The following is a 72089-nucleotide window of genomic DNA, read 5'->3' on the forward strand; positions in this document are numbered from 1 at the left end:
TCCCTTTCATGCACCACATGATCCCATAAATTTTTCAAAAACCAACCTCATGAATCAACACTTTCCTCCAATGCAATAATGTATACAATTGGATAGACGTGACCATTTGCATCGACTAAGGTAGCTATCAATAATGTTCCTTCATACTTTCTGTATAAATGGGTTCCATCAATTTGAAGTAGCGGTCTGCAGTGCTTGAAACCCTCAATAACAGGTCCAAATGACCAAAACATGCTAAATACATTCAAACATTTAATATTCAATACATCATTTCAAATAAAAGTAAATAACAATATACATAACCTTTAAATGATCTATTGTAGAATTTTTCTCATAAATAATATCCACTGTAAACAAAATGAAAATAAAATCAATACAAAATTATGAGAAACTTAATTTTCTATTAAATAACAAAAATATATCAACTTACTAAAAGAAAATTGTTGCACTTTACCAAAAAAGCTTTGAATGATCGTTTGTAGAATTTGAATTTTTCTCCGAAATAATATCCACTGTAAACAAAATAATAACAAAAATAATCAGTACAAAGTTATGAGAAACTTAATTTTTTATTAAAATAAAATAATAATATGAACATGTGAGGAATATGGTAGAAATTGAGATGATTATCAAATTTGGGAGAGGAATATGAAGAAGATGCGCTGTTTGGGGAGAAAATATGAAGAAGATGGAAGAAAAAAATGTTTTTCAGGTGTTAGGGAGAAAATGGAGAAAGAAGGGGAAGGAATTGAGGAGGAAAATAGGTAAAATTTAAGGGAGAGAGTGAAGTGGAAAACGAAGAAATTCAAAAAGTTTTATCATGGTCAACGAGGTGGTCTAACATGCTTTGAATGCGTCTTTTGAACAGACGCATTTGGATCGATTTGACATTCTAGCTTTTATTATTTATTTATTTATTTGAAAAGATGCATTCAAGGCGACCGGTCAAAAAAAGAATAAAAGAATGTTGAATACGTCTCTTGAAGAGACATATTCAAATAAAGACAAAAAAGAATACCTATTTTCTCTAAATAGTTTGAAAACAACCTCTTTTATCTAATTAAGTTATAAAACATCTTTATTTCTCTAATTAACCCATCGAAAACCAATATAATTAAAATATATATACATTATACATACGTACATGTATATAATATTAACTCAATTGAAAAATAAATAAATAATGTTAAATTAAATAGACAAATTAAATTGAAACATTATCGACAAAAAAGTGAAACATACACTTTGATTGTTTGCATAACAATGGAAATGTGGGAAATTTTGAGGAAGAGAGAGAGAAGAAAAGCAAACAAGAGAGTCAAAGTGTTGACCAGTCTTGCCTCAGCTTTTGCACGTGCTTTTGTTCTCCCTCCCCTTCGATCGTAACAATCCCGTGGCGCCTCACTTCAACTTCACCCACAATTTATTTTTTACTTTCTTTTTCGATTAGAAAAATAAGTTAAATTACCATTTCATTGTTTCAATTATTTATTAAAAAAATCATAAATCCATTAGATACAGTTTCTTTTAAGGAAATAGGAAGAAAACAAAACTACAAAATCAAGTAGGGGATGTTTGGAACGTTAAGATGAGTTCTAAAGTCTAGAGTTAAGAAGTTTGTATTTGAGATGTATAGTTATCTAGTATGAAGTTAAAAAAACATTAGAGAGAGGGAGAGAGAAATGAGGGGAAATGGAGTTGCTTAATAAATGTGTAAAAAAATAGGGAAAAAAGAAGATAAAGTTTTTAGATAAATGTGTAAATTCAATTCTAAACACTTTTAATGTTGATGGAGTTTAGTTATTTAATAAGAATTTTTGAAGTTGATGGACCAAACACTCCTTTAAGAGGATATGAAAAATATCAAAACTTTACTCCTCATTGCTTTTGTGAGTTAAGGAGTGGGCTAGTGATGATGAGTATAAATAAATTAGCCCTCCCAACAAATTTGGGTCAAATACTTAACTTCGTGAACTAAGAAAATGTCACATCGAAAAGATCAATCATCTTGGCTTTTTAATAAGTTCACCACCTTCAAACAATTAGACTCCACAATCACCTATATATTCAATAATGAAGGGGCATTAGATAAATCTTGTATAATAGTCATGGTTTTTTTGGACCTTAATCTCACAATGGTAAGATTGTCTTCACTCTTACTTTTTGAACCCAGACCTGCCCAAGATGGTTATGAATCACCCAATCTCAGATTGCAATGTGAATAGAAAGGATCCACAAAGCATATGTACTAAATTTTCACTTGTTACAAGCAAGAGGGGTTGGGTTTTATGTCCTAAAACTCGCAGTTTGTAAAATGATAAACATTTTCTATAATCAATATACTTATTATTGATTTCATAAATTGTATGAAAGTCTAAATCCAATAAACTAAGACCCGTGACTATTGTATGAGTACTTGAACTTTATATAGAAACATAAGAGTGGATCAGGTTTGAGTAAATAATCAAAATGATTTATGGTACATGAATAAGGTTAGGTACCTTATTCTGGTAACATTATTGAATGTGGTCTACTCTATAGTTGTTACAAAGAGTTGTAAGTGCTACATACGATGTGATCCTAATTCGTACATGTTATGGCATGAGGAGTGGGGGCATCCTATACAATGAGTTTGCATAAGATCAGACCAAGAAATAAGTCACTCTTACTTTATAACACTGTCTACTGTATAAGACTTACTATTTCACCTAGATGACCTAGGTAACTCGATCTTAATCCTGAGCTAACTATGAACTCTTGTTTATTCGGGATTCCCCTTAAATTTGCATAGATGAGGGTTGGCTCAACAACGTCGGCTCAATAAGACTCCATTTTAGGGGTAAGACCGAATAGATAGCTGGGGACATAGGGTACAAGACGAAGTTCACGCCTACCCGATTTAGGGATAGGAGTAAGGTTGTTCTCTCAAGTACTGAATCCATATCTTGAACAAGGGGCCCTACCCTCTCACTAGGCTAAGAGAGTTTGGTTTTGTGATTGGATCACAAACTAGTTGTTCATTAGAGGATCAGTAGGAACTTGAGAAATAAGATGTAATCTCAGGAGTAAAACAGATATTTGACCCACTCGTTATTACGAACAACCTGTGAAGGGTCGACTTGCTGATTATGGTTAAATCATGTGGACACAATATATCTATAGTGAGAGGAGTGCAACTATGGGATTTAGTGGAGTGACCCACTAGTTAACGAATGGAGATTAATCTGGTCTAATGAGTTTAGCCTATTAATCTCGGATCGTTGGAGCCCATGATCTGTAGGTCCACGAGGTCCCCCTACTAGTTCTAGAATAGCGTGATAAGTTAATTTAAAATGTTTAAATTAGAATTAAGGGAATTAGTAATTATATCTCATATAATTACTTGTTTAATTTGAAAATTAAATGGAATAGGAGAATTTATATTTAAATATGATTTAAATATATAAAGATGGATGTGTGTAAAATGTAATTTATATTTGATATTAAATTAATTAAGTTTTATTTAAAAATTATTTTATGAAATTAATTTTATTTCTCAGTTTTAAATTAAAATGGATTTTAAAATCAAGTTTTGATTTTTGAGATAAAATTGGAAAATAGAAAAATAAAACACAAAATGGAAAAAATTGGTTTTCCATTATCCATCATCTAACTTGCTCACACAAAAAGTATTCACCATTGCCTTATCTTACTCCAAGTATGAGCTGTAACTCATGCAACTCTCTCCCTTGCATATTGATCTGCAATATAATGAAAAGTTTGGAGTGAAATTCGGGCATGCAATCAATAGAGAATTTTAGAGAAAATTCGTGTTGAAGAAGAGTTCTTCAACCAGATTGTTGTTATGAGCTATTATCCTCCATCCCTTGATTCAAGCTTGTTTTGAGTTCCCAACTCAATCTAAAGCACCAAGAGAATAGCGAGGAAGATCTTGAGGTGGTCTGCAACAAGATTTGGAGAAGATTGTAGCTGGAGAACAAGCTTAGAAGAAGTTCTACAAAAGGTATGTCTTGAAACTCACTTGTTTTCTGCAAGGGCATGCTTTATATTTTGCCAAAATTAGTGAATTAGAGTACTTAAATGATCATTGTGCTTCCGATGTTGCTGATACATTCCTACAAAAGGATGCCAGCCAAAGCAACTGAGGATGTTAGGATGTGATGAACTAGTTATTCACCCTCCAACAGTTGATTGTCTTAGAAGAATCATTAATTATCATCGAGCTCACCAATTAACGATTAATTTTAGCACACAAAAATTCGAAATATGTTCGAATTCCCCAATGATGTTATTAGATACAAAATTAAAAGTTTAGGGTCACATTAGAACATGGAATTCAAACTTATATCTTGTATATCAATTAATTTTTAAAACATTGTAATTTTTCAACGACCTATTAAACAAAAATTTAAGAGCTTAGGGACATATTAGACATAAAACTCAAAGTTCTATGACTAAATTTATAATTTAACCTTAAAATAAGAGAAATTCTTATAATAAAAAGATTCCAAAAATATTCATACTTTATAGCAAAATGTTCCAAAAGTGCTTTATACTTTTGGAACTTTTTATTTTAAAATTTTTTTTTGTTATAAATTATAAATATTTTTAATTTTAATTTTTATACATATAAAAGGGCCCTATGAATAATAAGAGCTAGAAGCCTTTAAAAACGAAATAAAGAAAGAAATAAAAGCTACACGGACTCAACATTTCTTTTTTGGAAAAGTTACCCCGGTATTCTTTGAGTTTTGAAGAATGTGCATGTTTTGTCCCTTTATTTTCAAAATAGACCTTGTTAGTCTTTGAATTTTTAAGAATATGTATATTTGGTCTTTAAATTTTTTAAATATGTTTTTTAAATTCTTGAATTTTTACAAAAGTATGCTTCAATATTTTTTTTTTTAAATAATAAAACAATTAAAAAAATATCTCTTCTTTCTAAAATTATTTCCAAATTTAAAATGACATATAATTATTTAAGATAATAATAATAATAATAAATTACTTCACGGACCATTTTAAACTGATTCTTAAAAAGTTAGGACTAAAACCGTATAAATTCATGACAAAATTCTCTTATTTTTAAAAGCTAGGGGACTAAAAAAAGTACATTTTAAAAATTCATGAACCAAAAACACTCCTTCTTCAAAATTGTAGGCTAAAAAGGTAGTTTTATATTTCCTTTTTACCTATTTTTTTAATAACAAAATATGTTTAACTCTTATCTTAATACCTCTTTTACAATTATTCTATTCCAATAATCTTCATAATTTCAATTAAAAGGGTTTGTTTCAAAATAATTATTTTAGTTCTCAGTATTACTGTTAATTTATAATGTGATTTAATATATGTATACTGATATATTAACGTTGATTTATTATAATTTATGACAACTAATTTTTCTAGCCTAAAATATAAAATATAAAGATTTTCGACCAAACGATTTTGTTTATTTATTTATAGTATCTCTCTAAGAAATACAACAAATTAAAAATATCATCTACTTGTTATCATTGTTATTATACTTCTACATGATTTTATCATTGATTACTTGACTAAATTTGAGTTGATTGATCATTTGTATTTTTTTATTCAACAACGGGTAAAGATGGTAAATATTTAAAACTTTGATGTTTTTATTAAAAGTATATAGTATACATGTAACCACTCCAGTTATTAGCGATTTTGAAACATTTTTATTTTTCTCGAGTTAAATGTAACAACAAAATTAAATATATGTAAGAAAGATTGCTAAATAATAATTACGTTAAAATATCATTTTAATTAGGGGTATTCAAATAACTCAATAATCTAAATAATTCAGACTATCCAACCCAAAAGGTAAGGGTTGGGTTAGGTAAAAAATTTTCTATTTTTGTTGGGTTGAGACGTAGGTTGACTAAAAAAAAATTTGGGTTGACCTAACCCAACCCTTTTTTCATACATATGAATAAAATACATACATACATACATATATATACATATATATATATATATATATTTCTCTTCATTTAAAGTTTGATTACTTTGTGTTGATTATTGTCTGAATTTTTAATATTTTTTTCTTTTAAAATTGTTATGATATTTGTTTTTGTCTATTGTTTGTAATAAATATCATAAATATTTGGTATCTAACCTTTAAATTTTATGAGATTTTAGTTATTAGTCATTTGTTGTATATAAATTTACATATTTTTAATTAAAAAGAAAAAATAAGTTATAACCCGAATTTTAAACAACCCAACCCTAATTTTAAGAGTTGGGTTGGGTTGGGTTGGAGACTTTACTTGGGTCTTTTTGGGTCGCCAACCCAACCAACCTAAACTTTCGGGTTGCTCCAGAAAACACGTTCAACCCAACCCAACTCATGTACACTCATAATTTTAGTCCATGTATTTGAGTTTATTTTATTCTAATCTTTATACTTTTAATTAAGGGTGAACATCGATCGGTCGGAGTCGATTTTTTGACCAAACTGCCACTAAACCGACTATGGTCGGCTTAGTAAATTTTTAAACCAACCTTGATCGTCAATGAGTAAAAGTCGGTTGGTCAGTCAGTTTTATTCTTTAATTTTTTTTTTGAATTTTTCCAAATCGACCCAACCGACTCCTCTCCTTCTCCGACTGACCGACTTCGGTTTGGTCAGTCGGTTTGGTTTTTTAATCTATCATATTCACCTATTTTAATCGACCAAATTTAGTTACTTTTACGTTTTAATGGATTTTATATTTAATCTTTAAAAGTTATTTTTTATTGTAATAAGTTAGATAATAATAATTAATAGTTTTCGTGTAAGAAAATACACGAAAATATTTTTTAATTTTACGAGAAGACTTATGATAAAATTCCCACTTTTTCCTTAAAAAGAAATTAACAATGTAACAAGAGAGACTATTTCTAAAATATAGAAACTAAAATAAAATAGTATTTCAACCTAGTAATAATAATCATATTATTTAATATTAAAATGGTATACAAAGAGAAAAATAAAAATGAGTGGGGGTGGGTCCGGAGGGGGTGGGACCCACAAGTGAAAAAGTCGTGCTAATTGGCGTGATATGAGGGTGGGGTCACGTGAAAAAGCAGACAAAGCAAAGCCAAACGCCACTCGCGTCCCCATCATTGTGTGCTGCTCCTTCGAACACTCCAGCAAAACCATAAACCCGATCCGACCCGAAATTAAAACCATCCTCTCACGTGCGCCGAACTCCGACACGTGTAGCATCCCGACAGAGACCGTTGAGAAACGCTGCTCCGTTCAACCGCCACGTGTTCAACTCCGTTTGGTTCTTCTGTCACTGACGGTTATTCAAACCCTCCCTCCCTTTCTTCCATCATTGTTATCATTTTTTTTAATTTCTTTTTCTATATGCCCATGTTGCCACTACCATTTTCACTAATTACAGTATTACTATTATCATTTTTTTTGTTTTTCTTCTAAATACTTAGAAGGTTAAATTACAATTTTGATCATGAAAAACTTTGGGGGCGTTTGGACGAAAAAGTTGGTTACTATAATTCTAGATTATTATAGTTGAGTTATAATAATCTGTATTTTGAGTGTAGATTATTTTAGTTTGGGTTATAATAACATATGTTTGATATGTAACCTATTTTAGTTTGAGAATGAAATAGTAAACACTAAAGTAAATAATTAAAAAATGATGAATATAAAATAATAAATGTCGTAGCAAATGAGAATTTTGAAATAGCATGACGGTAACTAATTATTCTATTTAATGTGTAAATTTAAAATCTTTTAAGTTAAAAAATACTTTTGGTCCTTAAATTTTCATGAAAGTAACAGTTCAGTCTATGAACTTTGGTTTGCGACGATTTAGTCCTTGTACATTAAATTTTGTAACAATTTAGTTCTTATACTTTCAATTTTGTAACTGTTTAGTCTTTAACGTAATAAAATTCATCAAAATTTGATGTCAACTTTATTATTTTATGATATAGACATTGTATTTTATAAAAACACTAAGTCTCTAATTAGTTTATTGATTTATTTATGTAAGAAATATCATTAAATCTTCGCACTAATGTCTTCGATGGGGACTAAATTGTTACAAAATTGAAAGTACAAAGATTAAATTGTTACATAATAAAGTTTAGGGATTAAATTATTACAAAATTGAAAGTAGAGGACTAAATCTTTACAAACTAAAATTTAGAGATTAAATTGTTACTTGTATAAAAATTTAGTGATTAAAAGTGATTTTTAACCAAATATTTTATTAAATTCATAAACTCTTAATGTTCCATCTATTTAGCTAAACAGCTAATTTTGTGTTTAAGAAATCATCGAATTTTAAAAAGAAAAATGATGAAAGACTAAAAAAGAGAAAACCCATGTATCGAGTAGACATGATATTGGAAATGATATTGAAAGATAATAATGTTAGTATTATATATAATTATGAAAAATCAATTTAAATATAACTTATTAGATAAGATATCTATTTTTGTTGCTATTGTTTATGCTTTGATCATTCAACATAAAATTGTAAAACTAATAAGAAAGAGGAAGATAAATAAACTTAGATTACAACCTTTTAGGTCAGCTTTGAATTTTTTGTTTTTAGTTCTAAAGATAAACTTTGAACCACTGCAATTTTTAAAATGATTAATGATAATTATAACGATGCTTTTAGACAAAAAAACAAAAAAATTTACTATTGAACGATAACTATGCTATGTATTTATAAATGAAACTAAATTGTTGTGGTTCAATATTAATGTCTAAAACAAGCATATTACATACATACGTTCACATGTACGTACATATACGTATATTATGAATCAACTTGTTTTTTAAAAATGGTTTTATTACTTACCAAACATACAAAAAAAAAATTATAATCTTCTCCAATCATTCTTATATATTCTCATAATCAATTATGAACATAGCTTAATAATACTCAATTTTGTTATTTATGTTTTCAATATTCAGTCTAATTTTTCAAAACTTAAGAATAGACAAATAATTCAGTTTTAAAAAAGAAATGTGATTTAAAAAAAAAAAAAAACTTTTAGTATTAGAATTTGCCTACAAATTCAAAACAATCATAAAAATCAATCTAAGAAAGTTAAGAGCACATTTTTCAAAAACAAAAAATTTTGTAGTGATTCACAATGATAAAGTGACACATGTAATATACTACTTTAAAGTAATGTATTAAATCAAGCCATTTATTATTATTTTTTTAAAATAAAATACATTTTGTCCATGCACTATCAAATTTATTTAATTTCAATTCATATGATTTAAAGTTTTATTTTAGTCAATAATAAGTCTTATAATTACTTATCGTCCTTGGTTTTAAGTTAATTTTTATCTAGAAAAAATAATAGCAATTGAGAAAAAAAAAAGTGAATACAGATTTCTCGATCACTGATCATTTTTTTTTTTTTTTTTTTGAAAAAAGAACCATAGATTAATGATAAAAGGTTTATAAATTAACGATATACTAAAAGTACGAAAACTAAATTAAATAATTAAAAGCAAATCAATTAAAATCAAACAAGTTTTAAAATATAGAGTGGTTGTATTTTCACATCTTTTTACCTTAATAACATGTTTAACAATAATAATAATAACAACAAAAATAATAATACAACTCAATTATCCATGATTTTTGGCTTCTTATGCTAGTAGATATAGGTTTTCGGTGATGTAATTTGAAGATTATCCTTTATGAGTATGAGTAGATTCTATTAATTTTTCGGATAGTTATGATCCTTAAGTTCGTTGGGTTATATCTCTTTGTTACCATTATTTGTTATTATTTTTTTTTTTAAAAAAACCATGGTATACACATAGATCAGATAGTACAATCGTTTATAAGTGAGGAACATTTTTTTTTTTATGAAATTAAATAGAGACAATCATTCAAGTTCGATGACTAGAGGACTCTTTGGATCGACTTGAGAAAAAAATGAAAAATTTATTTTTATTTAAATACTTTTGATAAAAAAAAAAAGATTAAAATGTATTTGAAAAACTAATGAATAATTATCAAATACTCAAATTTCTTTTAAAATTAATTATTTTTTAAATTAAACAATTGAAAATATATTTCAAATACACCACAAACGTGTAGTTTCATTATATTCAAGTTAGAGATTCATATTCAAACTTGAGGGAGAAAATGATGTATGATAACCGGAAAAAGAGATAATTTATGAGATTCTACAAAATAAAGATAAACACTTTTACTATAGAAAAATAATTTTATTTACTTTCCAAAATAAAAAGTTTAAAGGGAAAAAAAAAAAGAGAGAGAGAGAGAGAGATTAAAAAAGTTATTGGAAAATGACAATGCGTTTTACTTTTAACGAAAAAAGGAGGAGTGGCAGAATGGTAAATAAAAGCATAATTTTGGTCAATAAATATCCCATGAGCTCATTTAGCTTCCTACTCTGTTCTTCAAGTTCCAACCCTTCCATTTTTCACGGAAATGTTTCTTCTCTAATTTCCCGGGCTTTGTCAAAGAAAAAAAAAAAGAAAGAAAGAAAAAGAAAAACACTTTCCTCCGCCGTTCACGGTGGTCCATCTAAGATCCGATCGCCGTCGCCGATCAGCGCCTCCGGCGAGCATCCGATTCAGATATCTCTCGCTCTCAGTTCTTCTACTTCGCTGTTTCTTGTCTGATTTATCCAGTGGTCTTTTTCTTTTGTTTCACTTCGTTTCATTGATTGTTACAGAGCCTCGAGGAATTTTCCGTTTTCTTAGACTTTGTCTTTTGTGTCCGATTTGTCTACTTCGAAGTTGCGAAGGACGTTTTTACACTGTCAGTTTCTTTCGTGTTTCGATCCTTGGACTCGACTGATTTCTGTTGGAAGATTTATCTCTGTTTCCTGTAAAATTTTGTTTGTGATTGTAGTTGAATCGTATTCTTCCTGAGATAGACGGAGGCAATTCGAAAGAATTGCTTTCTGATCTATCTGTTGAAGCTGTGGGAACTTTGATTTGTTGGTTCAGAGTGTGTTTGTGTGTGTGGGTGTGTGTTGGAGATGACGTCGGGGACGAGGCTACCAACATGGAGGGAGCGTGAGAACAATAAGAGAAGGGAGAGAAGGAGAAGAGCTATTGCGGCAAAGATCTTTGCTGGACTCAGGATGTACGGGAACTACAAGCTTCCCAAGCATTGCGACAACAATGAGGTCCTTAAAGCTCTCTGCAATGAGGCGGGATGGACTGTCGAACCTGATGGTACCACTTACCGTAAGGTAGCTTTTTTTTTAGTGTTTGGAATTCTTTTTTGTTTACTTGAAGTATTCTCCGTTTGCATTTCTTTTGATATCGATGAGAATGGTGATACCACTTTCTTTAGCTTCGAATTGAGAGTATACATTATTTAGCTTTGGATTTGTTGAGCTAATCGGATAGATTCCTTATTAATCGTTCTTAAAAATTCTATATCATTCTTCTGGTACATTCGGACGGGCAAATCCATGGCCCTGGTTGAGAATTCAAGTCGTGAAAAATGGAGCCATCTGGGTGTGGGAGTGTAGTGTAAGTTCCTAGTTCTAAAGAGCAGTTCATGTCATTTTGAACAACCAGAGGAGCGTTGTTGAATCCCTTTTTGACCCATTGCCCCTTTGTTGTTTCTTTCCTTCGTCGGCGTCAGTTATATAATTGCGGTGAGGTAGAAGTTTTGATATCTTTTTATCCCTTTTACGCGTGAAGCGCAAGATTCTTCATGCTTCTTTTTAGGCTCTCGAGGACTAATAGTCTGAGACCCTGGGACTACGCAGATCTCGAGGAGGAGGTGCCCTTCTTCATTTTTTAAGCTCTACCATATGGATCTGTGATTTTCAGGGTTTTGGCTAGTATTTAGCCTGATAACTGCTCTTCCTTTCCATGGTGGCAGATTTAATCAGAGGGATCTTTCTCTTTTTTGCTTTTCTTTTTCAATGGCAAGTTGGCGACACAAACAGTCCTTTTTCAGCTCTGTCTCTTTTCCCTTCCTTTTGGAGTTGGCTCTACTCCTATTTCTCGTGACGGATTCCTTCTTTTATTGAATTTTGCTGTTTCATTATTTTAGGTTCAGGTAGTACACGCTGACATCTATTATAACCTGTTGTGTAGCTCTTGGTCTTGGGTCTCATGGACTTCTGTTGTCCTTACTTCCTTGTCAACCCATCTATTTGAGAGTGAGAGTTAATTAAATGTTTTTACGGTGCATGGAGTAAAAATGTTGTATCTTCCAACATCCATATTTCATGCTGTTAGTATCTGTCTCAAGCAAATAGTACGTATGGATCATGACATTCGCCGTATCTTTTCTCTTCTTGCTTGGCACCTGCAATTTTCTTTCGTCAATAAAACCATTCCTCCATCATCATACTTCAAACTAGAAGCTGCCAAGTTATACTTGAATTTTGAGAGAATTATAGCCTTGATTATGAGTGGACACATTAGACCGAAATTCATTCTCACTACCAGCTAAAGCCGTATTCATGCGTTAATTTGATCATGCTCTCGTAGTCTAAGAATTTTGGTGGTCAGCAGCCCACACCCGTGGGTATTGGAATTGTAGTTTCATGTACGCCACCTTTAGACTGCTACCATGGATGAATTTGTGAGTTTCTCACGGGCGGGAGTGTGATTTTCTGCAGACATTTTGTATCTTGGACAATTAACCTGTACTCGAGAAATGGGTGATTATTGAGATCATACATGTTATGGCATTAAACTGTTTATAGCTTGATTTGTATTGGGGTGACCTAGGATGAATTGATCAATAATGTTTTTTTATTGGCTTTGCTGATTGCTGCTTGATTTTCAGTGTTCATTCTTCTTTTCAAATGTAACTAGCTCGAGTAAGATCTCCGGCAGCCATACATGTTAGATAATCCTCCAGATTCAGTGTATCCTATCACCATCTTCTCTTTTAGTTTGTCCATACTCTACAATGTTATCTGTCTCATATGTCTTCAGGGATGCAAGCCAATTGAACGTATGGATGTGGTTGGTGGATCGGCAGCTGCAAGCCCATATGCATCTCACCAACCAAGTCCTTGTGCTTCCTTCAATCCAAGCCCCGGTTCATCTTCTTTTCCAAGTCCAGCATCATCCTCATATGTTGGTAATCCGAATGCTGATGGAAGTTCACTTATCCCCTGGCTCAAAAACCTTTCAACGTCATCATCTTCAGCATCCTCGTCCAAACTCCCAAATCATTATATTCATGGAGGTTCCATCAGTGCTCCTGTTACTCCTCCTCTGAGTTCCCCAACTGCTAGAACGCCACGACTCAAACCTGACTGGGAAGACCAATCTGTCCTACCAGGATGGAGTGCACAATACTATTCCTCACAGCCATCTTCTACTCCACCAAGTCCTGGGCGTCAGATTCTTCCCACTCCAGAATGGTTTGCTGGCCTTAGAATTCCTCAGGGTGGACCCAACTCTCCAACATTTAGTCTTGTTTCGACAAACCCATTTGGTTTCAAGGAATCAGCAATGACTGGTGGAGGATCTCGCATGTGGAACCCTGGTCAAAGTGGGACCTGCTCTCCTGCCATTGCAGCAGGCTCCGATCACACTGCAGATATTCCAATGTCAGAAGTGATCTCTGATGAGTTCGCCTTTGGAAGCAATGCAGCAGGAATAGTGAAGCCATGGGAAGGAGAACGAATTCATGAGGAATGTGGTTCAGATGATCTAGAGCTGACTCTTGGGAACTCAAGGACCAGGTTTGTTAATACTTAATGCTTCTAATCACCTTTTAAACTCCATCATCTCAGGATTTGCTTCTCTTCCTAAGTTCCCAACGTCACGTTTTTGCAGGTAATGTAATGGATAGCACACATATTACCAAATAGTCTACTTGCAAATCCCTGGTGAGAACTGTCACATTGGGTTCAAGGTGAGCGTTACTGATTCTGCTTCCTTCCACCACCCATTATTATTCTTTTTTAAAATTTTCATTTTCCCTCGTTAAGTTAAATATACAGGTCCCTGTCCCTTTGGAAACAGAATTTTTACTGTTAGTGTCGTATATGTATGTGTTGTTTGTCTTCAATCTTTCGTTTTCCTTTATAGATCACAAAAAAAATGCTGAATGAACTGATGAGATAATCCATATGCAACAGTGCCCTAACTTTTGTGGATATCGAGAGAGTGGAACTTTTCCGTTGGCTTTTCTTTCTTCAATGATAGTCATTGTTGTTATCATTATTTTCCCTGCAGTTCAACAGCTCCCTCAGCCTTTACTTTCTTCATCTTTCATTGCACCTCAAATGAAAACTTTTGTGCCTAAAGTTCATTTTAGTTCACACATTTAATTTTCATCTTTAGTTTCTTCTCATAGATCAATTTAAATGTCTGTTCATAGAGGAGGTGACAAGTAACTTTTTGTGCACTGAAACATAAACATAGAGTTTTAACTATTATTCAAATATCAACCAATAAAACAAGCAATACGGACAAAAATAGGTTCGAGAAGAAGAGCATACACAATTTTGGTTTGGCCCTTCCCTCAGACATAGAGAACCGAATAATGAGATTGGTAAGTCGCTCTCAATCTCAATTATATTGTTACCTCTTTGACCAGACTGCTTGGCCCCCTTCCATGTTTTTTGTTTGTGCTTTCAATTTCAGTGTCTATCTTGACTAGTTCTTCAATCCAAATTCTATTCATGATTAAATTACAAATAACATCCTTGACCTTTGAAAATATCTATCTTCTTTCAAAAGTTATGAAAACTTATTTGAACTTCAGAACGTTAATCGAGACGTTGAATAAGTATGGTAGTAACCTTGAATGATGTGGCGATGTTCAGATCCTAAAATTTTGTTTTAAGTCACTATCACACCTTTCAAAGTTTCAATTTTTGTCTATTTATTTCAAATGTAGTTTTAAAATATACATGAAAAGTCAAAGGTAGTATTACAATTTGAATAGGAGTATTTTTTTTAAACAAAAGACAAAGTTTAAGGTATTTATTTTCTAATTTAAACTATAAGGGAGCATTGGACTCACCGACTTCATAAGTTGGTGTTAAACAACTCAACTTCAATAGTCTGTAAATACTATTGAAGTTTGCATATATGAAAGAACTTCATCTTCTTATTTAGATTTTATCTTATAATTCTGTACTTTAAATATAGATTTCTTAATTTCAACATATTAACTTAAAAGACTTCATAATTCAACCTAATGTCCACAATTATTTGTAATGGAAGACTTCTACTCTTTGACTGGCCTGTCATCTTTCATCACGGTTCTTGTTGCTGTATCATTTAAAATTTTCTTGTTGTGTCATGCATTGACTTTATACCATTAACATAGGAGCTTGCTTTAAAAATTGGCTTTATTCTTTGTTTTTAATATTGTTGGGATTTGGGTTTTTTTTTTTTTTTTTTTTTAAGAAAAATAAATAATAAATAATAGTTAATTGAATTGGAATTGGACATCTTTATTTGACCGTTAAAAATAAACAAAATAGTTGGTGGTTCGTCCTAGAACATCTTCGAGAACTGCTCTAGTACACCTATTCCCAACCTAGGATGTTTTTGGAGTAAAATTTAAGAAAATTATGATTTCTACCGTATCATTTTAAACTAATAATTATATCAATATAAATCTTAAACTTGTATAAGTATATCAATTTATACTTTTCAATGCATTTTGTATAGATAAACATTGTGTAAGATTTATAACTTTATCATTTAAACTTTTTAGCTTTTAGCGAATCAATTTGGATTAGTTACCTTTGAAAATTGTCAATACATTAATTCAAATTGTTCATTTTGTTAATTCATCACTTGAAGAAGTTTATGCATATGCAAGAACTGATGCATACATATATATATATTTAAATATAGAAGATGTAAAGTGATACAAAAATTCAAGGTTTAAATTGATACAACAATTAGTTCTTAATTTTCATTGATATAACTCAGAAGTTTAGAGGTATATATTGATATTTTCTTAAAAAGTTAATCATTCTAAAAACAAGTGATTAGTGAAATAAAAACAAACTAAAAACGAGTGTCAATAGAATTTTTGTCATGAAAACTTCTTTGAACTTAAAATTTTGTATAAATGACTCAAATTTCACGACCCCAAAATGTTGTTTGACTTCGGTTTAAAAATAAAGAATATCCTTTTTCTTATGGTACAAACCATTTGCCAACGTTTCTCCTTCTTCAAAGCACGAGCGAGAGAGGATGGTGGAGAGCATTATGTAGTAGATTAGATAAATACGAATGTAAAGAAGGTGGGATGTGAGGAAGTGACTCAAGCAAAAGGTTAAACACCATTAATTTGAAATTTTAGATCAAATGACATTTCGGTTGTAAAATATATATTACTGTATATAAATCTTGGTAAGAAAACGAATCTTTTTTCAAGAGATCAAGTCATACTTATAGAATTTATGTTTTCATGATCCTTCAGCTCGTATAAATATCTATCGATGTTGGCATTTTCTTCGATAATTTATCTACTTTTAGTAGCTTGTTTACTTAATCTACGATGTTATTTTGGCTTTTTTTTTTTTTTTTTTTTTTTTTTTTTTTTTTTTTTGTTAATGAATTTACAAATATTGTTATATACCCTATAGACTTGAAGATGTTGCAAGGTGCCATGAAAAAAAAAAAAAAAAAAAAAGACGAGATTTCGGAGGGAAAAAAAAGAATCCATGTGGTCCGATCTATAACTCATGTCAATATTTGTTTAGCAATAACCCCATAAGAGGTGACCGAAATCTATTTAAAGAATATTTTATACGATTGACAACATAATACAATAATCGTTTCTAAAGTTAAATCCAAATGTAGTCTTTGAATTATATAAAAAGTGCCTAATAATTCTTATTAGGTTTGAAATTTATGTTTAATACAACATTAATCTATTTGACATTTCTTAAAATCCAATTAGATGTGAAATTCAATTTGATTTATATCTAAATTCAAACATTTTTAAAGTCTACAATCTTCTTAAATACAAAGTTGAAAACTAATTTATTTATTACTTTCCAATTGTTCAAATGGTAATGACCTTGTGGCTATTATATTAAATTTAAGGGTCAAAAGGGAAAATGGGGAAGACAATTATAGAACCTTTTGAAAGGAATTAAAATTTCAAAGGATTAAAAGAATTAGTTCTCTTCTTAGTTTTCAAAATTGGATAATATAAATTAATAGTTAGTTAGAGTAATCAAGCTGAGTGCATTGAACCAATTCAACAAGATATCAAAAAAACTAAGAGCCAAAACGTTGAAACATTCAATTCACCTTTTATTATTATTATTATTAATTAATTAATAATTATTACTTCTAACACATCGTTACATTCACAAACACTTAAAAGAGGATACATATAGTCAATTTGTTAAAAGAACTCATATCGATGAGTACGAAATTTTTTGTATAGATGCTCCAAAATTTAGGAGGAACCAGTTCACAAACATTTAAGAGCCAGATTTTCATAACTCAAATATCATTTGACCCAACCTTTAAAATTTAGGATAGATAACTTTATACTTGCGGTCTTCCTCATTCCCACACTTGCATTCAACTAATCCAATATAATAGTACTCTCACATGCTAGTTAAGATTCTTCTCTTTCGCTCTTGTGCTCACACTTGCCACTTTGAAAAAACCGTTCGCAAGTAGTTTGTGAGATTAGAAAAAATTATTATTCACTACTTTAAAACAACATTTTGAACCTAAATAGTCATCAGTACAAAAACCTCAATCCAATGTTTTCTTTCTTTCTTTCTTTCTTTCTTTCTTTCTTTCTTTCTTTCTTTTTTTTTTTTTTTGTTTAACAAATCACCAAAGAAAAATATCTATTTATTTACATCTCAAACCGAACCGGGCAAGGTAACTATTTGGCAATTAGCCTTTAATATCTAATATCTAGTTTGAATCTCCTACTTTAGTGACATTCATGGGATTCACAACCTCATTGATTATTAAAAGTAATAATAATAAATAAGGTTAAAATATCATTTTAAACCTATACTTCAAAGTTCGTTCAATTTTAATCATGTATTTTAAATAAATCTTAAATTTAGCCACTCGAAAATATATTTTTTTTATTGAAATTAGCTAAATAAAAATACTAATTTTCAAATATGAAAATAAATATGAGAATATGTTTAAAATTTAGAGTAAAAATGCAAACGGATAATATAAAGTTTGTTTAGAAATTAATAATAATAAAAAAAAAAAACTAATAGAATGGACTAGATTTAAGATTCATTGAAAATATAGTACAAAGGCTAAAATTAGACCTTTGAAAATACAATGACTAAAATTGAAAAAATATACAAGTACAAGGACCAAAATGATATTCTAACCGAATATCATCATCATCACCATCGTGCAGATAATATATACATGATATTTTCAGATTTAGATGGCAAAATATCTACCAAAAGAAAAGAAAAATCCTAATTAAAGAAAATTGAAAAATTATAATATAAACCTCGAAATTATTTGAAGGGTTAAAATAATGTAACCGATGACTTTATTCCGTCGGATGTATGAAAGAAGAATAAAATTGTAGCTTAACCATGTGTTGATGCAAATCTAAGGAAATAAGGGGTAACCGTGGGGTTCTCATATCACCAAATAAATAAATAAAAAGTGGAGTTCTCGGTATATCTTGATCAAATAATTATTATAAAAATTGGCACATAAGTTTAAAATAGCTAATAAAATTATCATCTGTCTATGCATTCCAAATACAAATTGTTTCCCCTCTCACCAACATCCAAACACTGAAAACGAACACTCATCCTCAGCAAAAATCACAAAACAAAACCAAAAAATGGGGATCAATAGATGCATCCAACTTTAAACATAATTTGAAGTCAGAAGCAGTGAACCTGGAAAATCTGTCTAGGCTGATTTCACAACTTGGGGAAGAGACTTCAAAAGGGACATTGATGGCCTCCTCACAGTGTGATTAAGAAGAATTACAAGGGTCAAAAGGGTCAATGCACCAGCTTGATGCGCAGTTCCGAGGGAAACCGGGACATAAGATAGAAGTGTTGATACTCCTAAGGTGACCTGAGCTGTATATAGTTAGCATTATGCAAAAATATGGACCATTCAGCAGCAAGAGGACTGGAGAACTGGAATGTGACAAGTGGAAATGAGATTTTACAAATTCAACATGTTATAAATTCAATTATATGGAGGTACATTTATAATGGAAGTTGATCTTCATCTTGTTAACTAATGGATGGAATGAGAAATAAACTGACTATTGTTAAGATCCTAGTGATACCCTCTCTGTTCTTCCTCTTATTCTGTTGAAGATATGTAGTGTCCTTCCCATAATTGATTTGTCACTATATGGATGTTATCAGTTGGTCCAAAGTAATGATATGATTATGTACTATTAGCATTTAATTCAAACTAAAAAAAATAGTTAGAATTATGATGTATCAGAATTGGAAATGAATCGGGAAGTAATGGAACATGTAGAACCACAATATAAGATTATTCCAGCGTGTGGCAAAATGTCATAGACATAGAGAGTCAACTCCAATGGAGCCAGTTATCCTTTTTCTTGGTCCCTGACATGATGGAGGATCCACACCGCGGTGCGTCATGAGCGCCACACCAGCAAAGAGAAGGATACTGACAAAGCTGAATTGGAAATGGGTGAAAGAAACTGTGATCCACGAACTAACATTGATAGAATGCTAGAGATGAAAGAGAGAGGCTGAAGTTGATATTTGAAGATGGGTAATCAAGAGACTGTGAATGACAAATTACATTGCACTGATCCCTCTGATTATTATTATTATTATTCTTTTTTAATGTGAAACGCACGTGTATATTCCATCAAAAAGCATTGGAACAGCCCAAGCGCAAGGGGTTGACAAATTACATTGCACTGATCCTTCTGATTATTATTATCACTTTTTTTTTTAATAAGAAACACACATGTATATTCCATCAAAAAGCATTGGAACAGCTTAAGAGCAAGGGGTTGAGAAGACCCCTCCCCAAGAAGCTAATACATAAGAGCTTTCCAATGGTTGGAGATCATCAAAAGACTATAATCACAAAATAAATCTGTATAGTTAGAGCACCACCAAAAGACCGTATGTTGAACAAAAGCCCAAAAAAAATCAAAAGAAGCATACTTATCTTCAAAAATACGACTATTTCTTTCATTCCATAAACACCACAAAAGAGACCACATGGCACATCTCCAAAGCACTTTCCCTCTTCCACCGAAGGCGTGGCAATCCAACCCTTCAAGCAACCGATCATCAATTTTTATGGGACAGCAGCTCACCAAACTGAAGGTACTTAACAAACGGGACCAACCCTTGGAGGCAAACTCACAGAGCAAAAAAAGATGGTCCAAGCTCTCCTAGTTTTTCAAACAAAGGCAGCATATAGGAGGGGATAAGTAGTTATTTTTAAGCTTCCTCTGCATTTTGTAATACTCCTTTAAGCGAGGGACCAAAAGAAGAATTTAACCTTTGTGAGGAGTTTAAGTTTCCATATCAGCTTCAACAAAGGGAAGGTGAAAGAGGGGGGCTTCCTAACAATGTTAAAGAGGGTGGTCTTGGTAAACTTTCCAGAGGCATCAATCTTCCAACTGATACTATCATGACTGTCTTGAAGAGCCCAAGAATTAAGGACTACGTTTGACATTGCGTTAGCTTTGTAAAAAAGCCATTTGGAAAAAATCTTAATTATTTTTTGCATTTGGTAAAACATATTTAAATTAAATTTGTTAAAATCACTTTTAAAATACAGTTAATTTCACAGTTACTTTAAAACTGTATCCTACTAGCTTTTTAGATTCTCCTAAAATCAGGTAAAATTTTTAATTAATATTTTGTTTTCAATTTTATTCTTTAAAAAGAAGATTTATTTTATATATTATCTATTTCTCACCTAATCAAGTATATTTTCCATTTTTTCATGAGCTAAATGCATCATTTAAAAGAAAAAAAAAGTATACCATATTGATTTTTTTTTTCAAAATAAGGCTATTTTCCTTAATATTTAAAAATTAATCTATAACAAATAAAATTTATCATACTAAACAATTATTTAAAATTTTAAATTACAAAAAATTAAAAATTTTGATTACAAGTCTATTTTAGTTATTATATCTAAATTAAGATTATTTATTTATTTATTTATTTACCAAACACTCTAACTTACTTTTTTAAGTTTAAGCTGAAATTTTGCCAAACACTATTTTACTTCTTTTGACAGCTGATTTTTTCTGAAAGCACAACTGCCAGCAATTATTTTAAAAGCTATAGCAATCACAAATGGAGCAAAGGACTTGTAAAATGGCAATCATATCACCAACCTCTCTATCAAAAATACATCTTCTAAGGCCCAAATCCCACGCTTGACTAGAGGCACACTAGCAATCCGTGATCACTGCAATCTCTTTTTAAAGAGATGGAGAAAACGTCTGGAAATTTTTGAGCAAGGGGTTAAGGACCACACCACTTATCCAACAAGAACCTGATCGATTTACCATCACCCACCACTAAATGAGCAAAGTTAAAGAACTGATCTTTGTGCTTCATGATGTCAGTCCAAAGTCTTGACATTCTGCCCTTCTTAGGCAGTTTAGAAAACCAACCAAGCTCCTTAATATTGTAAATGGCACCAATAATACGTCTCCACAGGGCGTTTTCCTCATGAAAATACCTCCACAATCATTTCATAAGGAGGGTTGTATTCTTTTAATGAAGAGAGCCAATCCCAAGGCCCCCATGGATAGTAGGTAAAGAAGCCCGTTTCAGTTGACAAGATGGGAAGTAGGGTTGCATAAACCACCGACCCAGACAAAATCTTTGATATTCTCTAATTGATTAATAGCACTAACAGGGGCTTGCATAAGAGAGAAAAAAAAGTAGCAAGGGAGATTGTTGAGGACAGACTGAACTAAGGTCAACCTTCCTCCTTTAGAGAGAGATTCTTCTCCACTTGTCCACCTTCATTTTAAACTTCTCCTCAACGGAGTTCCAAACTTCCTTAACGTTGTGTTTTCCTCCCATAGGAAAACCCAAGTACATGAACGAGAGGGTCTCCATTTTACACCCCAAGGGCACGACAAGAAGATCCACTTCCTCACTTTCCATGTTAATGCCAATAATAGAGGTTTTAGAGTGTTTAAAGACAACTCCGAGCCCAAGAGAAAGAGATTGACAATGGTCCACCAAGCCATTAAGTTACCCTCCTCCCAAGAGCAAAACAGAAGAGTATCATCTGCATAGCCTCTAATGACCTTCCTTTCATTGCAATAATGCACCAGACAACTCAGGGCACCCTCCACGATCGTAAAGAGAAAAGGAGCAAGGGGGTTTCATTGTCTTAAACCCCTTTAGCAAGTATCTTACCCATTGGTCTACCATTGACAATAATAGAGAAGTTGGTCGTGGACAGACAGCCCCAAAATCCATTTTCTCCAACTCCTACTAAAACCTTTGAGTTCAAGAACAACATCAAGAAAAGCCCAGTCCACTTTGCCATAAGCCTTTTCCAGGTCTAGTTTAAAGAGAGCACCTTTCTTCCCACAAAAGTTCCACTCATCCACAACTTCAAAAACAACAAGAATAGCATCTAGAATTTGGCAGCCTTCAATAAAGGCCATTTGCAACTCAAACACAATGGAGGGGAGAACTCTCTTCAATTCGTTAGCAAGAACCTTGGAGATGATCTTATAAAGAGAGGTCACAAGGCTAATGGGTCTGAAGTCACTAACCCTAGTGGCTTTTTTTATTTTCGAGATGAGGCAAATATACGTCACATTGCAACGTTTATTGATGATACAGTTTTTAAAAAACTCTTGGAACACCTTAACAATATCAGGCTTCAGGGTGTTCCAAGACTTTTTATAAAACTCCCCTGTCATGCCATCTGGGCCAAGAGACTTGAGATTCCTCAAATAAAAAACCGCATCTCGAATCTCCTTTTCTTCAAAAGGGGCCTTCAAGGACAAAAAGTCAGTGACGCTGAGGGGTCTCCAATCCGACCCTTCAAAAGTGAAGGGATGGGGAATTTTCACACCATAAAGGTTTATGTAAAAATCTAAGATTTCATCCACGATCTCATCTTCATTAAGGAGAACCCGACCCTCTCTACTTTCCAAGGCAGCAATGAAGTTCTAACTTTTCCGAGCGGAGACCCATCTATGAAAGAAATTCGAGTTTTTCTCACCCTCCCGAAGCCACTGAGTTTTACTTTTCTAGACCCAAATCATCTGTTATTTTACAATAGTCTCAGGAAGAGCAGCTTTACAGTCGTCTCTCTCTTTAATAGCAGCATCAGAAAGCAAACCAGAGTCTTCCATAGAATTAAAGGTAGAAATCTTCTCTAACAGGGCCTTCTTTTGCGAAAAAATGTTTCCAAAGACCTCCTTGTTCCACTCTTTAAGAATGATCTTCAAACCTTTTAGTTTTTCCATAAAGGCAAAGTTCAGCCATCCTTCAACTTTAATACCAGCCTACCATACCTCTAAATTCTTCAAAAACAGGTGGTGATCAAGCCAAACATTTTCGAATCTAAACGGAGCGGGGCCCCAAGACTGAACTCCTAACGTAAGAAGAATGGAGAAATGATCAGATGTTACTCTCAGGAACCTATCTGCCCTAACCTCTCTAAAAAATTCCACCCATGACTTGGAGGGAAGAAAACAATCAATCTTAGAGGTAGCCAGTCTAATTCCTGACCTAGACTAGGAGAAAGAATCATTTCGAAGAGGGACGTCAATCAAGTCCAAGTCCTCGATTTATTAAACACGTTCATGCTTCTAGTGGGACGGCCCCCAGAACTCTTCTCACTAGCCCATCTAACAAAATTAAAGTCCCCTCCAACACACCAGCGGGCGTTGCACAACCCATATAAATCCAAGAGTTCTTGCCAAAAAATGTCTCTGCTTTTGTACGAAGAGGGGTCATAAACACCTATGATCCAGCCATTAAAGTTCGGTTCAAAAATGTTTGGTTTATCCTTTCATCAATCTCAATGAAAGTTCGGTTCTTAGAAAAAAAAATATAATAATAAACAACCATTCCCATAAGTAATGCACCTTTTAATAATGGAAAAGCCTCCATAAGATCATGAAAGGGAAAAATTACCTGAAGAGCAGCCATGCCAAATGTACTCCCGATCAAAGAACGAACTGCAGGATGTATCTCCAGCTTCCTTGTCGACCACCATAAGGTACCAATTGAAACTAAGGTTGCGGTAGCAAGTATACGATGGTCAAGCTGTAAATTAGATGAAGCAATTCATTGCTTCTTGTTTCATGATGGTAAACTTATAAATGCACTTTGAACTTCATCAAGAACATAAAGGCATTTCGTGCAAAAAGATTTGAATATAATACATAACATTAGAATGTACATGTTCAAGTAGCTCAATTGATATAAACATCAACAAATCGACATTTTTAAAAAATGCTATCAAAACAAATAAATATCATAATTTCTTTCATATACTAAAGCAATTAGTCGATTGAAATGTGAAATTATTAAACCAATATTAAAATAGCATGAATAGCAACACTGGTCCAAAACACGTGTCTTTTATGATCAAGGTAATAGAGAAACTGTATGCAAGAAAAATGGATCTTGAAAATTGCATACAACACAGTCTAAGGGAAGGGAAAGCTAATCAAGATTCTCGATAGGGTTTTTTTTTAAAAGAAATCAGATTCTTACAAGGTCATATTGAAATATAAACAATCATAGAAGAATCATGAAGCTAAACCCCTTGATATAATCACAAGGCGATACTAAAACAATTCAGTTTCTCACAAGGTGATATTAGCATGTAATAGTCATTGAAGCATTGTAAAATTTTGCAAACCTAAACAACTTGATATGATCCAAGTTAAGACTTATGAGAAATTACCTGAACTGTGGATGTATTCTCAAAAAAATTTCGAATTAGCGGTTTCATGTCAAAAATATCATCAGGTACCCACGTATCACCCATCTTTGGAAAAGTGTTATATGCATGGCCCTGTAATCCAGCATACAAGGAGAAGCATGATCTCTTTTGAATGGGAAAGAAATTTAATACATACTGAGAAAAAAAAATCACATACTGCATCGTTTCCAGCTACAAATGCTCCTGAAATGGCAGTAATACCAACAAGTAAGCTCACAGGAAGAGCAATTCTTCGAACTTTTGCTGCACCATGAGCCCAAGCCACAGATTCAACAGGTGGTTCAGGCATAACAACAGAGAGACCAGTCCAGAAAAGACCACAATATATAATGAATGCCGATGTAAGATGAGCTGCAAGACGGTAAGGGCTTACTCTTGGCTGAGCATACTCAGATGCTGGCTCCTGTGGGATGAACTCCTTTAGGAACTCTCCACTCTATCATAATTGGGAAAGCAACAATCAACAAGGATAAAGTGGATCTACCTCTAAACCACTCTTTACCATCCACCAGCCGATTAAACCCTGCCCAGCACCAAGGGCAAAAAGTGTCGACAATCTCAGTCCAAGACGCAAGGTTATATATCTCTTACGAAGAAAATATGAAAAGGGCAAAGCAAACATAACACCCAATGCCCTTCCCCACATTCGATGTGCATATTCCATCCAATATATAAATTTGAAATCTTCAATACTCATGCCTTTGTTAACACTGTCGAATTTTCAAACGTAGAGTCATAAAATCCATGGGAACTATTTCGCTTCAAAAAATTAAAATCAATGCATGAAAGCTTAAAAAATATATAACCACACACTGATTAAAAACTGAAAATGTATGACTTCCAAAATACCAATTCCTCGAATCAACTTTCCTTTTAGTGAACCACTAATTACCAAGAATCTACACAAACCATCTATTTACATGCCAATCGATAATAAACACAAAATCATTAGGAGTGCTGCATGCAAGCAAACAACATAATTAAGCAGTAAAAGACTGGCTCCAGAGCAATGTTGATACACATACCGCTTATATTCAGGGGACTGCTTATACTTATCAAACTCCTGCAGCCATTCTTCATCTGTTAGAGGGGGAAGTTTCCCAGTAAACTTCCAATCAGTCATGGAAAGACCAGATCGTGTCAAACGTGTAACACCACCAAGAACCACCATACTGAAAACCCAGGCAGCAGAACCAAAAAGCCATATCCCCACCATTTTCTGAGCACGAGGACCAGCAGTTACAAGCAACTTCAGGCCCTCCTTGTTCGTGCCAATTGAAGCCACCGTAGACATATTCCTAAATAATGGAGCCTGATGAACCTGAAAACAGCGAACAAACATACTCTTATCGTGAATACAACATATAAAGTACACAACTACTGTATGATAATGTCTAAAAGGTTGAGAAGAATCTACCGATGACGCAATGTATCAAGTATCGACATCAAAAAAAAAAAAAAAACTACAAGACGTCAAGAAAAAAATCACAAACTGAAAAAATATATTTTTTTTCATCATTATTATTAAGCATTCATGCTAAAAAAATAAAAAATTAAAAAAAAAAAAACTTGAAATCAGGCGCTTGATTGCCTTAGTACAACTCCAAATAGACTTTCCACGGATGAGAAATTGATAAAGTTACAGACAAAAAAAAAAAATAGACCCATATTAAAACGACCCAATACTAAAACATACAATGTCAGTATAAAGACATCAAAGCCAACCAAAAATCGAAGAATTGTGAATTGAAACAGAAAAACACGAGATAAAATCCTGTCAATCAAATGGAAGAGTGAGAAATAGAACCTTGGAGAAGGATCGATGACCATAGACGCCAAAGAGGCATTTCTTTGAAGATTGAGAAGAGAAAGATCTGAATGGTTGAGGGCGAAGAAGAGAGGAGGGATTTGATTGAAGAAGAGAATTGTAAATACGGCTTAAAGCTTCCTTCCTCCGCAGAAATGATGCCATTACTCTGCTCTCAAACACTTTTTCTCTATCTCTCTCCTCCGACTTCGAGGGTTTATCAGAGGTTCCTGTAATGTAAGCGATTCACCGCCAATTGCTAAGAAGTGGAGAACAGGTAAACGACGCCGTTTCAAGCTTAGGGTTTCGCACTCAATATATAATTATTAACTAATCTAACTTTTCTAAACGGAAATTAATAAACTAATGGAATCTAAATCTATGCATATTATGACATTCTATTTTTTTTTTTTTTTTTAATAATACGTTAGACAGAGAAATTGATCCTCTACTCTGATATTGATAGTACTAACTATTGGAGGAGAAATTAAATTTATGATATAATTCCAAAACCATCAATTTTGTGATCAATTAAGAATTGACATGTGTCCCAAATTGAAGTTGAAGATAGATTTTATGTTTTTTTGGATTGAATAAAATTAATTTCACCCAATTTGACGTTATAATTTGTAATTTGGTTAATTAACCTGGGCCAACAAAGCCCAAACCCATGGGTCAACCAGGCCCAAGCCCATTAAGCCCATCAAAGAGCTTAGAGGACTTCTCAGGTCCGCAATGATCCACACAAATATTCTTCAAATACTTCTACTTCAAGAATGACTCTTCCAAGACTTTATTCGATGTCTTTCTTCTTCAAGTCAAGCATATCCACTCAGTCGATAGAAAATCAGAGGATCGAGAGATGTTTGGTGTTGATATTGATGAGTCGTAGAAGAGTCTTCAAGGGTCAAGGGTTTCGGTTGTTGATGAATTCTCTTAGGGCTCTGTGAAGGTATAATGGTTGACCCCTTGAAATGAGAATAGCTCCTCTATTTATAGGACTCTTTGATGAGCTTCATAAGCTTGGGCCTGGTTGGCCCATGGGTTTGGGCTTGGTTGGTCTATGGGTTTGGGTTTGGTTGGCCCATGGGTTTGGGCTTAGGATCCAATTAATCGGATTTAGGTCTACTTTGGCACTTAGGCCCAAATTAAGCCCTTCATTGGGTGTAACCAGATGAAAGTCCAAATTATAATGTCAAATAAAGCGAAATTAATTTTACTCAATCCAACGCCTATGACGAAAACACCGAATTTGTCTTCAACTTCAATTTGGACACATGTCAATTCTTAATAGGTCACAAATTTGATGATGTCAGAATTTCGTCATTAATTTAGTAAATGACATGGCGATTTGTGATTGGTCCAAAATTTCTCCTCCAACACTAACACTATGTCATATATTCATTTAGGCACATATAACATTTCGTTTATTTTTTTATAAATTATTGTTGTATTTTGTTTCATTTCGAGTAGATTTAATTTTGTCGAAATTAATTAAATAAGAACAATAAACTTTATGCAGTAAAGTGTGCCAAGTGAATGCAACACTCTTTATTTTCTATACGATATCTAAAAGTTACCATATGAGAGAATATCTCTCCCTATTTTGCTATTCATTTTTAATGAATATCTTTCATGCCATTTCCTTCAATTATTTATTATCATCTTTGTTTTTCTTTGATCCAAGTTCATTTTCAAAATGTAAAAGAGATGACAGTTGTTCATTTAGTTGTTGTTGTTCAAAATTTTGATGAATTTTTAACTCAATGATAGTTTTGAAACATTTTATGAAAGGTTGCAACGATAATATTGCAACTTTTAAAATGAATTTAAGTATGTGTTGAAACAAGTAAGAGAGTTGATTCTACTTAACCATCACAAGTTGACCTATAGTAAATAAGGGAACATTCTCCTGATAAATGGCTAAAAGGTCATATTCAATTCATATCAATTTTATTGACACTCAAATGTTGTAAGGTCAGACAAGTTGTCTAGTGAAACTAGTCAAAATGTACGTAAGCTAGGCTGGACATTGATTGATATTAAAAAATAAACATAAACCTATATTTTATTTTAAAATGTAACTTTTAAATAAGGCTATGAAGTTACAATCTAAGATAAATTTTTAAATAAGGCTATGAAGTTACAATCTAAGGGGGTTTTTGGGCCGCTAAGTGGGTTATAATAGTTAGTGCTTATTATAGTATGTGGGTTATGATAGTCTGTATTTGGGGTGCAGATTATTTTAGTCTATGTTTAGAATGCAAGTTATTATAATCTGTGGTATAGTAGTCTGTGTTTAGTGTGTAGGTTATTATAGTCTGTGGTATAATAGTCTGTGTTTGTTGTGCAGATTATTATAGTCTGAGTTATAATAATATGTGTTTGAGGTGTAGATTATTATAATAACCAGTTATAACAGTATGTAAACTAAATGCATGTTATCTTAGTATATATCACAATTGATTCTACTTTTCCATATATCAAAGGAAATTTTTTTTTTAATGAAATATCATATTTTCACGAACCTAAATAAAATTGTTTGTTCCACCAATTTGTATAAAAATGTGTTGAACGTTGCATTGTCCATTCCTCCAATTTTAACCTTGTTTGACGTATCAAACTTTGTGAGCATTCAACAAATACAATTTCATTCTCTTCAAAGGATATTAATCATTGCCCAACACATTAATGTATGTAGAGATAGAGAAATTTCACAAACAGCAAAAAAAGAAAACCAAATCACATTCATGTCCATGAAATAGTACAAAGTCAAACATAAAAAATATTATAAAGTACAAGTCATAATTTAGATATGTCCAAATTAAACATGGAAAAGCAGGTGATGAAAATAGTTAGTCGTTGTCTAAAAGAAGAAGCTCGCAATACTTCAATTTCATATTCGCTGGAACAGATAAAAAACTCTTCGTATTATGCACATTACGGAATGTGGTATTCATAAGCTTCACCTTCTGTCGAGTTTGCAGTTCTGGAATATTGTTAAGTTCATTCACAATCTTGGCACGTAGCTCAACCTCTGTTGCATGTTGCTTTTTCAGCCATTTAGCAATGGACTTCAGTTGGTCATTTGCAAAGTCCATTGCATTCTTAAAAACCTCAACCAACTCAGACTGATATCCATAATGCTTTCTCTTACTACCCCTTAATGAACTGCCTCCTTCGGAACCAAATGCAGTTGGGATTCCATCAAGCTCATCCTGTGACAGGTCATGTTCTTGTGAATCGCCAATAGGAGCACCTTCATACATACGCCCTGGCACATTTGAGGTCATGTCACCATGTGTCTCTGCCCCTTCTCCAGTTGCGTAGACCTTGCCAAAGACGTAGGCTAAGTCATCAAAATATGGGAATGACTTGTTTATGAGCCCTTTTGCTGCAGGATGGCTCTACATGGAGAGTATGATTGGTCAATATAACGAGTGACGATGAATGAAAAAAAATGTTTATGAAATTTTACCTTCATCCAATCATTGAACGTCTCTTTCTCCGCAGTGATGCATTGGAATTCTTTGTTCCAATCAAACCCGCTGCATGTCGGTCATCACATTTTCTGCTATAGCTTGGTACGTTCTTTTAAGGCTCTTTATCCTACAATCTATAGTGAGGGTCCCTTATATTCTATAACCAAGTATCCTATCAACCATCATACGCTGTAACTGTGCCAGGTGCCCAGGGCGAAAGGTCCCGTTGTCTAATCTCCATCCACCAGATTCAATCAAAGTCACCAAACATTCCACCAGCTTCGACTCTTCCTTCCTCATCCAAGTGTGCTTTGGAGCTCTAGAAGAACTTGCAATCTTGCTACATGTACACCGTAGTACAATTTAAGTAGAAAAGAAAGAAATTGTAAGGTAATGTGTTATTTACAATATATAAGGTAGTAAATCTAATTATATTAAGAAATTTGGAAATTGGTTTACAAAATCGCAAACATGAAATTAAAAAAAAATACATTGTAAAAGCTATAAACTAAGCATGAAGCTACTGATTATTACGTAACTCCAAGTCAAAAAACATATTATATGCCGATTCATCTCTCCATTATGCCCATTCGTTTGAACTCTCAATATAATTGATCTCATCCCCACCAATGATAGTAGAATGTGAGTCCACCTCGTCTAGGTCCTCGGCTTTTTAACAGTATTCATCTCTCAATTAATAAGATTATGAAAAAGGCAACACGTCATGATCGTCCAAGTTTGGACTTGCACAGGGTAGTATGATTTTCTGCGGAGTATTGCCCATCTCCCTTTCAACAGCCCGAATGCCCTCTCGTTGACATTCCTCGCAGAAGAGTGTTTCATGTTGAAAAATTATCTTGCAGTTGTTGGTGCATTCCCTCATCCACGCCATTCCGAAAGATGATATCATTCTCCTCTATATGGTACCAAGAAGCCCTTCGCATTTGGGTACCCAACATCACATAGATAATAATACCATATACAATGTCCAATTGTATGAAATCATAATCGTTGAGTACTACGATGTATGACAAGAAATTGCGCGCGAAAGTTATTACCCTTCGAAAGATTTAATCCGTTAGATTGTGATATTGCATCTCTAAGAATACGAGAGTCAGCTACAGAACCTTACCACCCAAGTAAGACAAACATGAAATCGCCATTTGTGTCGCAAACACCAAGAACATTCGTGGCGATTTCACCCTTCCTCATCCTATATCTTGGTCGAATCAGTGACACTCACGTTGACCTTTATGTACGTACCATCTAACGCACCTAGACAATCCTATGCGAACACAATGTTTGAAATATTCATATACATAAGTTATCTAAACTAGACATGGACAGTGCACCAACATTTGTTTAGTTTCACTATACTCCAAACCATCTCCATCTCGGATTTGTACAGGAGGTTGTGATTGGCAAAGGTTTTTTCAATAGTAATTCATGTAGTCATAAAACGACGTTGAGAACGGAGTTGAAATGCCTAAAAACTGTTTCACAAACTGTCTACAAGCTACTTTATTCTTAACATCGTGGGCTAAGATATGTAGGAACATGGCGATCCTCTCCTCAACATCTACAACTTATGTTCCCACTAATTCGCCAGTTGTCCTTAGTAAAGTACATAAAATGGCAAAACATCTTCTATCCATTCGCGTGCTTTCATGACAACTTAAATCAGACTCATGGATTAGCCGAAAGTATGCTACTTGCCTAATATGATGTCTAATGTGATGTGGCGAGTATTCTATCCTCCTATGGTCGTTGAGTAACAGCTCTAGTATTAGCAGTAATTGACGTTGGGTAGTTGTGAACACAGTTAGTGTGGTTACTACTTCTTGGGGGTCCATTATACCGTAGATTACAAAAATTGGCTCCTAAAACGTTTATTCATGAGTGGTTTTTCAAATTCACGCAAAATATAATTTTAAATGTATACAAAATTGTATGATATAGCTTAGTAATAGTAGTAATAGTAGCTTGCAATATTTTTTAATGTTTAACGTTAAGATTGAAACTTTTATCTAGATTTAGAGTGTAATTGGATGAAATTGAGGGGGCATTTGGAACTAAAATATAAAGTACATTAGTCTGGAACTAAAATTAAAAAATACATTACCGTAGATATATTATGTTTACTCGATATAACCATAATTAGTAAGTTAACCCTTCACAGGTTGTTCGTAATAACAGTTGGGTCAAATGTCTGTTTTACCCCCGAGAATACCTCTTATTTCTTAAGTCCCACGAATCCTCTAATGAACAATTGATTTGTGATTTGATCAACAAACCGAGTCCCTTTAAGGCTAACGAGAGGGTGGGACCCCTTGTTCAAGACCCAGAGTCAGCACTTAAGGGAGCAACCTTTATACTATCCCTAAAAGTGGGTAGAAGTGAATTCCATCTTGCACCCTATGTCTCTAGCTATCTACCCAGTCTCACCCCTAAAATGGAGGTTTATTGAGCCGGCGCTGTTGAGCCAACCTTCACCTATGCAAATCTAAGGATAATCCCGAATAAATAGAAGTTCATAGTTAGCTTAGGATTAAGGTCTAAGTTACCTAGATCATCGCTTTGAAATAGTCAGTCTTAAAGAGTAAATAACGTTATAAAGTAAGAGTGACTAATTTCATGGTCCGATCTTGTACAAACCAATTACACAGGATGCCCCCCTCCTCACGTCATAACATGCACGAATTAGGATCACATCGTCTGTAGCACTTTACAACTCCTTGTAACTACAGAGTGGGTCGGATCCAATAGTGTTACCAGAATAAGGCACCCAACCTTATTCCTATACTATAGATCATTTTGACTATTTACTTGAACCTGGTCCACTTTTATGTCTCCACATAAAATTCAAGTACTCATTTAATAGTCATGAGTCTTTTAAGTTTATTGGATTTCTAAAACGCAATAAGCAATACATATTTTCAATAATAACTAGGACATAAAACTCAACATTACTACTATTCTCTCTTTTCTACTTCATTAACAAATAAGTTTAAATCGTTATCTATGGACTTTTAAGTTTGTTCACCTTAATCCTTAAAGACAGTTAATTTAGATATAATTAGTAGTTGTTATTTTACTAATAATTTATCAATAAAATATTTTATTTTCATTTTTATCAAATATATTCAACCATACCAAATGAAGCTATAAAATTATGTTTGCATTTTTATCAAATATCTTCAACTTATTGTTTTTTTTAATCAGCAACAATAACCATATTCAATTTCACGCAATGTTATAGAATAATTCCATTTTTGAATATGAACATGGAAATTAAAATTCTCATTGATAAAATAGTCTTGATTTTAGTAGGTTTCATTTTAGGCTCATGATCAAATCTTATTTTCAACAAAAAATAAATCAATAAAAAGAAAAATGTGTTGAAGCCTAACAAGTATTTAGGAAGAAAATCAACAAACAATTGAAAGAAAAGATTAATATATAACTTAAAGAAAATCAACTGCAAAAGGATAATTAATATATAATTAAATTATTTTAAGTTTATAAATATACAGGATAAAAATTATAAATGAAAAATTAAAGTTTTGTATCAACAAACACTTCAAATATACAAGATGCTTTAGAAGAGTACCACCTTACGTACAATAGAAGGAGGAAATGTAAAACTTCACTTGTTCTCTAATAAGTTGAACACTATAACAATCAATAAATAGATGCTTTAGTATTAATATAAAAAAAATGAAAGTGACTTAATAGGAGATGTGATAAGCAACACAAGAGAGAAGGAGGGGGAAAGGACTTACCAACAATGGTATGGTGAAGATGAGGTTGTCCTCGTAGTTGTAAGGAAAAAAAAAAGGTCTCATTTAAATAGAAGAGAAATAAAGTACACCTTGGAAATAAGTATGTCTCATTCATGGGTAGGTCAAAGTTTAGGTCTCATTCATGGGTAGGTCATGAGTAGGAAAAAAGGTAATAAGTACACCTTGGAAAGCCCACCTAATGAAATAAAGTGAATAGTATATCAATGAGATTGGAAACCAAACACATCAATTCACTATTGTCAATCACATCAATAAGGTACTTGCAAATCACTACTCCGAGAACCACTACTTGCAATTAAATTAGAGTAAACCAAACAAGATTTATGACATAGTTGCAATGAAAATGGAAAAAGAAAACAAGGAAGCCAACAAACAATCAACTATCTTAGTATTATGCTTAGACAGTAAGAACCAGCCTCAGAACAACGAAATTCTTTCTTAAATCTGTTCTGAATTTCGGATAATATGATGTATCATGGTAAATTAGATATATTGATCACTATAATCAATAAAAAAGAGTCATTAAAATAGTAGCAAAATAATCAAAGACCGATAATCAAAGACCAATAACCAAATACCAAGAACAGAAACAAGTACAAAAAAAGTCATTGAAATAGTAGCAAAATAATCAAAACCGATAATCAAAGACCAAGAATAAGTGACCAAGAATAGTAGCAATGCAAAAAAAGTCATCGAAATAGGGGCAAAATAATCAAAGACAGATAATAAAAAACCAATAACCATATACCAAAAACAGTAGCAATGCAAAAAGAGTCATCAAAATAGGGGCAAAATAATCAAAGAGCAATAATCAAGTACCAAAAACAATAGCAATGAGAAAAGAGTCATCGAAATAGGGACAAAATAATCAAAGACCAATAATCATATACCAAGAATAGAACACTGAAATTAAGCATAGAGACCGATATCAGACAAAAATAGTCATTTATTAAAACAGATACATTGATCATCAGAGATTGATAATCAAAGACCAAGAATAGAACATTGAAATCAAGCATAGAGCAAAATAAGCTTACATTTTGTCCAAAAAAATAAAAAATAAAAAGAAGGAAAAAATATACAGTGGCTCATCATCGGCTGTTGAAGAGAAAGAAGACTTACCATTGGATCTGGTAGCCCTACCAAGATTTGAACACCATCCTCCATCCCCTACCATGCTCCAAACGAGGATCTCCATCCTCTACCAAGCAAGATACGAGCTCCAACTGTTGGGTTGTATGTCCTAAAAACTCGTAGTTTGTAAAATGATAAACATTTTATATTATCGATATACTTGTTATTGATCTCATAAATTGTATGAAAGTCTAAATCCAATAAACTAAGACCCATGACTATTGTATGAGTACTTGAACTTTATATGGAGACATAAGAGTGGATCGGGTTCGAGTAAATAATCAAAATGATCTATGGTACATGAATGAGGTTGGGTACCTTATTCTAGTAACACCATTGGATGCGACCTACTCTGTAGTTATTACAAAGAGTTGTAAAATGCTACATACGATGTGATCCTAATTCGTACATGTTATGACATGAGGAGTGGGGGCGTTCTCTGCAATGAGTTTGCATAAGATCCGAACCAAGAAATAAGTCACTCTTATTTTATAACGTTGTTTACTGTTTAAGACTGACTATTTCACCTAGATGACCTAGGTAACTCGATCTTAATCCTAAACTAACTATGAACTCCTATTTATTCGAGATTTCTCTTAGATTTGCATAGTTGAGGGTTGGCTTAACAACGCCGGCTCAATAAGACTCCCATTTCAGGGGTAAGACCGGATAGATAACTGGGGACATAGGGTGCAAGATGGAGTTCACACCTACCCGATTTAAGGATAGGAGAAGGTTGTTCTCTCAAGTACTAAATCGAGGTCTTGAACAAGGGGCCCCGTGACAACTTAATTTTGTATCTTTATTTTACAAAGGTGGACAAATATGAATATGGATGAATGAACAACAAGCTCATGTTGCCATAAACTTAATGATGTGAAGATGAAAATGGAAGGTGGATGCTGTGTTATGCATTACTACTTCTAAATATATGCGTTGTTAACTATATGCTTGTAGTATGCTATGGAGTAATGCGTTGTCACAAGTTTCCTTGCACTGAAACCAAGTATAATTCCAACGCAAGTTTCTCAGAGTAATCCAAGGTCGAACATAGGGATTGTTGTCATTAATGTGTTACATTTGTGATATATGCGACCGGTTTTTACAATTAATAAAGATTGTGTGTTTGTACAGGAAAGTAAATTGCGGTAGAGTAAAATTGTGCAGATAAACTAAAGTTGCGTTAATAAAATAAATTGCGATGAAAATAAACTCAAACTAATGTGATACAAGATACAAGATACATGATATACATGATGTTGAGTTCGAGACTGACTGTGAAGTTTATACAAAGGATCGTGGAATGCGATGACAAGTCTTTATGGATGAATCAGAAGGAGAAAGAATAATTAGTACAAACGTCGCAAGTTTGTTAATTACGTTAAAGATGTAATTAAGGTTTCGCTTTCCCTTGGCATACACCTCTCGGTGATCGCCCGCATTCTCATATCTCTATGGTGAAACAGGGATGAACGTGGTGAACGCAAGGTTGCTTCCATTTCTAGAAGTACTTCTTGCTTTAGTTAACGCATTCTTTCAATCCTCTCTCGATAGGCGGAATGGCATATTCACTTATGCTCTCACAGGTGAAGATGCCGTCTAGCATGCCTTGACTAAACTTAATTATTTCCTTAACCCAATTAATTTACTTGTTTAATTCTTGCTAATTACCCATGGGATTAAGAAAACGTCATGGAGAAAATGAATTATGGTGAACGGAAATAGACAGAGAAATGATCATAGAAATGATTATAATATTCAATACTAAGATTAAGCGTCTGATACATGGTGTGAATGATAGAGCTTAAGAAGATGAGTACAAGTGATGATAAAGAGATAGAAACAAATACAGAAGAGTATTAACGTCTTGACACAGATCTGAACGGAGGTTTTGCTTGCCGACGTGTGGAATGGATGAACAGAAGAGCTTCCCTCTCAGGCTTGCTCGTCTGGTAAAGGTGACCTTCGTACAGAGCTTCGACGGCGGGGATCGAAAAGATTCTTTGCCCGGAGACTCACCTCTCGGCCTTGTCTCTTAATTCTTCCCGGATCTACTCTGATTAGTCGCTCAACTAGTCTCTCTCTCAGATCAGTATATACACTTTTCTATGTATTCAAGCATTCTTGTATATCTTTCAATGGAATTGCAGAAACTATTTATAGGCGAAACTTTGACTCTTTGCATTGTGGTCCCCACTTTATTGTTAAGGCAGATCCTGAAATGGTGGAGTAAATATTCCTTCTGTTACGCAATCAATCCCGTCATAAATGCACACCTGACAGCTGTACACATGTCTGAATCCTCCGCAATTGCGTTGCTCTTTACATATTCGATCGTTTGCCCGCATGCGGTGTTATTTTTTATTACCGCATGCGGTTGAAATTTCGTTGATCGTAAAGCTCTTGATCGATTGTCGCATGCGTCGTCATTGCGTTGATCGTCTCTTTATTCCTGAATGATGGGATGGGCACAATGCGACGTAGATGCGTTGTTCTTTTTATCTTGAGCCTTGAATGCATGTGGTGACTTGATTTCCTGCAAAACAGACTTGAAATATTCTTTTCTACCATCACAATGGTGTCAGTGGGTGTATTGACGACAATTTATAATTCTCACATTTCTTAGCTAATTTCTATACAATCGACGCAACTTTCCTTTCTTTTGGCCGCAATATCTAAATAAAACAGTATAAATAACTTGTATTTCTACAAGTTATCACCTCACTCTCTCACTGGGCTGAGAGAGTTTGGTTTGGTGATAGGATCATAAACCAGTTGTTCATTAGATGATCAGTAGGGACTTGAGGAATAAGACGTAATCTCGGGGTAAAACAGATATTTGACCCAACCGTGAAGGGTCGATTTGCTGATTATGGTTAAATCATGTGGACATAATATATCTACCGTGAGGGGAGTGCAACTATGGGCTTTAGTGGAATGACTCATTAGTTAACGAATGAGGATTAATTTGGTCTAATGAGTTTAGCCAATTAATCTCGGATTGTTGAAGCCCATGATCTGTAGGTCCGCGAGGTCCCCCTACTAGCTCGTAACGGACTAGCTCTAGAATAGCATGATAAATTAATTTGAAACGTTCAAATTAGAATTAAGGGAATTAGTAATTATACGAGATAGTTTAATTTTGAATTAAACGGAATGTGAGAATTTATATTTTTAAATATGATTTAAATATATAAAGATAGATATGTGTTAAAATTAATTTAATATTTGATATTAAATTAATTAAGTTTTATTTAATAATTAATTTATGAAATTAATTAATTTTTCATTTTTAAAATCAAATAGATTTTTAAATCAAATTTTTTTTTTGGGATAAAATTGAAAAAAGAAAAGAAAACTAAAACACAAATGGAAAAATGGTTTTTTCCATTATCCATCACTTAACTAGCTCACACATATAGTAACCATTTGGCCTTGTCTTCTCCAAGCATGAGCTGTAACTCATGCAGCTCTTCTCTTTGCATGTTGATTTGCAATATAATGAGGAGATTGGAGTGAAAATTAGGCATGCAATCTACAGAATTTTGAGAGAAAATTTGGTTTGAAGAATGGTTATTCAACAAAGGTTGTTGCAGTGAGCTATTCTCCTTCATCCCTTGATTTAAGCTTGTTTTGAGTCCCACTACTCAATCTAGAGTACAAGAGAATAGTGGAGAAGATCTTGAGGTGGTCTACAACAAGATATGGAGAAGATTGCAGCTGGAGAAGAAGCCTTGAAGAAGTTCTACAAGAGGTATGTCTTGAAACCCCTTTTTCTGCAGAAGCATGCTTTACATTATATCAAAATTAGTGAATTTGAATGCTTAGATGATCCCTGTTCTTCTGCTGCAATTGATACAATCCTACACCAACATGGTTGTACAATTCAGACTCAGATAGACAAGAGGGACAACACAAAATATTGGAGAACCGAAAGAAGTGGTAAGGGGAAACCCTCGTTTGGAGCAAAGAGAGCAAAAAGAATCGAAAGAAGCGACAAGATAAAGGAGGAACGACAGTGGCGTTCAGAACGGCAAGATGAAAGAGGACGAGTTACGAATCTAGAGAAAAACACAAATCTAGACTACCCAACATACCTTGGTCTAGATCTACGAAGGATTTCTTCAAATCTGACCAAAGAGAACCACAATGGCAGTCGATTGGCAGGAACAAAGAAGAGGAAACTCCAAAACCCACCAGGAACGATGCCGATCGGGAACAATGGAAACTCTAAGGAGAAGAGATGGAAGGAAACAAAGCAAAATAATCAAGCGCTGATAGGAGTAAGGAAAACGAGGGAGAGTAAGGAAAATAATCGAAATAGGACCAAAATAATCGAGTATCATGTAACATGCTCAAACAAGTTTTGAATTCAAAATAATAGAGTATAAAGTAATTGAGCATCGAGTATGACGTTGATATGATCAAGTATACACGTATCGATTGCAGGCGTATCAAGTGACCATGAAGCTGAGTATCGAGTGAACTTCAAACGGGTTTTGAATTCAAAATAATCGAGTATAAAGTAATCGAGCATCGAGTATGACATTGATATGATCGAGTATTCACGTGTCGATTGCAAGCGTATCGAGTGACCATGAAGCTGGGTATCGAGTGACCTTCAAATGTGTTTTGAATTCAAAATAATCGAGTATAAAGTAATCGAGCAACGAGTATGACGTCGATATGATCGAGTATACACGTGTCGGTTGCAGCTGTATCGAGTGACCATGAAGCTGGGTATTGAGGTGTAAAGATGTCCACGGACGGTGCGGGGCGAGGATGCCAATCCCCAACCCCGTCCCCGCTCCCCATTTCATTCCCCATGGAGATCGGGGGGGGGGGATCGAGTTCCCTGCGGGAATTTTTCCCCTGTTACTTTCTCTTTTTTTTTTTTTTTTTCTTTTTTGTTCTTTTTTTGTAAAAAATCAATTAATCTAAATCACCAATGTGAACAAATTTTAATTAAATAATTAACTTTATTGTTTATTATGTTAGTTGCATGAAAATTTGAATTTAAAGATAAACTACTCAAATTTTGGCATAAAAATACTAATAAATTTCTTTTAGTAGAAATAAATAAATATAAATCAAATTAATCACATATATAATCTAAATTTAAATATTCAATTTAAACATATTCATTATCTTTCCCAATAAAGACATTAGATAACTATACTAAATAAATAGGTAGAAATTAATTGGGGCGAGGGTGGGGACGGGGACGGGGAATGCATTCCCCATCCCCATAGGAAAATTGGACATCTCTAATTGAGTGACCGTGCATCGAGGAACGTGTGACAAGCCATCGAGGATCGAGTAATCGAAGTAAAATAATCGAGTGCTAATAGGAATATGGAAAACGAGGGAGGTAAGGAAATAGACCAAAATAATCGAGCACTTAAGGGGCGTTTGGAGCCCCAAACATAGCCTACCTGCCCAACTATAAATAGGGGGCCCAAATGCCTTCTAAAAGTTACGATATATAACTAAAATATTCACAAACATTTAGGTCCCGTTTGGTAACAATTTTATTTTTTTGTTTTTGTTTTTTAAAATTAAACCTGTGAAAACTACCTTCAAATTTCTTCATCTATTATCACTTTTCACCAATAGTTTAAAAAACAAACCAAATTTTAAGAACTAAAAAAAGTAGCTTTCAAAAAGTTGTTTTTGTTTTTAAAATTTGGCCAAAAAAATTAAATGTTTGTACTTAGGAAATATGCAAATCATGTTAAAGAATGTGGATGAAATAAACTTAATTTTCAAAAAGAAAAACCAGAAAGGAAATATTTACCAAACGGGGCCTTAGAAACTACCTATGAAAATGGAGACACGAAATTTGCAAATAACTTTGGACAAAAATTTGAATCATGAGATCGTCTACGATCATCACTTGATTTTTATTTGAAAATTTAAGAATACCACTTTTAGAATAGTTTTGAAATGTTTATGACAATTTATGGATAATATTTTACCTATAAAAGTATAAAGATATTTTTTTTTTGAAGGAAAAGATAAATTTATAATTGAATTTGGAAAAGGAAAATTGAAAGGAAAGGAATTTGTGTCGAATCCACGACAGTTCGTGAGGCGGACCGCATGCAATTATTGTTAAAATTCACCGGTGGGGAACGCGGATGGAGCTGCGTAGAAGTAGTAAAGTAAATAAATAACAGTGAGAGGGGCAAATTAGTCATTTCGGTATCCATTGGCTCCCCTTAACTGTCTCCAGCCTTCAATGAGTTTTGAGACGCATTTATAAACAAGAAAAGAACACCATTCTTTCGCCTCATTGCTTTCCGCAATTCGTCTATTGGTTTTCTTTTCCATTTCCTTCTCCCGAAGACCTCTCTCTCTCTCTCTACTCTCTGTTCTCTCTCTATAAGAGGTAGCTACTCCCTCTCTCTCTCTCTCTCTCTCTGATTTCTCATTCTGATTCCCAAATCGAAGTCTGTAAGTTGAATCATCGTCATTGTGATCAAACCTTTTCTTTTCTTTTTCTTTTTGTTTATGTTGTTTGTTATTCGGGAAATGGGCATTTGGTATTGATTGCCAAATGTGTATTGGGATCTGCGTGTTTCTTGTTTCCATTTGGATCCGTGAAATGGGTTCGGTGTTTCTTTTAGTTTTATGTTTGATTTCTTGCCTGCTAAGCATTTTCTTGTTCCGATTATGTGTGTTGGATCGAATTGAGGTGATTCGGATTTAGATCATGGGATGTGTTTTGAACGTTGTTTTTGAAATTTGATTTTAGGTTTGGGAATATTCGGGGATCTGATCTGTTGTGTTGTGATGGTTGGTTCTTGATCAGGGATGTTCTTTTTGCTGTTTGTGAAGGAAATTGAAGTTCTATTGATTATGATCTGGGTTTTTTTAGATTAGTTCGTTTCAGTTTCTTCAGCAATGAAGCTTAGTAATGAATAATAATGCACTTCTGGGTCTGTTTCTTTCCTCCTTTGCTACTTCTTCGCTACTATAACTGCCATGGAATTGCACTGTTGACTTAAGTTTTTTAGATCTGCAACTTTTGAATCTAATTTCCATCTATTGAAAGGTTCTGTTTTTGTTTCTTCCATTGCGCTAAGAGTTTCCAATTCTTTTTTTTCTTTTTTTTTCATATGTATAGTTTAATTTTTTTTGTTCCGGTTAGTGATTTTATGTTCTGAATTTTTTTCTTGTGTAGAAGTTGGTTTGACATGGCTACACACACTCCTAAGAACATCCTCATTACTGGGGCTGCTGGATTTATTGCATCCCATGTTGCTAACAGACTCGTGAGAAACTATCCTGGCTACAAAATTGTCGTACTTGACAAGCTTGATTATTGCTCAAATCTGAAGAACCTTCTTCCATCTAAACCATCTCCCAATTTCAAATTCGTTAAGGGAGACATTGGCAGTGCTGACCTCGTCAATTATCTTCTCATTACTGAGTCGATTGACACAATTATGCACTTTGCTGCCCAGACTCATGTTGACAACTCGTTTGGTAATAGTTTTGAGTTCACGAAGAATAACATCTATGGTACGCATGTTCTTTTAGAAGCATGCAAGGTCACTGGCCAGATTCGGAGGTTCATCCACGTTAGTACAGATGAAGTGTATGGAGAGACAGATGAGGATGCTGTTGTGGGAAACCATGAGGCTTCCCAACTCCTCCCAACGAATCCGTACTCTGCGACAAAAGCTGGAGCTGAAATGCTTGTGATGGCCTATGGTAGGTCATATGGATTACCTGTGATCACAACCCGAGGAAACAATGTCTATGGACCTAATCAGTTTCCTGAGAAGCTAATTCCAAAGTTCATTCTTTTGGCCATGAGAGGCCAGTCTCTTCCAATTCATGGGGATGGTTCTAATGTTAGGAGTTATCTGTACTGTGAGGATGTTGCTGAGGCTTTTGAAGTCATTCTTCACAAAGGAGAGGTTGGCCATGTTTATAACATTGGGACAAAGAAGGAGAGAAGGGTTATAGATGTTGCCAAGGATATATGCAGACTATTTTCAATGGATGCAGATGCGAGCATCAAGTTTGTAGAAAACAGACCGTTTAATGATCAGAGGTATTTCTTGGATGATGAGAAACTGAAGAACTTGGGGTGGTCGGAACGTACGACGTGGGAAGAAGGGCTGAAGAAGACAATTGAATGGTACACTAAGAACCCTGATTGGTGGGGTGATGTCTCTGGGGCTTTGCTGCCACATCCTAGAATGCTAATGATGCCTGGTGGAGTTGAGAGGCACTTTGAAGGGTCTGAAGAGGGAAAACCAGCTGCTTACGCTTCAAGTAATACAAAAATGGTTGTCCCAACTTCTAGAAATCCAGGCTTTCCTCTCCAATCATCCTTCAAATTTTTGATATATGGTAGGACAGGGTGGATTGGCGGCCTTCTTGGACAGCTATGTGATAAACAAGGCATTCCCTATGCATATGGCAAAGGGCGTCTGGAGGATCGAGCCTCACTTTTGGCAGATATTCAGAATATTAAACCAACCCATGTTTTTAATGCTGCAGGAGTGACAGGCAGACCCAACGTTGATTGGTGTGAATCTCACAAAACAGAGACTATTCGAGCCAATGTTGCTGGAACCTTAACTTTAGCAGATGTTTGCCGGGAGCACGGGCTCTTGATGATGAACTTTGCCACGGGCTGTATATTTGAGTATGATGCCAAACATCCAGAGGGTTCTGGTATTGGATTTAAAGAGGAGGACAAGCCAAATTTCATTGGTTCCTTTTATTCAAAAACCAAGGCCATGGTACATATTCAGGGGAACTTGCATCCTTACCACACTTCATCTTACTTCATCTTTCTATCGTGTGATTATTTGACTTGCTAATCTTTATTTCCGATCACAGGTGGAGGAGCTTCTGAAAGAATATGATAATGTCTGCACCCTCCGAGTTCGGATGCCGATATCATCTGACTTGAACAACCCACGCAACTTCATTACCAAGATTTCTCGCTACAATAAGGTGGTTAACATCCCAAACAGCATGACCATCCTCGATGAGCTTCTGCCCATTTCGATCGAGATGGCAAAGCGTAACTTAAGGGGCATCTGGAACCTCACAAACCCTGGCGTTGTGAGTCACAATGAGATTCTCGAGATGTACAAGAAATACATCGACCCTGAATTCAAGTGGGCTAACTTCACACTCGAAGAACAGGCTAAGGTAATTGTGGCCCCCAGAAGCAACAATGAGATGGATGCTTCAAAGTTGAAGAACGAGTTCCCAGAGATGCTCGGGATCAAGGAGTCGTTGATCAAGTACGTCTTCGAACCAAACAAGAAAACCTCTGCCTAATAATTTTTTATCTTTAGAACTTAGGATTCATAATTGCATTCTCATTAGTTATATGTTTATGGTTGTCACATTTCATCTATGATGATGATGTTTCATTTTCACTCATAATTAATTGTTATTTGTTTCTGCTCTGGGCTGCTATAGAAGGTGAGATTAGATTCAATCCACCTGATGATGATGTATTTTAGTGTTTTTTTTTCTTTTTCTTTTTTCTTTTTTCTTTTTTTGGTCCTGGCTCTATTAAAAGTATTATTTTAGGATACCAGAAAACTATAGTCTGCATTGTGCCGAAGAATAACTGCAAGTTTCAAATCCTATGAATGAATGGTATCAATTTTTGCAGATTATTATTGTTATTCCTATTTTTCCAAAAGTTCCAATATTGTTTCACCTCTGCTGATAATTGAACATTTTATTTGGCAAGTTTGTGGTTGTATTCCGTTTGTAAGTATCCAAATCTAATATACAGTTGTGGCTACGTTCCAAAAACAAGATTTGTCCAAGCCTAATTTTACTTTTAAATAGAATATTACTTTAATTCTGAATTTAATCATGTTTGCATGATTATAATAATGGGATTATCTATGAGATGACGAAAACGAATCATAAGTTGAGATATACAAACTGAAAATGGAATTTTACGTTTGTAGTATATAACCAGATTAGTTACTTTCTGTTTTGATTATCTGTTGTCAAAGCAAGTTGCTATTATGAAATTGATTAATTCTCTCTCCTTTTATTTAACTGACATTTGTAATCACATGAGATTAAAGAGAAATAACGTTAAACTTTCACCACTCGTCAAAGATTATCATCAATTTGTGAAACATTCTCAGTTTAACGTTTATAATTCATTTATATGTACTGTCTTTTATTTCTAGGAATCGTGATCCTGAATTTCAAGTTAATGAAAGCATTTTCTTTTTGCTTTTTTTTTTCCTTTGGAAAACTACAAATGAATTTTGGTATAGGTTGCTCGTAGTTGTTTAAATTGTAAATTTGGTCTATGTAATTTAAAGAAAATTAAATTTTAATTTATATAGTTTTAAAAATTAAAATTTAATCCTAATAATTTGGTTTATACGTGTATGTGAAGTTTATATGTTTATAGAATCATATCCATGTTTTAGGTGTTTTGGATGTTTTGGATGCTAAGTTTATATGTGCAAGGATATCTAATAAAGTTTTTTTTAATACAGAAATAATTTGTTTTATGATGATTATTTTTGTTTGAAAATTTTTTTATTCAATAATTATATATATATTTTTAATAAACTATATATTACACTTTATTTTATTTTTTTTAAGCACACATGTATTGTTGGGAGTTTTGGGACAGGGGTTTAGGGTTTACTTTTGGATCATGCATTTCATTTTTTTTTTTTTAATTTAAGCAATCATTTTACAAATTTATGCATGTGACACTTCTTGTTAATTCTTTATTTAACATTTTTTTATAGTTTTTTAAAATTTAAACATTTATGTGTGTGACAATTTTTTCTCAAAAGTGTTTTTACACACAAGATTGCTTGATTTCTTACATAATAAAAATGATTTTATTAATGTTAATACTATAAAAACGACTATAAAATACTATGAACTAAATAAATAAAAAAAACCAAGAATTCGATGTTCTAATAGAATTTATGTACTTTTGTATCAACAAAGGTGTTTTTATCAATGTTTTTGTGCATCAATTTAAATATAAACATTTATTGATATTTTATATGTATTTTTAAATTAATATTATTTTTAAGCTTTAAATTAAGGTTTTATTAATGGTTTTATGTCAACAAAGGTGTTTTTATTGACAATTTTCTGCATCAACTTAATACAAACATTTATTCATGTTTTACAACATTTTGAAATTAATATTTATTGTTAAACTTTTAATTAAGATTTTATTGACGGTTTTATGTCACGAGCGTCGACAAAAAAAAAAAAAAAAAAACTCGTGTGTCAACAAGGCCCAAATCTATAGTAGTCATAATTTAAAGTAATAGTTGTTGGAGTTGGTCAAGTGGCCTCCATTAAAGGTCGTCAGAGTTGGTCGCAGCCAGTGGTTGTTGGAGTTGGCTGTTGGAGGTGGTCATTGGAGTTGACCATCGGAGGTGGTTTCTGAAGTTGGCCGTTGGAGGTAGTTATCAGAGTTGGTCATGTCATCAAAGTTGGTCATCAGGGGTGGTTACCAGAGTTGAGCAATGAGGCATCGATGATGACGAGGGCTGAGTGCACTATTGGTGGACATGATATAAAATGTCGGTGACATACGAAGTTGACCTCCCAAACAATAAGTTGATTTCCTATCTCATCTCATCTCATCTCATCTCCTCACCCCAAACACCCCTTTAAATATTTCCTTTAGTTAGATAAAATTCTCAAAAAAGACTTGTAATTCAACTTAAAGTTAATTTCTAAATCATGTGTTTTCCTTGAAATCACTTACACTTTTAGTCTCTAAAATTTGATTTTTGTTGCATTTGAGTTTTCTTTCGAGTTTTCAAATTCAACAATTTCTATGCTTGAGGTGCATTTTGGTAGCATTCTTGGCAGCATTCTTGGCTCCCTTAGTTTTTCTCATCGATTACTAATGACTAGTTGATGTGACATATTTCTTAGTCTCCCAATTAGTTTTTTATGAATAATTGACCAAAATGAAAAAAAAAAAAACCTCATTTAAAGACTACCAAATGTAAACTTCAAGGATAAAATTAAGATTAAATGACAAATTTGGTCCCTAGGGGTAAAATTAACATAATATGAACGTTTAAAAACTAAACTTGTTAAACTTGTGATTTAACCTTAATTGTAGTTTTTTTTGTTAGTTCTTGAACTCTAGTATTTGAAAGTATTGCACAGTTCAAGTGTTTGCTTATTTTGTTCATGAACTTTAAGAAGCGACTCCATAAACTTTCAATTTTATGATTAATCGATCTTTAAACTTAAAATGTCTAATAAGGGCTTAAAGTGTCAATTTTGTAACTCATAGGTTCTCAAATCATTATGCTAACACGAGCATAACTCAAGTGATATAAACTTGTATTATTAACCTCATAGTTAAACATTTGATTCTCTTATCTCACATATTGTAAAAAAAGAAATCTTAAAACATTCTACATTTTAATAATACATAGACTTTACTAATTAAAAAAATTGAAATTTTAGGGTATTATTCTAGTGGGCACAAAATTTAATTTTATATCATATAATTAATTAAACTTTAAAATTTTTGAATAAGAAGGTATCAAGACTTGAAATTAATTTATTATAAGTGGACCAAGTGATTACCGTTATTAGCGAGTATTTCAATGAAAAAGAATTGCTAACTCTTTTTCACGACGATAGGATGTTCAAATAATCCAAACTATCAAATTCAAATGGTAAGGGTTTAATTTTATTTTTGAATTGGGTTAAATTTTTTCTATTTTTGTTAGGTGGGTCTCACGTTGAATGACTTGTTTTGGATTTGATCCAATCCAACTCAAATTACATATATCTATAATATATATAAAAGTACGAACGTGGAAAGAAACTTTTTTGGACAATTCTACTTTCGCATATTTTTAAAATACTTAACTTCTACTCTTCCCCCTATTTCTCACGTTAACTTAAAACTCCACTAAACCCACCATTCATAAAAATCTTTTACATTTCTCAAATGCCAAAAAAGACAAAAACCCAAACGTTTGTCTTAAAAAATATTTCTCATTAATTTGTTATAACATTAAAACATTTTTAATATAAAAAGTTGCTTATTTCTTTATAGAATGCCAAAAGTTTTAGACTTCACCGAATTTTTGTAACCATATCTACTTCGAAAAGTATAAAAAGCTCTCGTCTCAATTATTTTCTACAAAAAGAAAACATTTGTGTTTGTCAATATATTCTCTCATTTGTGCTATTCTCTCAAAAAGTTTATAGATTTAGTGTATGTTAGTGCTCACTAACATAACACAAGATCTATACTGTTGAATAATTTTTTTTTATTCTCATTCCTTTCCCTCTTTTTATTCAAACGAATGGAATATGTACTATAACTTTTTGGTACTTGTTCAACCATATCAACAATAAATTCTTTATCGAAATGCATATCAAAAGCCTTATGTATGTTGATGTTTGGACAATAGCCACCGCGACCGATGGTGATGACTTTGTATATAGCAAATGATGTTCTATAAAAAATGATGAATGAGGAAGTGTTGATTGTATTATTATTGTTGTTTTTGTTGTTATTATTTTATGTTTACAATTGCTTTATAAAATTTAGTTTTCAATTTTATTTTATTTTGTTTAATTTTATGTTTTTAAAGTTTATTTTTTATGTTCAAGAAAAAAGTGAATATGAAAATTTTAGTAAAGAGAATTAAAAGAAAACAATATACAATATTTTAAAAAATAGACATACATATAAAGTTATGAAAATATATTAAAATAAAGTCATAAAATTCAAAAATACCATGTATGCAAATAGTTTTTAAGTTGCCTAATATAGTTCATTTTAATATAAAAAAAAAACTATTCATATATATATATATATACATACATATATATATATATCTATACATACATACATACATACATACATATATATATATGTATGTATGTATCCAATAATAAAAAACAATTAAATTGAGAAATTGAGAGAAAAAGAACTTAATATAATATCAATATTAATATATTCTCTATTTATTTTTTTAATTTGAATATATCTTGAAATGCACTTTCTTTGAATATATACCATCAAATGCGTTCATAAAATTTAAAATAATATTGTTTGTGCATGTGTACGTAATTTCAAAAGTTAATTTTTTAAAAATATTCTTATAGAATTAAAACTAACCATTTAGATACATTTATAAATTTGAATACAAAAAATCTCAAATTATCCTAAAAAATAAATGTTATGTTATACCTTGATCACCTTTAATTATAACTAACGAGGGTTTTTTATTTCATACCTCAATTGACATACTGTTCATACTATCGACCTCGAGGTTTGAGGTTCGATTCTCCCACTCTACACTTTAATTACAATACCTTTAAAAAAGAAAGTTAAAATATAGAAAGTTTTTTGTAATTAGTTTATAAAACTTCAAAATAAAATTTATGAATCATCTTCGATTATAATTAATTATGAAAGTTAAATAACTATGCAAACTTCTTCTACCACTGCAAACACGATAAAGAGTTATCTATATATTTTTTTTCCCTAAAGAAAATACATGTCCTACTTCTAATTTTTCTTCTCTACCTCTAATTTTTTCATTTCATATTCTAATATAATAAGTGTAACCTACTAAATATTTTGTACACACTGTGCATTGTGGAGTTTGTGTTGTTCCACAATATATATATATATATATGTGTGTGGTTATAAGTAAATTATATTATTGGGTCAACATGAGCATAACTCAATTGATATATTGTTTGTAATATTGACCTCGATGTTAGAGGTTTAATTTCCTTATTCCACACTTTAATTACAATACATTTGCAATATATATATATACACACTATTGTAAGTATAAACAATTTAATATTGTTAACTTCATAAAATAATTGAAAATGTCACATGCAAGGAACGTGTTAAAATCTATTATTAATAAAAGAATAAATTTTTTTTCTTAGTCGTTAGGAGTGATGAATTTATGGATTTTTAATGTTTTTCTTGTAGGAAATGTTTATCTTTGTTTAAAGTTTGGAATATATATCATGAATATTTGTTATTTAACAATTGAGTTTTATGAGATTTTAGATAAATTTAAGTATTATAAATTAATGAGACAACATAATAACAATCCGACAATCCAATCCATAGTTGGAGATTTTATTTGAATATTTTGGATTGCCAACTTAATTGACTCAAATTTTTGAATTGAACCAAAAAAATCCTACAAACCCAATTCAATCTAACCCATATACATCCCAAAAGGAGGCTGCTGAAATTTCCATCATGTTTTAAACATGTCACAAAATCTAGCAACATTTAACCTTGTACCATACAAACTCGTGTTTCACGTTGAAGAAACCAACAGTTCTTGATTTCAATAATAATAATAATAATAATAATAATAATAATAATGAATCGAATATATCTTTCCAAGACTAAAATCAATGAGGACGATTCAATGGAAGAATTATCTCTAATTGGGATAGTATGTTATGATTGGGAGAAGCAAATTTAAAATACTTTTCGAAGTTGTTTGAGGTCTAATGAGTTTTTATTGTAATGTAATCTAAAACTCATATTTGGATTGAGGGTTTAGGCTTGATTTGTAATATCAAATTCTTTTTGTTACTATAGTTTTTCATCCTACCCTCTTTTCTACCATTTTCATCGCTTCACGATCCTATTTCCATTATGCCACTACTTTTTCACACATTCCAATATTCTTCCGATTTTTTTGTAATTCTACTAATTACGTTCTAACTTTTGAAATAGCCTCATAATTTCTCTAGACAGTAGAACAATACATGAAGAAAAGTAAATTATACAAATTTCTGATAAAGAATTTCTACTAGTTTAAACTATAGGCTTTGATACCATCTCAAACTAAATTTGTAGGGTATCTTTTTCATTAATTCTCATCAATTTGATTACAAGCCTTCTATAAAAGTTGCATGTCTTGTATAAATACAAATAGGTGAAGCTGATGTAATTGACTAATTAAAAGCAACAAAAAGAGAAAAAAAAAAAAAAAAAACTAATTAACATGAAGAAAAATAGACGACAAATTAAAATAATCCAAAACAAAAACACTTGTACGAATTGACCTCTTTTTTTTCTTTTTTTTTTTTTTCAAACAAGTTTTTATTTATTTATTATTTTGCCTTTTGAAGACGTGACATACCTAATTGGGCTCATTTTTAATTGAATCACTATTCATTTTCTCCTCAAATTTTAGGTTTCTCCTATATATGTTTCTTCTTATATTATCAAAACATCATATAATAAAAATAATCAAAGACCACGTTTACCCCACTAAAAACGTATTATATCAATGCGAATAAAAAATGGGTCTCATTTAATTACTTTTGGTGTTGTTTACTTGTGTTCTGCATTTGTATTGATACATGAGCCCCACATCCAAATCTATATTGAAATAGCGCAATCTGATTGATGAATAAAGAATACTAAACCCGATTGCACTTGAGAATTACGTCCTATCGTTAACGTTGCCGCTATATCATTACGATTACCATCATTGTTACTGTTACATATGAAAAATTATCAATTTTGACATCTTTACTGTTACCGTTACCATTATTCTTATCGTTACTGCTTGATCCTCAGAGGTAAAGTAGAGAGTGTTTATAGTAAGTGGGAGCGGGACGTGTGTTAACACATCCCACTGTCTCTCTCCTTAGTTTGTAATAAAGTTTCAGACTCTACCTTGAGGCACCTTTGCTTGTGTCCCCCTACAGATGATATTTGTATGATTCTTTACTTCAAACTCCAGAAATGGATAGGGTTGCTTTAGTTTTTTCCCTAATCGGCTTTTCCCTACAGTTAACTCATTGGGACGAAACTTTAGAATCTAAAATGAGGGGTTACACTTACAAGAAACTGTTAAACGAGTTTAACAATTTATGGACCGAACGATGGTGACTAATAGTAACGATAACAAGGAGTTGTTCCGTCTATTGATTGAGATAGTCTCATTTTAGGGAAGGGGCACTTGATGACCCTACGGTGACTTTTGTTCTGTCTCACTGAAGCATCATTGCAAAATAGATGTCACTTATGGTGCATTAGATTTTTTTGCTAAATCTTGATTGGTTTTTCCAAATGGGTTAATGAACAATATACCAATATCAATAATTTGTATGGTTTAAGCAGCTTATTAATCATGACTTATGCAACTTTAAACTTGCTTGCCATCGACAAACTTACTGACAAAAACTATACAACTTGGAAAAACACAATCAACACGATTTTAATCATCGATGACCCTCGTTTTGTTCTTATGGAGGATTGTCCCCCTATTCTTGCTCATAATGCTACTCGAAACGTTCGAAAAGCATACGAGCGATGGACACGGACAAACGTGAAGGCTCGAGAGTATATAGTGGCAAGCCTTTCGAAAGTCTTGGCCAAGAGGCATGAGCCCATGCTCATGGCCCGTGAGATCATGGAGTCCCTAAGGGGGATGTTCGGACAACCGTCCGCACAACTCAGACATGAAGCTCTTAAATTCATCTTCAATGGCCGTATGCAAGAAGAGGCATCTGTTAGAGAACATGTTCTCAATATGATGATCCACTTCAACATGGCAGAGTGAATGAGTTCGTCATCGATGAAGCCAGTTAGGTTAGCTTCATTTTGGAAACTTTACCTAAAAGTTTCCTACAGTTTTGTAGTAATGCTGTTATGAACAGGATTGACTACAACTTGACCACCTTGCTCAATGAGTTTCAGAATTTCCAATCTTTGATGAAAAGCAAGGAATAAAATGGTGAGGCAAATGTTGCTTCATCCTCTAAGAAGTTTTACAGAGGTTTGACCTCTGGAACAAAGTTTGTGTCTTCTTCTTCTAGCACCAAAAAGTAAAAGAAGAAGAAATGTAGAAAGGGGAAAGCTAGCCTACCAGTTGTTGCCCAGAGAGGCAACAAGGCCAAGGCTGCCAAAGGGAATCTGTTTCCATTGCAACCAGCAAAGACATTGGACGAGGAACTGTCCCAAATACTTGGTAGAAAAGAAGAAGGCCAAGCAAGGTAAATATGATTTTTTTTTTTTTTTTTTTTTTTTTGTATTGGAGACTTGTTTAGTGGAGAATGATGATTATGCCCGAATACTTATTCATGCGCCACTAACCATGTTTGTTCTTCATTTAAGAAAATTAGTTCCTAGTGGCAACTGGAAGCTGGGGAGATGATGATGTGTGTTGGAATTGGGTATGTTGTCCCAACTACAGTAGTGGAAGGACTTCGACTTTGTTTACAAAAATCATATATTATATTAGATAATGTATTTGAGTTCCAAGTTTGAAAAGGAACCTTATTTCTGTAAAGTGCTTGTTAGAAAAATAATACTCTATTTCTTTTAATGTAAATAAAGTATTTATTTACAAAAATGGTGTATATATTTGTTTTGCAAATATTAAAGACAATCTTTATGTGTTAAGACCATTAGCAGCTAAAACCCTCCTTAACACAGAAATGTTTAAAACTGTGATAACTTAAAAGAAAAGACTTAAAATTTCTCTTAAAGAAAATGTCGGTCTTTGGCACCTAAGGTTAGGACACATCAATCTCAACAGGATTGAGAGATTGGTTAAGAATGGACTTCTAAGCGAGTTAGAAGAAAATTCTTTACCAGTGTGTAAGTCATGCCTTGAAGATAAAATAACTAAAAGATCTTTTACTAGAAAAGGTCATAAGGCCAAAGAACCCTTGGAACTTGCACATTCAGACCTCTGTGGTCCGATGAATGTTAAGGCAAGAGGAGAGTTTGAATATTTCATTACTTTTACTGATGATTATTCTAGATATGGATATATTTATTTAATGCAACAGAGGTCTGAAGCTTTTGAAAAGTTCAAAGAGTTTAAGGTTGAAGCTGAAAATGCATTAAATAAAATAATTAAAACATTTCGATTTGATCGAGGTGGAGAGTTTTTGGATATGACGTTCCAGAATTATTTGATAGAACATGGAATAATATCCCAACTCTCAGCACCTAATACATCTTAGTAGAATGGTGTATCAGAAAGGAAAAATCAAATCCTGTTAGACATGGTTCAGTCTATGATGAGTTATGCTTCCTTACCTGACTCGTTTTGGGGTTATACAGTACAGACTGCAATGTATATTTTGAAATGTGTTCCATCCAAGAGTTTTTCTAGGGGTGAAAACAGTTTGGTTCGGTGGTCAAAATGAATCAAATCGATTTTTTAAAAATATGAGACCGAATTGAACCGATTTATTGGTTCAAACCCGAACCGCATATATGCGGTTCGGTTCGGTTCGGTTTCAAATTCGGTTTTGGCATTTTAAAAAAATCCATGTTATATTCTTTTTTAATTAAAAACGGTTCTGTTCGGTTTGATTTTAAATTCAATTTTGTTCTTGAAATTAAAAGTGGTTCGGTTTTAAATTCGATTTTACTCTTTTTTTAAATATATAAATAAATGAATATATATATTAGTTAAAAACGGTTTGGTTCGATTTCAAATTCGGATTTCGAAAGTGAAACTGAACTGAACCAAATTAATTCGGTTTCAAAATTTCTTCAAACCGGATTGAATTGCATTTTTCGGTTTCACTGAGTTTTGGTTCGGTTCGGTTCGATTTTTTAGGTTTGAATGACTACCCCTAAGTGTTACAAGAACACCTTTGGAATTATGGAATGGTCGTAAAGGTAGTTTACGTAATTTCAGAATCTGGGGTTGTCTAACACATGTGCTTGAGGCAAACCCAAAGAAACTAGAACCTTGTTCAAAATTACTATTAGTAGGCTACCCTAAAGGAACAAAATGTGGTTACTTCTATGATCCTAAAGAAAATAAAGTGTTTGTGTCGACAAATGCTATATTTGTAGAAGAGGACCACATAAGGGAGCATAAGCCCCACAATAAGATTGTGTTGAATGAACTTTCCAAGGAAATTATTGAACCTTCAATAAGAGTTGTTGAAGAACCCAACACCTCAACAAAAGTTGTTGAAGTTGGTTCATCTGGTAGGTCACATCCACCTCAAGTGTTGAGAGAACCTCGACGTAGTGGGAGGGTTGTGAATCCATCTGTTCGTTATATGGGTTTAACAGAAATCCTAGCTATGGTAGCTGACGGAGATGTTGAGGACTCGTTGTCTTACAAGAAGGCAATGAAGGATGTTGACAAAGATAAGTGGATCAAAGCTATGGATCTCTAAATGGAGTCTATGTACTTCAATTCTATTTGGGATCTTGTAGATCAACCTGATGGGGTAAAACATATAGGTTGCCAATAGATCTATAAGAGAAAATGGGGTGTTGATGGGAAGGTGCAAACCTTCAAGGCTAGACTTATGGCAAAGGTTTATACCCAAGTTGAGGGAGTCGACTATGAGGAGACTTTCTCACCTGTTGCTATGTTAAATTCTATCCGGATCCTCCCATCCATTGCCTCATATTATGACTATGAGATTTGGCAAATGGACGTCAAAACTGCTTTTTTGAACCTTTTGAGGAGACCATTTATATGGAGCAACCTAAGAGATTCATAACACAAGGTCAAGAGCAAAAAGTTTGCAAGCTTAATTGATCCATCTATGGAATGAAGCAATCTTCTCTATCTTGGAATATAAAATTTGATATTGCGATCAAATTCTATGGCTTTGATCAAAATGTTGATGAGCTTTGTGTTTACAAGAAAATTATCAACAACTCAGTAGTTTTTTTAGTGTTATATGTAAACGATATCCTACTCATTGGGAATGATGTAGGTCTACTGACTGAAATTAAGAATTGGCTAGCGACCCAATTTCAAATGAAATATTTGGGAGAGGCGCAGTTTGGTCTGGGTATTCAGATCTTTAGAGATCAAAAGAACAAAATTCTAGCTCTATCTCAGACATCATATACTGACAAGATGCTTGTCAAATTTTCGATGCAGAACTCCAATAGGGGTTTACTCCCTTTCAGACATTGAGTTATATTGTCTAAGGAATAGTGTCCTAAGACACCTCAAGAGGTTGAGGAAATGAGATGGATCCCCTATGCATTGGCCGTTGACAGCCTAATGTATACAATGTTATATATTAGACTTGACATCTACTATGCGGTGGGGATAGTCAGTAGATATCAATCTAATCCAGGATTTGATCACTAGACCGCCATTAAGAGTATCCTCAAGTCTCTACAGAGAACGAGGAACTACATGCTTGTGTATGGTTCTAAGGATTTGATTCTTACAGGATACACAGACTCTGGTTTCCAAACTGATAAGGATTCTAGGAAATTCATATCAGGATCAGTGTTTACTCTTAACGGAGGAGCACTAAGCAAGGGTGCATTGCTGACTCCACCATGAAGGTTGAGTACGTAGCAGCTTGTGAAGCTACTAAGAAAGCTGTGTGGCTCAGGGAATTCCTGACTGATCTAGAAGTGGTTCTAGACATGTCTAAGCCTATCACCCTTTATTAAGATAATAGTGGTGTTGTGGCTAATTCCCGAGAGCCTCAGAGTTATAAGCGCGAGAAACACATAGAGCGGAAGTATTATCTCATCCGAAAGATTGTGCATCGAGGGGACGTGATTGTCACGCGGATAGCTTCAGAGCACAATGTTGCTGATCTATTTACAAAGGTTGTTCGGTGTAAAATTGGTGTCGTTAATTCAATTTAACTTAAGAAAAATGAAATTTATAATACTCAAACAAAAACTAAAACTAACATGTAGTTATAGCGGAGTAAGAGGTCGATTCACAAGGAACCTTTATTAATTGGCAAGATTTTGATTATTGAATTATGAAATATAAAAAATGGAGAGGGTGGATTTGCTTGTTTATGTCTTACAAATCATGGGATGGTGGCTCTGTTTTCATGGGAGACAATTATGGTTGCAAAGTGATTGGAATAGGCTCAGTAACACTAAAACTCCAAGACAATAGAGACATACTTCTTAAGGAAGTAAGACATGTTCCACAGCTGAGAAGGAACCTAATCTCAATGGGAATGCTTGATGACTAGGTTGTTCTTTTGTTGGGAAGAATGGAAGCCTAGAGGTCATGAAGGAAAGAAGGGTTATATTTACTGGAATGAAGTTTAATGGATTTTATTTTGTGAAGAATGTTGCTTTACCAGCTCAGTCTTGTATTTCTCAGAAGGATAAAATGGATGAGATTGATTTGTGACATATAAGACTTTCACACATAAGTGAAAAAGGAATACTAGACCTACAAAGACAGGGGCTGATCAAGATTAGAGATACTAAGAGATTGAATTTTTGTAAACATTGTGTCTTTGAGAAGTCAAAAAGAGAGAAATTTATGAAAGGAATTCATTCCACATCAAAAGCTCTTAGTTACATTCATGCTAACTTGTGGTGGCCCATAAGAACTCCTTCATGGAGTGATTCAAGGTATTTTCTTTCTTTAATAGATGATTTCTCAAGGAAAGTTTGGGTGTTTTTGCTAAAATCCAAAAATCATACACTTGAAAAATTTTAAAATTAGAAATCTACTGTTGAGAATCAATTTAGTAAGAAAGTAAAATACGTAAGGACAAATAATGGTTTAGAATTCCTAGGTAATGACTTCAACAGTTTTTGTGCTGAGAATGGAATAATTAGACACAAAATAATAGTTTATACCCCATAACAAAATGGAGTGGCTAGGAGGATAAACAGAACTGTCCTAGAAAGGGTCAAATGCATGATTTCAGAAGTTAAAGTGATAGAGCCTTTTTTAGGCAGAGGCAATAACTACAACTTGTTTTACAAGCAATAGAAGTCTTTGCACAGCTATTTATTTTAAAACACCTGAGAAATTTTGGTTAGGACATCCTTCTAACCTCTCATCCTTAAAATATTTTGGCTCTGCGGGCTATATACATGTCAAACAAGGGAAAGTTCAATCAAGAGCAATGAAATGCATGTTCATTGGCTATCTAGAAGGAACTAAAGGGTTCAAGGTCTTAGATTTCAAATCTAATCAAAGTGTTATCAGTAGAGATGTGTGTTCAGAGAAGAAGTGCATTATATGGATTGTACAGATCCTAAATCAGCTGAATTAGGTGACGGAATAGTGATTCAAGACCAATTTGAAGTGTAACTTACTAATACTCATCAGACTTCTTCAAATCTCATTCAAACTGATCACCTAATTAGCTTAAAGAAGAAGAGACAGGGACAGAGACATAAATTTAAGAACCTCAACCTCAATACCTAATGAACTACATCTTAATAAGAGATAGGAGTAGAAGAGAAAGAAGACCATCTCAAAGATATAGAGGAGATGACTATGTAGCTTTTGCAAATCTATGTGATGATCTAGATGATGATGAACCAAGAAATTATGAAGAAACCATCAAGAGTAAAGAGAAGAAACAGTGGGTGAAGGCCATGAATAGTAAAATGAACTCTCTATATAGAAATGAAACTTGGATCTTAACTCCTTTACCCCCTATACAAAAAGTGGTGACCTGTAAGTGGATCTTCAAAAAGAAGCTAAGGAAGGTAGATGAAGGTGGAGTCAGACTTAAGGCTAGATTGATGGCTAGAGGCTACACATAAAGAGAAATGTTGGATTATAATGATATATTTTCTCCAGCAATGAAGCACACTTCTATCAGAGTTCTCCTAGCCATTGTGGCTTGCAGAAATCTAAAGTTAGAGCAACTAGATGTTACTACAACTTTCTTACATAGAAAGCTAGAAGAAACTATCTATATGTCTTAGCTTGAGGGGTACAAAAAGAAAAGGGTAAAAGACCATGTGTGCTTATTGAAAAAATCTCTTTATGGGCTCAAGCAGTCTCCTAGGTGTTGGTATAAACATTTTGATGAGTTTATCTCAACCCTACAGTTCAGAAGGAGTAGCTATGACTCTTGTGATTACAAAAGAGAAGGGTCAAACAAGGAAGAAGTATATCTTCTCCTTTATGTTGATGGTATGTTATTGGCTGGCAGTAATATGAAGGAACTAGATGAACTTAAATCTCAAATGAGTAAAGAGTTTGACATGAAAGACCTAGGGGCTGCAAGAAAAATCCTACGCATGGAATTTATAAAAACAGAAGCAAAAGAGAGTTATAACTTTGTCAGCCAGAATACACTTCTAAAGTCTTAAAAAGGTTCAACATGGCAGAAGCTAAAACTATCTCTACCCCCCTTGCACAACACTTTAAACTCCCAGCTCAAGATTCTCCCACTACTGAAGATTAAAATAAAGCAATTTAGATAATTCCTTATTCAAATGCTACAGGTAGCCTATGAAAGAACCCGAAGGTCCATAGCGGAAGCGGGATTGGTCCCAAATTTACAGTACACAATTATGCATCAAAAGAAAATTTACAACATGCATTCCAAAAGAAGAAGAAGTGTTAGAAAACAATTGCTTATCCTTGAAGAACCGTTTTTCACATAATCCCTCCATATTCTGTCACGAACAATCACAAACCTAGACACTACCGCAAGAGTTTCCTCTGTATTCTTTGTAGGGGAAGAGAATCCTCATGAGTGTATGGGCTCTAAGATCTTTTTGGGAGAGTGGAGAGAATTTAAAAGAAGAGGAGAAATCTTTTCTGTAGAACATAAATGGGAGTTCAATCAACCGAGCACTTCTGTATCCTCCATATCGTGAAGAAGAAGAAGATAAAAAAAATAATTCCCAACTGCATCCTACTCACGTCTAATTGAGAGAATTGAGGGTAGGGAGTTGTAACTCCCTCCCTTTAATTTGAAATATAAATTTAAATTTAAAAATAAATTTAATTTAAAAATTATATATATATATATATATATATATATATATATATATATATATATATTCAATATCTAACTTATTATTTGTATGTATATATTCAATATCTAACTTATTATTTGTATATATATAACTATATGTTATATCCAATTTAACACATAACATATCTATTTTATATTGTATCAAATACAATATAACCTATAGTTTTTAATTCTCTCAATCATTTATGGTATTTAACATAAATCATATTTATACTAGATATAATTATATGAATCTCATCCATATAATTAATATTTAATTCATATTCAAATATTTAATTCTTCTTAAATAAATTTTATATTAAAATGTATCAAATACATCATATTAATTCTATCATGTATATAAAGAAATTACATGCAATTCATGTAAAATTGAGTTAACCAAATTTTGAGACTTCAAAATGCACTCAATTTAGTGGGATAAGTGACATTTGTGGAATCAACACTTTGCCAAATGAATTATTCACTAATTCACTAAAAGTTAGATTTTTCCACTAAAATCATTTTTGAATATTTCCACTAAGTGAAGTCAACATTTTGACTTTGAAGGAAATCTACATAGAGATCTCCATGAGTGGAAGCAAGATCTTTCTAAGTCCATTGTGAAAGAATAAATGCATTCACAAACATACAGAATAGTTATGCATCTTAGAACAAATTACAACATGTTTAAAAAATCAAATATAGAAGGAAAAAGAGACATATCTTTGAAGAACTCTTCTTCTAGAATTCTTTCGCTCTCGTGATCACTGGAACAACAACCTCTCACTGTCGTTACAATCGTCTAGCCAATCTCTCTCTGTCGCTTAGATCACGAACAAATTGCTCCTCGAATAAGAACCTTTCAACACAACCACTCGACAACCTTGGTATTCTTGGAGTGAGAATGCAGGAGGTGTGGGCTCTGTGAATTTGGTAGAGGGAAGGAGGAAGAAACAATCAAACTACACAATCAAGCAAGTGGGAAAAGGTTCTGTCTATCGCATAGACTGATAATACTTGATCGTTTAGTAAATCTTGCTCTCGTGAGAATTATACACGATCACTTAGTCTATCGCTCAATCGTTTACACGATCGCTTAGTCTCTCGTTAGATTGTTTAGTAAATCTCGCTCTACACGATCTTTTAGTCTCTCGCTATACACGATTGTTTAGTAAATCTCTCGCTGTCGTTTAGATCGTCCATGAGGGCTATCGTGTAGGCTTTCGTGAGTAAACGATCAGTTATTTACTAAATGAAGCGATGTCTTAACAAAATGAAAACACTTTTCATTTTTATCCTTCAATTATCCAAAACTGAAAATAACCTCCCACCTTCACAGTTAATGGAGAAAATAACCAACCACAATTATCATATAATTGTTTAATTATAAATAAACATAATAACCAACTTATCATATTATATTTATAACCTATAGTTTTAATATCACATCATATGTAATATTTAAACCATAGTTCTTTTCTCCTTTATTTAATATAAATCATATTTATATCAATTTCTCCAATTAATGTATCTCATACATCATATCAATTATATCACATATAATTGAACCAATTTAATTATATCATATACAATCAAATTCTCTCTTGTTAATTTTAACACTTCAAACTAACCCAAAAATTGATTCTCAACTTGAATCCATTGAGCTACTAAGGGGACCTTATGGGCTTGTAGCTTGAAGCTCAAACGGTATGTGAATCACTGACTAAACTCTTTAATCACGAAATCCACCATCCATTAACTGCCGGACACTTCTCTAAAGACTGACAGCTGCACTTTTCTTACTACAGATATATTTCTGTGTCCATTGGATATAACCAATAAATAGTATGATAATCTTTCACAGATCGCTCGTAAGTACAACTAGGCCAATTTATTATTTTGCCCCTGTAGTTACATCAAACTCCTTAAGTACCACTGATTTTTCTAATGAACAATACATCATAGTCCTACTATGAGTGAACACCTCTCAGGCCATGAGAAAATGTGTGGTGCTATGTTGTTCAAGCTCCAAAATCAGTTTTTAAGAGAGCAATCTATCTACTTACCCCTACTTCGAGGAAGGAGTGAATTCTATTTTGTATAACTGAGTTCCCAGCTCCCCAATCAGACAAATCCCCAAAGTAGTAGGATTGAGTCGGCAAATTTACCACTTGTACCCATGCAAATCAAAGAACCGCCCTCATAAGCAGGAGTTCCCAACTCACTCAAGATTAAGGTCATGTTACTTATGATCATCCTAATGAAATGAAAGTCTCTGTCATGAACGGCGTTATATAACGAGACTAAATATTTCGTGGCCCGGTCTTATACAAACTCCTTTGTATAGGACACCCTTGTTCGCATGTTTCCACATGAATGATCAGGATCAAACTATCTGTAGTACTTTACAACACTTGTAACATCTATAAAGCGGGCTATATCTGTAGTGTCACAAGGATAAGATTTCCCTCATTTATCCATATACTACATACCGTTTAGGTTATCACTTAAGGCATGATCTACTTGTATGTCTCCACATACATACTTAAGTCACAACGATAACCAAGGACCTTAGTTTATTAGTTTGTGGTTAATGCAACTAAAATATCTCATATTTCATAGACAACAGTGAAGAAAATATCTCATATTATTACATCACAAGCATTTGTTCATACAAGTTTTTACAAACTACAGGACCCTACAAGATTTAGGGCATCAACCCCAACAGACTTTTGACTATTTTGAAGTCAACATTTGACTTTAGTCAAATTTTGATTTAATAAATTCAAAACTAATTTTAGAATTTCCCACTTTTGACCTCTGACCTTCAAAGTTTGGTGAAGTCAACATTTGTCTTTGACCAACTTTGATTAATTCCATTCAATTCAAAATTAATTTAAATAATTAATTTTAAATTAAATTAATATTAAATAATTAATTAAACAATAATTAATTTAATATTCAATTATTAAATCCAACACTAATCCCGATGAATCCTTATTCATAGTTTTGATATTTAATCTTATTTAAATATCTCCAGCTCTCTCTTTATCATTCAATTCCCAACTTAATGATACTAGTTAAATATATCACATATATTTAATGCTTACTCCCTAATTCTAATATGAACAATTAAAACTCACTCGTAAAACTGTTTTAAGGTTTAATCCTATATAAGCTAGCAGGAGGACCTAATGGACCTACTATTGGGTTTTATGTCCTAAACTCGTGGTTTGTAAACAATAAACTTATTATGTTATCAATAAAGATGTTATTGACGTTTATTCAACAAAGTTGTTATTGAATGGATGAATTGCTCATTTCATTTTAGAAAGAACCTAAATCCAATAAACTAAGAACCATGGTTATTGCATGAATACTTGGACTTTATGTGGAGACATAAAAGTGGATCAACTTTGAGTAAATAGTCTAAACAGTCTAAAGTATACGGATAAGGCTGGGTACCTTATTCTGGAGACACTATTGGACGTGGTCCACTTTGTATTTAGTATAAAAGATGTGATCCTGAATCGTTCATGTGGAGACATGAGAGTGGGGGTGTCCTGTGCAAAGAGTTTGAATAAGATCGAACCAAGAAATAAGTCACTCTTACTTTATAACGTTGTTTACTATTTAAGACTGACTATTTCAAAGCAATGATCTAGGTAACTTGACCTTAATCCTGAGCTAATTATGAACTCTTGTTTATTTAGTATCATCTTAGATTTGCATGGGTGAGGGTTGACTCAACAACACTGGCTCAATAAGCCCCCCATTTCAGGGGTAAGACCAGGTCGAAAGCTGGGGACATATGATGCAAGACGGAACTCACTCCTACTCGGTTCTTTTCGAGAACTATCAATAAATCCATGAAAATTAGGGTTCCACAAGCTTCAAATTTTGGGAAAGAAAGTGAATTCAAATAGTAATTGAAGAGAGAAAAAGAGATAGAATTAACAGTTGAATTTGTGTTTGAGTCTATTTGTGAAATTATAATTCGGGAAGAAAGAAAGTAGCCATTAGGTGTTTCAAATTTTGATTTGACTGCAGGGGTGGCTACAAAAAACAATTGGGTGCGGCTTAAGCATTATCCAATAATAATGTATCTTGTGTCAATGTTTTTAAAATTTAATTATTTTTTATGTGTGAGGAAAAACGGAGCACAGAGTTAGGTAAGCCGCGAATGCACCTAATCATTGCTCTAATAAGAAAAAAAACTTGATTGGAGCATGAGTTTCACCCATCTTTTGTACAGCTAAAGCAACACTTAATAAAAATGTGTCATGTGATAATACATACATACATACATATATACATACATACATACATATATACATACATACATACATACATACATATATACCTGTCTCTTATACACATCTAGATGTGTATAAGAGACAGATATATATATATATATATTATGTGATTTTAGTTTTTATTTATTTATTTATTTAGGTTTGCCAATGCATAATATTAGATGGAATAAAATGGTATAATCCTCATCTAATAGAAAGAGTTGGTATTTACACAACTTAGATGCCAATAAAACTAACGGCTAACTAATTAACCAAGTAACAAACTTAAACTATTAGAGCATATATCACTTCTTCTTTCCAAAGCTTAAATGCAATGTCACACCATCCTTAAATTTATGGCTATCGAAGGTTGGAGATGGGAACTCTGTGGTATCAAAATTAACTTGCTGATGTTAATGCACAAGAGCATGTATTGCTTGATCGGTGTGTATTATCTGCCAATGGTATGATAATTTTTCGCAATGTCATCAGATTTGTTGGTTTTGTTGATGAAAAATACTTTAAAGTTTTACATGAAATTCTTGTTTATTTTTACAGGCTCATATTTGGAGGAAAATAATAGTTCCGTGATCAATGAAGATTCATATCCTCCAATTAGATTCAGGTTATGAACAATATCAAACAATTTGACATTACACTATTCTTCTATATCAATGTGTTTAAAGACTCCAACAACGGAACAAAGTTTACAAGCTAATCATGAATAACTAGTTGCTAATCCAATTACTCTTGGGTAAACATTAAAGGTTAGATTTGATAATATTATGTAAATTTATTGATCCCATGAGATTTTAATATAATTTACTCTTCTTTTCTTTTTCTTCTTCCAAAATTACTTGTGGAGCATCTTATGGGATTTTTTAAGTCAACCAGTAAGTGGAATTTTTAACTCAGCCAACAAGTAAGTTGATATTTTTGGTTATCTACCGTACTTTTGGTTTGTAGTTTTGTTTAATTTTCTAATCTAACAAATTTCTTTTCCTTTTTTTTTTATTTGCTATTCAAAGAAAAATTGAAACAATTGAATGTAAGTATGTCGTATAATTGTCTTTTCAACTTCTGTAAATTGTTGCATTTCAGAAGATTAAGAAAAATCTCTCACTGTCTAGAGTATTGGAGAGAAGAGAGCAATAGTAATGATTAAACTTCGTGTAACCCAAGCATCATCCAATATTAATGTGTCTTGTGAATTTTTTTTATTTTATTTTTTAGATGTTAGGAAAAAGGGAGCATAAAGCTAGGTAAGCCTTGACTGCACCTAATCATTGCTCTAAAAAGAAAATAACTTGAGTGGAGCATGGTTGCATCCATCTTTTGTGCACCTAAGTCAGCATGGAGTTGGGTGGTTGCACTTAATTATTACCTTAATAAAGAAAGAAAAAAAACTTGGATGTAGTTTTGGATGGACTTGGCAGCATCCATTAACGACGTGCCAAGTGACAAACCAAATTAAAAAAAAAAATCAATATTTATTGACCTTGTATACCTTTCATTTATTTCTCTCCAAGTCCCAAGATCATCATTTGACCCTTCCACTTACTAGTAGGGTTGGCAAAATTCCCCACAAGGTTGGGTCCCCGTGTCACACCCCGCCCCAAACCACCCTCCGAGCCTGAGAAAGGGTGTGACTGGCAGCAGTTATCAACCCTTTGGTTGACACTTACTGCCTAATAACTCTTGCGGAAATAACTCTGATACCAATGTACAAATTGAATAATCAATTGATTAAGTAGGCCCACTTCATTACAATAATGTGATGTTCCTATAACTCCATGACTTAAATACAAGTTTACAACAACAACCAACTGTAAAACCCTCCGGAAGTGTAACTGTGGCACGTGGCAGACCTTGACCTTAGCAGCACCCTGGAACTCCTCACCTTCCACTACTTGGGGGAGGTATAAGAAAACATTTGGAAGAGTGTGAGCTACTAAGCCCAGTGAGTTGTTCTTGTAGAATAATAATCACTTTGCAAATCATATTTTTGGGAAATCAATCACATAATCACAATTCCAGTATTACTTATGCATGATCATATGTACATTCATTCAATTATCAACCTCCAGTTCCATGCTATATGTGGCATGCTCATATCATGGACACATTATCAATCATAACAACTTTTTATGGAAACTTTTCTATAACCCACTTCTCCCGCCAATGTGCACATCGACAATTCCTTTCTCACTAGTCATGCTTAGGTAACTTGACTATATTTACCGCCGGTCGTCACCGACTATTATTTCCCACCGACCGAGGTCGATTATGTTTTTTCGCCAAGCACCTTTTATTAAGCATGCTAACTTATGTAATCTGGGTATAATCTCAGTTTCCATAGCAATTTCACAAGCAATATCATGGTAACAACATAATATCATAAGCATGCATTTGGCACTTACATATGCATTTATCCACATATCAATGCATAAAACTAAGTAAACACTCACCTTGATTGCTTAGGAGCTTTTTTAGTAGCTCCATTTTCTACCTTGGGCTCCCTTTTCATCCCCTAAAATTTGAGCTTAGAAATCCTCGTGGTTTGGCCGGAATCACAGAATCTTCAAGACTGGCTCAAGCTGATCTGACAGCCTGACCCTTCTGTCTTCTTCTCAGTTTCTAGCCCGATCCCTTTGAGCTTTTCCTCCGACAACCCTACTCTGAAAACTAGACTTTTAGAGCTTTCAGGTGGCTTTGAAATCATTCCAAACGCACGATTAAATTGGGAGAACTCCTCGTCCCAAGTTGATGCGTCCTCTTTGAACTTCTATGTCCAACGCATGGATTTTGCTCTCAATGGAAGGTTTCCTCAACTTTCCCACTCTTCTTTATGTATTTTGAGTTGTGATCCAAAGAATGAAGTCTTTGGTTCTATTTATAGGCGTCCAAGATTGCTCCATGGTCGATACCTTGACCGCATGACCAAGTGTCTCTTCTTTACACCATCAACGCAATCTTGCATCAGCACAACCCAATGTGTCTTCTTCTCCTTTCACCAACACATGGCCCTTACCTTTGTATGTCTTCTTATACTGCCACCTCTCTTACTAAAGGCTTAAGAATTCTTTCTAACAAGCCACATGTCCGGATGACATCCTCCACGAGTTCATCCTTCATATGCATCCACAAACTTTTGGATGTTCAACGCATTACTTCCATTTTCCTTCCTTCACCAACGCATCCAACGTATCCATCATCCAACGCATCCATCATCCAATACATTCAATGCATCCAACGCATCCAACGCATCCGTCCAGCCTAATGCGTTGGTCTACCTCCAAGGCATGCGTCACTCCCACTTCAACTTCTCTCTTGGTCCAGATAATCTCTCCAAGATCTTATAGCCAATGCATGGCAATGCCTAGTCCAATACTTAGTTATTTTTTCATTAATTTAAGCTTAACTCAAAACTACTCAAGGAAAATCTATTCAACACCTAGAAATTTTCCTTCACTTCAACATAAGATTTAATTTCCTTAATCACCTGCTTAAGTAAAGAATAATGGAAATTCTGGGTTTCACACCCCATGGGGATCTACCCCGATCGGGGTGGGGAATCCCCGATTTGACCGGGGATGGGTTAAATTGAGGACCTTCTTTAGGGTCCCCGAACGGGGATGGGAGGGTGTACCCGCCCCCGCCCCCGCCCCTACCTCGATTAGGTTTTTAAATATATTTTCTCTCTCTCTCTCTCTATATATATATATATCAGGTATTTAACTTTTTAGTTTTTAATTTAGCCCAATCTAAGCCTAATTAAAATGTCCAAGCCCAAACCAAAGATAATTTTACAAAAAAAAAAAAAAAAAAAATCCCGATGGAAAAATAAAAGGGAAAACGGGGAATCCCCATCCTTGTCCCCGCCTTGAAATAGTGGGGATGGGGATGGGGAACACTCCCTTGCCTTGCCCTGGCCCCGTTGCCGACCCTACTTATTAGTATGACAACCCTTCCACTTACTTGTCTTCATCTTCTTCAATTTTAGTTCCTCATCCACTTCTTCATTTTATTCAATTCTTCATTTCATCTTCTTTAATTTTATTATTCTCATTCTTCGACATCTTCTTTAATTCACGATGAACATCTTCATTACAGTTGGTAACTTTTTTTTTATCAGCAATATTAAAATTGAAAATTTAGAGAATAAAAGTAAAAAAAGTTAAACATTATCACCAAATGACATCTGAAAATTATAATAATTTGAAGGCCTGTCAGGACCAACAATAAATAAAATTTAACCACTCTTACGAGCTTGTAGCAAGTAGGAACAGGTCATCTCCATAGGCAATCAAGGACAAACCTAAGCCAATTAGTGAATTCAATTATCTAGGGGGTGTTTGGTGATGGAGTGAAATTGCAAATTTAAATAAATTAAAGTGTAAGTAATTTAAAGAGAATACGTTTGTTCCGTGAAAACCGATTTGACAAATTCAACTTGGGGACTGGCATTGATTAGTTTTCTTTTTGTCACTGGAGAAAATATCTGAATTGTTGTTTGTGAACACACGACCATAAATCCAATTAAACTCTAGATGATTCTAACTAATGATTGATTACCCTTAGGAATCACAACGATTTGCATTAAGTACATTGGAAAATAGTCGTGACAAAAGAAAAACTAGTTAGTCTAAGTCTAACATCCGATTTACTATTGATTTTCACTGGTTTAAGAATAACGACTATGAGATTTAGCCTACAAGTGGAAATTCTCTACCTAATGGTGTCCCTAAGTTCATTCAATGCAAGACATATAAACTTGACAAACAAGATTGATACATCAAGAAACGTCGATTCTATCAATATCAATCTATATAAATTTAGTAAAAAAAACCAATAGGGTTCACAACAATAATTCAAAAACAAGCTCAATCCTCAAAGAAGATAAACAAAATCCTATCCCCAAAGTTTATTAATTACTTTAGTCGATCATATCCATGATCAAATCTCCAAATACAATGTAAACAAATGCAAAGAAATTAATGGGGAAAAGAGAAAGAGAGGTTACAAGGTGAAAAGGGCAGAAGAACTATATGGAGCTGGAGAAGTGTGGAATTTGGAATGAAAAATGACCTAAAAAATCGTGCTCAATTTATAAATATAGGCCAAGCGCAGTGGCACTCTTATGGTAGCGTAGACCTTGAGCGCCATTACGCCTAATGATGGCTCCTTTTGAGAAGACGCGTGCATGGGTCTTATGTTCCGTCAAAATTTGGAGCGTCGTGGTGCTCTCTTATAGCACAGTGGCACTTTATGAAATGGGGGCATTTTGCCTTTGGGCGCTGCATAGAGCGCCGACATGAGTGTAGTGATTCTCAGCAGCATAACTATTGCCTTTGAGTGATACGTAGAGCGCTGAGCAGGTGCAACGGTATTCCACAGGACATCTTTGTAAATCCTTGCCTCCTCGCTTTGTTGATGCTTCCAGAGTCTCATTTGGACATGTTTTAGCTTCAATTCAACTCCAATGGTCTGTCTATCTTCTAGCTGCTCAAAACTTACAAAAACCAATAAATAAACCAATAAAATCAAGGAACGAATATATATTAGACTGAGAAAGATAGCTCTTTTAGAGGGCTATCAATTATATAAGAGACTCATGAAATAAAATAATATATCACATAATAATGTGTCTAATGTTGAATAAAATGAATATTAACTATCAATGTAATAGAAAAAAAAAATCAATAAATGTATATTAAGTTGAATTTCTTTGGCTTGCTAAGTTTCAAGGTGGATCAGATATAAACATACATATATTTTTAGACATATTAATGAATGGGCTATTTTTTAATATTGAAAAATAAATCAAAATATTTACAAAATATGATAAAATTTTATAACTATCACTAGACATTGATAGAAATCTATCAGTGTCTATCAGCGTCGATCATTGATAATTTGAAAATTTTGCTATATTTTGTAAATATTTTCAACCGTTTTACCATTTGAAATAATTTCCCTTAATTAAACAATAATGTAATTACAAGTTTAACTTTAATACAATAATTTTTTTTTATCAATGACTTCATAGAGAAATTTCTAAAACCATATAAAATAGGGGTGCTGTGCTCGTGAGTTGGGTTGGGATGAGTTGAAGGATTTGTTATATCCAATTCAATTGTTCGAGTCGTAAATTTACTTCAACTCAAATAATTCTTATTAAAAAAAAGAATCCAACCCAATTCAGGTTGGATTGGTTCGAGTTAGTCGGTCATTTATTTAAATTTTTATTATGGAAATAAGTAAAATGATAATACATAAAAGTTTTATAATTATTTTCATATATTTTAAGATATCAATATAATTTCAATTTATATAATGATTTTTTTCCCAAAGTGCTGAAAAAACTATTTTTATGTGCTTTTGAAAGATAAATTGCCAAACAAAAAAAGAAATTAAATAAAACTAAAATAAATATATGTATATATAATTATATCATAAGAAAGAAAATATAAATTCTAAGATTAATAATAAGTTCGGGTTGGTTTGAGTTATTTTAAGTGAACTCATAAACCAACCCAACTCATAAAATTTTCATTTATTTAAATCCAACCTAAATGAATTGATAACCCAACCCACGAATTGGGTTGAGTTGATCGATTTTTTCAAATCATCCCAAGAATAAACCTTAGAGTAAAATCAAGAATTATATTTAAAAAAAAAAAGAAAAAAAAACTAAATTGAGACTAATCAAAAGGATTAAGGACTAATATGACTATAAAAAAATTCATGTAGGTAACTTAAGCGTTATTATTCATGTTATTTTTATTTAATTTTATTTTTCTATCTGTTTAGATTTGTCTTAATTTAATTATTAGAAAAAGCCCTAAACCCTAACCCGACCCGATAAGAATTTGGAATCGGCCGAACGTATCAGAAACCGACGCCGATCTCCGCACCGTCTGCACTTCATGTTGTGCGTTCGTCCCATTTCGAAGCTTTCTCCCCCGAACCCTAATTTTCTCTGCAATAGAATGGCTATGAAGAGATTGCTTCTATTTCTAAAGCCATTTGATGCCAACCCTGTTCTCCATTCTGATGGTTTTTCTCGCGTCACCACCCCACAGGTTAATTCTCATTCGATTTTTATTCTATTCAAACCATCACTTTTTTTGTGGAAGTTCATTTCTTGATGGTTTCCGATACCAATCTACTTTCTTGGTGGTTTCTGCATTTACTTTTGATGGGCATTTGCAATTATGTGTGGGAATATTCTTGAACTTTCAAACATTGGATTTTTGTGCTTTTTAACTCTAGTTCACGTCGGATTTCGTAGTGATCGTTTGGGTAGTGAAAATAGTAATGAAATTTTGAAGTATGGGTTCTACGTTCCACTTAAGTTCTAATTGTTATTGGATTAAGCAAGTAGGTTGCCTTAATATGGAAAAAATGTACATGAAGTATTATTGACTGTTTGTCTTTGTTATCAATTTGTTGTGCTTTACTTACAATAATATGTATTTTGAATTCATTTATCTCTTGAGTAGACATATATGTGGACAAGTATTGGGGTGCGGTAAGCTAACTATCATATTTTGAAATTAATTCAAAATTTGATTGAAGATTGATGACAATGACTCAAATAGGACTTCTTCCAATGGGCATTATTTACTTTTTAGGGAAATGTGACTGGTGTCTATTTCAGCCTTCTCTAAGAGCATTCAAGTCATCCTTTTTTCTATTCAAGTTCAAGTCAGAGCATTTGGAATTAGATTAGATATGTTGAGAGCAGTATGTTGGTTTTAAAATTAACTGACATCTTAGAGATTTGTGTGAGGCTGTTCTACTTGTTTATTTCCCTCTTTCGGCTCCCATATGGCCATTTCTTCTCTCCCAAGATCATGAATTGTCATGTTTAGTAGAGAAAATTTTCATTTTTTTAATCATGTTGTT

At 33.3% G+C, this 72089-nt stretch overlaps 4 protein-coding genes across 12 annotated transcripts in view; 3 read left to right on the forward strand and 1 right to left on the reverse strand.

The window, feature by feature from the left end:
- Nucleotides 1-10429: 10429 nt before the first annotated feature.
- Nucleotides 10430-14353, forward strand: LOC120081580 (BES1/BZR1 homolog protein 4). Of its 3 annotated transcripts, none has more exons than XR_005482887.1 (4): nt 10430-11241; nt 12956-13713; nt 13808-13886; nt 14063-14353. XR_005482887.1 is itself a non-coding variant. In XM_039036601.1 (3 exons), exons 1-3 carry the CDS (start codon nt 11026-11028, stop codon nt 13809-13811), a joined length of 978 nt encoding a protein of 325 aa, XP_038892529.1. In that variant the 5' UTR covers nt 10430-11025; the 3' UTR covers nt 13812-14197. The 3 variants fall into 3 exon arrangements, 1 of the variants encoding a protein (XP_038892529.1); XR_005482885.1 differs by having other exon boundaries at nt 14113-14353; XM_039036601.1 differs by having other exon boundaries at nt 13808-14197.
- Nucleotides 14354-18636: 4283 nt separating this feature from the next.
- On the reverse strand, nt 18637-27011 carry LOC120074564 (cytochrome c oxidase assembly protein COX15). Of its 4 annotated transcripts, none has more exons than XM_039027731.1 (7): nt 26733-27009; nt 25951-26246; nt 25410-25635; nt 25083-25328; nt 24887-24997; nt 24109-24240; nt 18637-19045 (listed from the first exon to the last, which is right to left on the reverse strand). In XM_039027731.1, exons 1-7 carry the CDS (start codon nt 26895-26897, stop codon nt 18875-18877), a joined length of 1347 nt encoding a protein of 448 aa, XP_038883659.1. In that variant the 5' UTR covers nt 26898-27009; the 3' UTR covers nt 18637-18874. The 4 variants fall into 4 exon arrangements, with proteins under 4 accessions (XP_038883659.1, XP_038883672.1, XP_038883665.1 ...); XM_039027744.1 differs by having other exon boundaries at nt 18903-19050; nt 26733-27010; XM_039027737.1 differs by lacking the exon at nt 18637-19045 and adding an exon at nt 21194-23934 and having other exon boundaries at nt 26733-27011.
- Nucleotides 27012-41388: 14377 nt separating this feature from the next.
- Nucleotides 41389-44825, forward strand: LOC120083958 (trifunctional UDP-glucose 4,6-dehydratase/UDP-4-keto-6-deoxy-D-glucose 3,5-epimerase/UDP-4-keto-L-rhamnose-reductase RHM1). Of its 3 annotated transcripts, none has more exons than XM_039039866.1 (3): nt 41389-41542; nt 42338-43913; nt 44014-44463. In XM_039039866.1, the coding sequence occupies exons 2-3, from the start codon at nt 42351-42353 to the stop codon at nt 44461-44463; spliced, it is 2013 nt and encodes a 670-aa protein (XP_038895794.1). In that variant the 5' UTR covers nt 41389-41542; nt 42338-42350. The 3 variants fall into 3 exon arrangements, with proteins under 3 accessions (XP_038895794.1, XP_038895801.1, XP_038895805.1); XM_039039873.1 differs by having other exon boundaries at nt 41409-41542; nt 42341-43913; XM_039039877.1 differs by lacking the exon at nt 41389-41542 and having other exon boundaries at nt 42351-43913; nt 44014-44825.
- Nucleotides 44826-71005: 26180 nt separating this feature from the next.
- Nucleotides 71006-72089, forward strand: part of LOC120091881 (NADH kinase) — a 4149-nt gene continuing 3065 nt past the window's right edge. Inside the window, exon 1 of one of the 2 annotated variants that reach the window (XM_039050041.1) lies at nt 71006-71263. In XM_039050041.1, coding sequence (XP_038905969.1) covers nt 71108-71263 — 156 coding nt within the window. In that variant the 5' untranslated portion in view covers nt 71006-71107. Of the gene's footprint in view, nt 71264-71769; nt 72050-72089 lie in introns of those variants that run through there. The other variant, XM_039050048.1, reaches the window with a different exon arrangement.

This window comes from Benincasa hispida, chromosome 1, assembly GCF_009727055.1.
Source record: "Benincasa hispida cultivar B227 chromosome 1, ASM972705v1, whole genome shotgun sequence".
Lineage (NCBI taxonomy): Eukaryota > Viridiplantae > Streptophyta > Magnoliopsida > Cucurbitales > Cucurbitaceae > Benincasa > Benincasa hispida.

Coding starts and splice junctions, on each gene's coding strand:
- LOC120081580 (XM_039036601.1), top strand. CDS start 11,026: ATGACGTCGGGGACGAGGCTACCAACATGGAGGGAGCGTGAGAACAAT. Junction 11,242..12,955: donor ATGGTACCACTTACCGTAAG/GTAGCTTTTTTT, acceptor ATATGTCTTCAG/GGATGCAAGCCAATTGAACG.
- LOC120074564 (XM_039027724.1), bottom strand. CDS start 26,897: ATGGCATCATTTCTGCGGAGGAAGGAAGCTTTAAGCCGTATTTACAAT. Junction 25,636..25,950: donor CAGTCCCCTGAATATAAGCG/GTATGTGTATCA, acceptor AAAATTCGACAG/TGTTAACAAAGGCATGAGTA. Junction 25,329..25,409: donor TGGTAAAGAGTGGTTTAGAG/GTAGATCCACTT, acceptor TTCATCCCACAG/GAGCCAGCATCTGAGTATGC.
- LOC120083958 (XM_039039866.1), top strand. CDS start 42,351: ATGGCTACACACACTCCTAAGAACATCCTCATTACTGGGGCTGCTGGA. Junction 43,914..44,013: donor ATTCAAAAACCAAGGCCATG/GTACATATTCAG, acceptor TTCCGATCACAG/GTGGAGGAGCTTCTGAAAGA.